General features: G+C 36.6%; 1 protein-coding gene across 1 annotated transcript; it reads left to right on the top strand.

Annotated features, from left to right (window-relative positions):
• The first annotated feature begins 16033 nt into the window (after positions 1–16033).
• On the top strand, positions 16034–36504 carry LOC140140916 (uncharacterized). The gene is made up of 12 exons (XM_072162672.1): positions 16034–16238; positions 19760–19907; positions 20212–20348; positions 23680–23836; positions 24690–24773; positions 26657–26790; positions 27155–27252; positions 29236–29392; positions 32728–32829; positions 33030–33188; positions 33783–33878; positions 36297–36504. Exons 1-12 carry the CDS (start codon positions 16113–16115, stop codon positions 36396–36398), a joined length of 1500 nt encoding a protein of 499 aa, XP_072018773.1. The 5' UTR covers positions 16034–16112; the 3' UTR covers positions 36399–36504.
• Positions 36505–72089: the final 35585 nt, after the last annotated feature.

The raw sequence follows: 72089 nt of genomic DNA on the forward strand, positions 1-72089 counted from the left end.
TGGTAGCACATCGCCATCCACAGCCTTGATTCACTACGAAACAGTAAAATGCTTGGTTGAAATTACATCGGTACCTGAGTCGTTTTATATATATTTTTTTTTTTGCATGAAATATGAAGATACCATATTCAAATCAATATTAATTGTGATATTTTGGCCTAAATACATTTGTTTAGCTGAATTAGCCAGATACGGCTTTCGAAAGGAGTGGATACGTGCAGTTGGCCTATACCCTTGAGTGTGTGATTATTACGTAGTCAATTCATCACACACGAGTGAACGGGAGATGCCCTCTAATTTTTTCTCCCGGGCTTTTTCTAATGGTTTTCATTTCAGTTTATTACATAATCGTGTGGCCGCAGAATCTGTTGCTTTGAAGTTACATTGATTCAAAGTATACAAAAGAAGTGCTTAAATTTCGCAGTGCAATATTCGTGAGCAGAGAAATCGAATCGAACAAGTCAATCTACATTTGAAAGTATGGTGTAGAAGTTCAAATAATCTTTGGATTATTTCCCTTAAAAATCGAAAAATTTCCTCCCGATATTAAAAAAGAATAGACACTCGAGTGATGTGTACACATCTATATTAATTTTGCACATCGCATACGGGATGATCGATTGAAGCTATATGACTTCCAATATAGGCTAGTTGACTTTAGGGGATGTGTGTGTAATTTACTGTAAGCGTAAATCTCGGGATTGAAATCTAGTATATCGGTCAAAGGTTAGCTGATTGTATGTGTTATATAGCTTTATATTTAGTGGCTATGACTTTAACAAAGGTTCCCCAAACTTTTAAAGAGATGTATTGAAATCTCAGGATTTAAATCTAACCTACCTGTCAACATTTATAGCTAATTGTATGTGTTATAATTAATGGCTATGGCAATTAAAATAACGTTGTATTCAAACCATGGTTGGTATACTGTTTATGACATATTGAATTCTCGGGATTGATTGCCTACATGTCAAACGTTATAGCTGCGTGAATTATGACTAATGGTTATGGCTTTGAACAATTTTTTCAAAATATATCTTGGTTGATAAACTTTGTAACTAATTTGTACATAATGTTACGATTATAATGGATGTTATCTGTTTTTAAATCACTGAACCTGCACCTGGAAGAACATAATCTAAAAAAACCAAACAATTTCAAACCGTTGAAAATTTAATTTAAATATGCAAATTACCTTTATTTTAATTGATATTAATGACAAAACACCACTTATTGTATCCATATTATTATACATTTCACCTGCTCAATCGGATATAGAACATGGCATTGTGGGATACCATGTTGCCTGCGAAGGCAACATACTGCCTGGTTTTCTCCACTATTATGACTACAGTTGAATCAGTCTTGTTATAGGCCTACGGTGCAGAAACATGGACAATGACAATTACATTTAATGCCATATTATAACATTTTCATACAAATAGATTAGTATTTCTCCCGGGGTATTTTTTTCCATAAAATGTTAGCTTTTACTGTCAGATATATCCCCTTTTATTTTTGAGCCGAATAACTCAGACAAAGCAATGAAAATCAGAATACTACCAGCGCCGATGTCGCCAATACGTATCACTCCTTCGTATCGGACGTGTTATGGTACGATCCTTTGTTGTGTAGATCACCGCTCCGCACGCCGTGCATAGTGCAGTTATGTCCATGGCAAATTCTACGTGACCTTTCCAGCCATAAACCCGCTTAGTGAAGCTTAAACCGATATATGCAGTACTAAACCATCATAGCAATCTATTGTCCAATGCAAATTTATTACCACGTGATAATATTAATCCAATGAGCGATAGAGTTGTTCGCTACGGTCGACTAATCCAATCGATAATGACGCTATTGACATGTACGGGCGGAGCTGCACTGACCGAGATTTGGAGTATTTTTCACCGGTTTGCTGTCATTTACTCACCAAGGCGGTCCCCCGTTATTATAATGATTATGCAAGTAATAATTTAAAGATTGACATGTAGAGAATAAACCAAACTTGATTGACAGTACTAAATTTGTACCTTCGTGACACCAATCTTCCAAATACGACCAAGCCAGGGCTATCCGGTGAAGCAAAATGTGAAAAGCGAAAAATAACACGGGAGTTTGGATAGATGGTAGGATTTCTTTCTCATACAAATGCATGGTTCCCCGTTATTAAAGCTTGTACCGGATTGAAAATTCAGATATTTTGAAAAAGAATAAGTAATTGCAACATAGAGCAAGTACTAAAATCATAGCTTTAATACTTTTTGATATATGACGCTAACTAGTTTATCTCCTATATCTACAACACAGCGCTACCAGTAGGGGTCAATTGCCTATTGTGAGTGCCCCTGTGTTGTGTGCATACATGTAAGCAACCATAACTGCATGATGGAATACTGGTATAGAAAGACAAGACATTAGGAACTGCATACAGAGCAGTGTGGTTTGAAAGCCAGCATTGGAGTCTGACTGGACAAATCGACCTAAGCAAGTGAATGGGATCAAGTTTGAATAAATTGCGATTAACACAATCGATTTGCACTTGAGTCTTTATTAAGGTTTTCATAGTGTAAGAGACTTAGTTTTAATTTCATGCAGTCCAAACATGCCAAATGAAATCAGGGAAAAAAAGGAACTTTTACTGTAGATAAATCCAATATGACCTAGTTTCCATGCCTGTCTGGTGTACTTGTTAGGAATATACATGTATGAGAAGGTGAAGTTATTGATGTCATTGATCATTATCACACATAATACGTCTAGCTCTCTTCTACTCACTGTTTATCCATTGTAATTATTTTGTTCAAAGTTTCTCACCCTTTATCTAATACAGTCTGCCGGTTGCTAGCGTCATTTCTTAATGTGAAGGTTGTTTTTATTTTGTGCGGCAAGCTCCAGGAATGTACGGAGCCCCTGAAGTGACATGTAAAAAATATTTTTTGGGATGTTAAAAATGCTTTTTCGGAAATTATCATTTTATTATCTCGAGATAATTTTATTATCCCGAGATAATATCTCGAGATAATAAAATTATCCCGAGATAATATCTCGAGATAATAAAATTATCTCGAGATAATAAAATTATCTCGAGATAATAAAATTATCCCGAGATTATAAAATTATCCAGGGATCATTATCTCTGTAACAAGGCCATGTCAATCACACAAATGTATAGTCGTTTTTTAATAGACGCCCGTACTGTCAGGTGTGCGTACATCTGATTAGGAGACTGTTGCAAATGCACCGCGCATGCGCAGACCGGGAACTTTAAACAACCAGGAAATTACACTTAGGAGGTAAACGTTGCCGAAATGAAATGACAATACTCACAGCCTTTTATTTTCATCAGAAGTATAATGGGATAAAACCAATAACATATGCATGAAAGGTGAAAACAAAATTATATATAAGCTAAATAATTTGACTTGATTTGCTCAAATAAAGATAAAATCGACAGTTTTCCTCATACGAATATTGCCCCAAAACCGGGCCCAAAAATGTTACAACATTTCTCTCCAAATTCATGCAAAATTTCCCCCCAAAACTGCTCTATTGTGGCTGCAATTTTAGATTTTAAGACCTGAAAATAAAAAATTAGCTTTAGCATGGGGTTTTATTTCAACCATAACTTGAAACACAACACTGGACAACTAAAAGTAAAGTTAAAGCAGGGTTATTTCAGAGCATAGCACCAGTTTCACGCGAGAGTATTCGAGCGAGCATACACATGATAGGCATCGTACGTACGCGGAACAGCCCGGTAGTTGCCCCCGCGGGCTGCCGACTGGAGTACCGTAAAGACAGCTTGATGCAGTCGCCTTCCATGGCCTGGGTGGGGTTTGTTTGTTTGTTTTGTTGTTTAAACGGTCGCGGCCGTGTGGAGACACATTTGGGTCCTGATGGGACCAGCCAGGTTCAAACAAAGTGCTCAAGCCAGGCTAATCGATCCTATTATAATCATGCTGGCCTAGTAGTAGTACGTACTACCTCGAAAGAAAGGAGAGAAAAATATTCGCAGATAAAAGAAAAGAAGGCTACTCCCAACAATCAAGTGAACAATTTTGCTGTCAGCCGCTGGGTCAAGAGAAATGGGTTAGAAGTAGGCATGTCCACTAAAAATTGAAGTACTTTTAAATTGATTCAGACTTAACTTATTGGCTGGGAATTGATGAAAGAAACATTTTGGCGTTTAAATAATTTTAATCGGACGTTTCATTCCAGAGATATGGCCTTTCGAGTGTCACGGTTTCATATAGGGCTGCTAGAACATGTTAAAAAGTTTAAGTCCAAAAAGGAATACTAACAGAAAGTACAATTTTAAGGTGCTTTTTCTTAATGTATTTATTAACTAGCGTTACCTGGAACATTATATTTGCTTATAACCATATGAAAATAAGATCATCCTGAAAATTTAAACGATTTTGTTGACATACAACCAAAAATATAAGACCTCAAAACCCATGGTTTGTTTGGTGGAACCTTAAGTATGATCATATATGGCTGCCATGGAAAATATCTCCATAGAGGAGCTGAACAATAAGTGCCTTTTTTCAAATGAATAGCGGCAATCTTAAACATTGTTCAATCTATTACGGTCAGCACATTTTATCTTCAAAAATGATTATATTTCATCAAGATATAAGTTTGGTAACATTAATAATCACTACCAATTTTGAGAAATTTGCTCCAACTCAAAGGTTATCTTTACTACATTGAGCAATATACGGTGTGTGTATGGAAGCCATGATGTAGCATATCTAAAATGGACGTTCAGGTCAGAAGTGCATAATTTGAGATGGGTTTCGGCAGGCTTAAACATTCTTTAATTTCTTAACATCCTGTACATTTTGTCTTCAAAAATAGTTAAATTTGATGAGTATGTAAGTTTGCTTGACTGAATCAATTCAAATTCGGAGATAATTGCGTTTCAACACCTGATGCACAGAATGGTGTCACTTCAACCTGTTGTAGTTCTCATCTCATTAAATGTTTCTTTAAAAAAAGTTGATCTCTTCATAAAGGAAGGTCCTCTCTATTTACTGACCAATCAGGAGAAAGTTTGGTTAATGTTTTCTGGTGGAATCAGGAATTTCTTGAAACACCCTGATATAGGCCTACATTTGGATCAAAACAAGTATGTACGCCATTTAAATCCCAGGCCTGTTAAAACAGGCCTGGGATTTCCTGTATCGATCAGTTTCTACGTAGACAATACATGTGTGAGTGCACGCACACAGTATAAGTGAAATCGTTCTAGTGACAACTGTATTCTAGTGGCAACAGTGGGCATCCCTATCAGAAGCAAGCCTACTCCCTAGGCCTTTTTGTAGGCCTGCTCATTTTTGTCAAAGTTTGCTCCCCTTAAAAATCGCATTCCCCTTGCCCCCTCCTTGCACTTAGCTGAGTCACCCAGATCTTGCTATGTATAGAGCTTGTGGTAGAAAAAGATCTCGGGATAATTTTATTATCCCGGGATAATTGTATTATCTCGAGATCTTATCTCGGGATAATTTTATTATCTCGAGATAATTTTATTATCTCGAGATAATTTCCGAAAAAATATTTTTAACATCCCAAAAAATATTTTTACCATGTCACTTCAGGGGCTCCGTAGGAATGACATTTACACGATGGTAAATATAATCAAAGACGTTTTCGTTTTTTGTCGTCTTTTACTTAAATTTCAACAAATTTCCCCAGTTTTCTAGATTTGGTTTGGTTTAATATAATTTATCCTGTAAGATTTACCCCAAACGATTGCCGAATTTCAAAGAAAATCAAGAAAATGAAAATTTGACTGGAAACCTGGGTCTCTCGCTTTCGCAAGAACTCCCGCACAGTGTCATCGCCCCGACATCTTCATGGCAGAAATCTCCATGGTAGGTTGAATCCACAGCCACGCATGGCCATTTTTTTCCGACCTGTTTAATAGTTTTGAGACGCATAATGGGCCGAGGGAAATCCGACTAAGGCTATTGACAATAGCCTGGTGACTGACCTCTGTACAGTCGGTGAGCATGGTATACGCCATGAGGTCATCTGCTTTTAGACTGCCTCCACGAGTAGCCTACGATGCGCTATAGTTCGGCACATATAAAATCAGAATTTTTGTCAGTTTTTGAGCTTAATACGCACGGTTCTTTCTCAGTACGCAAGCTAACGACTATCATATCCTTTCAATATATATATTCAAGTGCAAGCATAAAAATATGGCTTCTTTAGAATAAAAAAATTACGGGAGTTATTCATAATTTTCTACCCCGGTATCCAAAGATTTATCGTCTGAATATCAAATCGTGCATAGCACATTCACGAGTATCGATCCCGGGTATTGATTTTAGTGTCTCTACTGTACAATGTAATTATTAACCAGGCGATGTCGGTATGTCCCGTCACTCAAAACCTGTATACATATTCAAAAGTGTTCAGACCATATTTTATATGCAGTAAACAAGTGTAATACTCCCCATGTTTATCAAGACCCAAAAATAAATATTAGTATTGGTCCAATTTTTCATCTCAAAACCCAGAAAAATATCTTATTCTTCCCAGAATCCTAATTTGCAATATGATACATCCCCTTATTTCATCAAATGACGCTCTCAAATACTTTTTACAGGTTTCCTTTGCCTATTTTCGTCCCATTTTAATGCTAGAAAACATGTCTCAACCTAAATCTGGAATCTGGAGGTGTAAAATCAAAGAGAAATAGATTTTCGAGCGCTAGTGTTTTAGCCACTGTTTGTGTGCCGAATTGAACAGAGCCTTTTTGCCATTATTCTGATGACCAAAACACTTTTTCACCTTTGATGAAAAGGGGTAAAATTCCAAAGTTTGTCCAATTTGAATGAAAATTAGTATGTGGTGTTGGAAAGAAAAAAAGCAAGGTACACCAACTTAATGTGGGGAAACAAGTAAAATGCAGACTAGACAGTATGCAGGGGGACAAAAACGGCAAATGTAGGCAGAAGAAGTAGGCAAAGTTCGATAGCCAAAAAATACCAGTTCCAAGGCCCACAGATGTAAGTGCTGAACCTGCATAAACAACAAGGATCAATGGTAATACAAAACTGCACTAGAACAAGTGATGAAAATCACTGTGCATATAAACAGACACGCTAAACCAAACATCCAGAGTAGGCACAAAACAGGCAAAGTTCGATGGCCAAAAATGGCCAGTTCCAGAGCCCACAAAAGTGTCAGGAAAACAGTACACTGGAAGTGATGAAAATCACTGTGTGCATAGCAGTCAAACACTAAACAGACAAAAAACAACCGATGTTTCGAGCAGATAAACTGCTCTTCTTCAGGGACAGACAACAAAATATAAAGCAAACAACAAAAACTACATGCTGTAGTTTAAAATCAAAATCAAGTCAAAAATTGAAGGCAAGTTCAAATTGAAATCAGTAGCAAACAAAGACAGCAAACTCAGAGCAAAATAAGTTGTGTCTTCTCTCAATGAGAGCAAATTCACAAGGTTAGACTGGGAAACAATATGTAAATAAGCACCACCACAGGACAATAGGGTATTGTCCTAATTGACAGGAAGTAAATGTCAAGTGGGGTCGCAATCAATAGAGATTGTAGTGAATGAATAGATAGGATAAGTGGATTAATGTCACTCAAACTTCAATATTATGAGAAAAGTAATGCATATTAAATAAAGAACAAATAATTTTATAGATCTACACAATACATGTATCAAGAAAAGTGAAAAATAAGCCAAAAATTGTTGGATAAAACACAAGTCAATGAAGGTCTCAAATATTAAAGTGTAATATGCATACTGAAAAGAAGGGGAGGTAGAAAAACAGAGAAAGTAAGAAAGCATGTGGTCCATGTATGATAAAATTTTATTTCAGTGCATGTACAGATATAGGCCTGCGGATGAAAATGATAAAGCCAAAAATCACTAAAACCAAAGCACAGTGAAATACCGTTGCAAATTGTCATGAAATATGCCAAAATAGGTAGTGATACAGGGACTGCTAAAAGCTGGAAAAATATTAGCAAGCAAGGAGGCCTACAATAAGAAAGCCATGTGGTGTTGAAAGCCAGCGGGGGCCTTAATCCCCTGTTGTTAAGCACATTTTAATTGGATAACGTAACTGACCTGATCCTGTCACTGTCAAAATTACGTCGGCATGGTCATGCAGGTCTTCCAGGTTTTCTTTTTCCATGTTTGGAGTCCTAAGTAGTTTGAATACCAGTTCTTCACTCCTTGACTAACAGTAATTAGCAAATCATATTCTACTCACTTTGATCTTCTTACTGTGTTTGTTAGTGGCTGCTTCCAGGCAGGTCTTCCGGGGTTTTTTTGTCAATTTTCACCACCGATGATAATAGTAAATGCTATAACGTTTTAGAAGGGCAAAATGTAATGGCATTTTTATATTTAACTTTTGTTTCTGATACATCTTGGCACCAGGACTTTTCGTATTCAGAACTTGGTGGGAATTTTTGAAGCAGCGTCTTGAGTTTTTTGGGGCAGATTTTGTCTACCATCTTTTTTGTTGTTGAAAATCTAGTCAGATTTACCTATTTTTGACAGACGAAAAGACGTTGTGACTGGACTTTCAGTCTTCAGCTGGGTTCTTATGTATTATTGATCTTGAACTTTTAGGTTCGTATACGGTTGGGCCAAGCAATTTTTGGCAGGCTGAGAGGGGAAGGCAAATAATTTTTAGCATGCCATCATAATTATTACACAGCCCCCTATCAATAAATATGTGGAGACACGTGGAGCTGGCAGCCTTAATACATTCTAATGTGTAATCGATCAGCAAAAGCATTCAAACATAAAATGTCATTACATGTCCCTGTAAATAGATTGTCATAACCAATTACTTCATCGGTAGCTGACGTCTAAGCCAAGCCATCATAGACAAATCAAAGCTTCCACAGATGATCACATTACAGCGCCACCTGTACGATATCTAATAGTAAAAATAACATTTTGTGCGAAAAATCTAATGATGGCGTTAATTCACATGATGAACACGTCTAAAGCAGAACCTGCATAATTATTGTCATTTTGTAGAGTCTGCCCTTTGCATATTGTTTAATTCTTTATGTCACTTTATCGCTGACAAACAAAACAATAATGGATACCATATTTAGACGAGGTCTCCCACCTAAATGTTACTATTTATTTCACCATGGATTTGCCATTATAACAAGAGTTATTACACTAAATTCATAACCTCCGCGTATTACGCTATTGTGCGTCCCAATCAAATTGCTCTTTAGATGATATACGCACACCGGCGCGGAGGTTATTGATTAGAGGTTAATAACTGCGCATCGGTTATTTGGAGGGCATTGTGAAAAATCTAAACATTTTTGCCTTTGGAACCGAGGAATATCCCGAGGGGCGTAGCCCCGAGGGATATTCCGAGGACCAAAGCAAAATGTTTAGATTTTTCACAATGCCCGACATATTACCGATGCAAAGTTATTAACCTCATTCATAACCGTCACTTTAATCTCTTCACCTTACAAAATAACACAAAATTTTGCTCAAAAGTTTATAAAAATAGATGATTTTTACATCTTCCCTTTCCAAAAATCGATCAGGCTAAAACATGACGACCAATAACAAAAGTGCGTATCACAATCTGTGCAAATATGGTAGCGCGCAATCCAAATACGGCAGCCAGCGCGGGCGCAGTTTGTTCGACGCACAACAACACGCGAACGCCGGTCAATTGTGTGCGACATTGGAACAATTACGCATTTTGCGGTCAATTGTGAGATATTAATGACCTCAATTTGCGTTCGCGTTTTCACAAATAACTAAATGTAATTGGATCGCACAAATCGCGTTTATTAATGAGGTTATGAATATCCATCAATGACCTCCGCGTATGCTTATGCGGTACAATGACTTCCGCGTAGTGCGCATCTGTTGCGCCGGAACTCTACACGCGCACGCAACTACCATATTTGCACATGGCGTGATTGCGCAGTGCTGTACAGGCGGCATAGGAAGCGCAACACGTGACGTACGAGGCTGGCGAAGATACAGGGCTGACAGCCCCATTCAAAATACACGGTTAGCAATTACAAATGGAAAATTAACATACTTGCAGTGTGGTACACGCCCGGGTACACGGTCGTACCCCGACGGTTTTAGAGTAAGATAATTTTGCTTTGACACCACATAACAAATTTAGAATTATTTATGAAGATTTCATGATTATGTGTTAATCCAATGGCGACCTTAAAATTGGCGATATCGCTTCCATCACCGCCTGGTGCTGTAGGCCTAATCGGTAAGTCCGTTTTAGCCTGTTCGACTTTTTGAAGGGCGAAATATAAGTTTTGATAAAGATTGTTTATTTCAACAAATTTCGTAGAATAAAATCTTGAGATTTGGTTAAGTGATGAGTTAAAAGTGACGGTTATGAATTCGGTTAATAACTTTGCATCAGTTATGCCGGGGGGGGCACTCACATTTCCGAGCTATACGGGTATGTGCCGCGGCGACGACCCCCTTTTTCAGAGCCGGCTGGCCGTTCCTTAGACCCTCTGAATTCATTGTTTGCCCGCTCTGAAGCCCCAAAATTTTTCTAGCCGTTCCATAGACCCTCAGATCATCGATTTCCGCTCTCATCGGCAGCTTGAGAGGCGTGTTTTCTGTCCTACTATTTCAAGCCCAAAAGCAGACACAAAAGCTACTTTTGCGAGCCCTAAAACTTCAAAGGGAATTTTCCATTAATTTCTTCCCCATTGAAACACATTGTAAGGAATAAGGTGAACTTTGGGCGGGATTTTGGGCTCCTTTTACATGAAGTAGTGGCAACACTGGTTGACTGTTTATAAACATTGCAGCACTGCCGAGTGCCTGCCGACCGCGACGCCCGGCCGCGACGCCTCCAGCTGGTGAACATTTAGCTAGAAATAAATGATTTTGAGATCTCTTTTGGGAATAAGATTGCCAAATATGAGGAAAAGTACCTTAAATAATTATGTGCACATCCTTGCAGCTCTCCATAAACAATGAATTAAAAGGTAATTTACGATCTACTGGTCTAGTGAAATCGGGAGTTGAATGGCTGTCAAATTCTGCACACTTCACTCAATCATCTCATGTATAAGCATGGCAGTTCAATGTAGTCTAAATGTTTTTCTTTTCGGCACTGAAAAAAAAAATTCTTGTGGGTTTGTTTTTATGGTTGGCTTTTATGTAATGTTGCTAGCTGCTGCTATAATTATCTGTAGGCTATTTTAGCATAGATTGTAGGTCTACAGGGTCTAGTAATTTTGATTTGAATGCTGTTTTGCTTTGTTGAGGTTTCCATCGTAATAGGCCAAAGCCAAACCAGACCTATTTTGATAAAATGACCGCGTCTCGTGACGTAGCTGAAAGTACGCTTTACAATGACCGCGCCGTGTGACGTGTTATGCATTCGAACAATTTACGCGGACGTTGTCCAGCGTATTTGGACATGGCATGATTGCGCGCTAGTGTGATTGGTCGCTAGCGGTATAGGCTATTCGATTTTTGTCAGGGAAAAGTAAAGATGCAATTAAAATAGTGTTCTGTTTTCAAATTTAAAAGAAGGAAATGTGATGAAAATTGATTCATAACCTCATTAATATACGCAGCAAGTGCGATCCAATCACAGATAATAACTTTTAAATACGCGGACGCAAATGCAGGTCAAAAAAAAGTATAATGACCGCGTCTTGTGACGTAGCTAAAAGTACGCTCTACAATGACCGCGTTATGTGACGTGTTACGCGTTCGATAAAATCGGACGCTGGTCGCCGTATTTGGACATCGCATGATTGCGAGCTAGTGGGATTGGTCGCTAGCGGTATTTCCTTAATGGGCTATTGATTTTTTACAGGGAAAACGACAGATAAAGTTAAAATTGTGTTCTGTTTTCAGAAAATGTGACGTAAATTGAATTTTAAACAAAGTGAAAGGTGACGGTTATGAATGAGATTAATGACTTTGCATCAGTTTTTTTGAGGGTATTGTGAAATATCTAAACATTGTGCTTTGGACCTCGGAATATCCCTCGGGGCTGTGCCCCTCGGGATATTCCTCGGTTCCAAAGCACAATGTTTAGATATTTCACAATACCCTCAAAACAACTGATGCGCAGTCATTAACCTCTAAATAAAAAAGCATTGTACTTTGGACCTCGGGATATTCAATGTTTAGATATTTCACAATACCCTCAAACCAATTGATGCGCAGTCATTTACCTCTAATTAGTAGGTGTGTGCGAAGTTTTTTTTAATTTTATGCATTTATACACAGTTAAGTGTGGAAAGTTTTTTTTTCAAAAACTTCCTACCCCCACCCTGAGAATCTAATGGTGCGTCCCTTACATGGAATTTACATCAGGTTTGCATTTGCAATACGTAGCCGTGGATTGACTTTGAGACATCTATCGTAAATAACCTCGTATTTGAATAAAGCAAGCATAGAGAAGAATAAAAGAAGGAAAAGAAGAACGATAAACAAATAAGAACACGGTTCTCTTCTGGAAAAAAGTTTTTTCTATTCAGAAAAAGTTTTGAATTTAATTGCAAATAATTTACTCAAAAAATATTCTTGGTGGTTGTACGTAAGTGTGGCTAACCTTAACTAATAGGGTGAAATCAGGGTGAAACTTAAAGCTACTTAACAATGAGAAAACATTGAAACATAACAAAAGGAAATAATTTTAGTAATACCGTGCGGCTAACCTTAACTAATAGGTGTGAAATCAGAATGAAACGTAACAATGAGAAACACATTGAACATAACAGAAAAAAAACACGGTCGTAATATCGTCAGCCACCATGGAATAATTCACTTTTTAAACAAAATGATACCTGCAATAATTAACACAGGAAATATACTGCGCCAAAAAAGTATCCTTACACTTGGAAGAAAAATCCTAATTTTAAAACTAAACCCTGTTTTGGTAAATTTATTAGTTTTAATTTTGAAACCCCATTGAATCCAATGTGACTTCAAGAAGCAAAGTTTCAGTTTCAGTTTAGATTTTATTTGTACATATAGGCCCTTGGCCCTTTGCACTACAAATATAATAATTACATATGAGGAAGACATATAAATAACATGAAGAAATAATTACATAAATTCAATCATTTCACGAAGTTTCATAGCGTGAAAAACAAACAATGAGAGACCACTGATGTCAGATGTAAAGAAGCAAAGTTACAAGCATTTGGTTAGACGAAGGTCCAGTTTTAAAAGTGACCAACTGCCCTATTCAAAACTCCACGGACTAGACATCTGTTTTGAGAGTAGTGAATGGCTAATTCACTGCATGCCTTTAATTTAAAACAAAAGGAACAAAAGAAAACTGAAACCAAAAAGTAAAAATTAGAAAGTAGGAACAGACAAGTAAAGATTGAAATAAAACTGCTTTAAATAAAGCTTCATTGAATAAACTGTATTGTCGCTTTGTTGCGCTTGTTGGAATCTTTTTTCGCCTTGTATAGGCCAGTTTGTCACTTTTAAAACTGGACATCCGTCTATTCAGTCGCTTGTAACTTTACTTCTTGAAGTCACATTGGGTTCAATGTGATGTCATAATGTGCAGAATTAGATAGTGCATCTATTAAACAAACAAATTCACCCCATGATATTGTTCAGTTTTGAAATTGTGATTATTTTGCCAAGTGTAAGGATACTTTTTTGGCGCAGTATATAATTGACATTGATAAAATGAACCGCTATTTGGCAATACTATAAATAGTGACTATAGCGCCAAGTGTCATGAACAAACATTTTTATTATTATGTTATACATTATTAAGCACAGCATTGCAAATTCATGTAACTTTAGTTTACAGCGATATCGCCTATTTACAAACTTAAAACATATGCTTGGGATATAGTTCATACTGACGGCTTGACATTATAATTATTCAACTTGAACATGTTGAACTTGAACTTGAGCAATCAAAGGAAGGATAGAGGATCATCATGACTAAACGCCGCGCCTCTATCCCCGGCCTCCATCATGTCCATTATATGTTTGAGATCTGGTCGGCCCGATGGCCATATTGACAGATCTTTATTTCAACTTATGTCTTATGTAACGTTTAATTTTTGTGACTGTACATTAATTGTCTAATAATTGTGTGTCCAAAACTAGGATCTTTATCCCAACATAATTTCACTACTTTATACCCATGGTAAGATTTATACCCTGCGTAACCTTACCCCTGGGTAGACGATCTACACCAGGCACAAAAAGAAACTCGTCAGTTATATTCATCCTTGCTGTTCAATAACTTGATAATTTTGGATTATTCTGAAATATACATTTTGTTAATTGGACTTTTCTTTCTCATATGACACCCTGTTCGTGAACATTGAGCAAGAATTGACGAAGATAAGCGCCTCCAAACTCTCAAACCCCAAAATGAAAAGTTGTAATTTTAACGATTCAATTGTGCCTGTACACTGTGCTTTATTGATTGACCCGTGGTGCTTGTGTGCAATACAACGATGCGTTCCCATTGAAAATCGTTGAAAATGCAACTTTTGATTTTGGGGTTTGAGGCATTGAGGCGCATATCTTGGTCAATTCTTGTTCGTTTTTCACGAACAGGGTGTCAAATGAGAAAGAAAAGTCCAATTAACAAAATATATATTTCAGAATAATCCAAAATTATCAAGTTATTGAACAGCAAGGATGAATATAACTGACGAGTTTCTTTTTGTGCCTGGTGTATATATGAAAAATGGGGCATATTTTAAACCATAACAGGTCCTTTATGCGACTACTACCATAATTTATATATATCGAGATGTTTATTTTGCCACTATGCGCAGGGTATGCCCTGTATCATGTCTATTGGTAGATATAATGTGTAAGCCTGTGGTTGGAGTCAAGTTCAAAAGATCTTTTATTGTTGTTGCGGTTTGCACACACAATTAAGTGACACAATATCACTGAGCGCTAGACGCTCATTTTGTTTTGATATTATTTTTCATTTGAATGACAAAAAAACTACTTGTTTTAAGGGATCTGGAATGAGCGTTTTGAGCGTTTCGACAGTAATTTTTGTGGGACATGAGAGCACATCAGACATATCGTTTGCATTCTGAATACGAAGAATGTCTTTCTGATATCAAATAATTGTCATTTTTTGAAATTCACGATATAATACAAATTTTATGACAAATTATCAAAATTTGATATTTTTCACAATTTTGATATATAACAGTCCTCGAAGTATATTTTATAAATCTAATGATATATTCTTAAAGTGTATGTAGCTGGGAGGAAAAGCCGACGATCAATTGAAAATTTTGACCTTTCATATTGAAGATATGGATTTTTTCCCAAAAGACCTATTTTTTTTGGTGTTTTGGGGAAAAAAGTATAAATCATCAGATTTATAAAGTTTACTTGAGTACTGTTAAATATCAAAATATCAATTTTTAATCATTTGCCATAAAATGTGTATTACATTGCGAATTTCAAAAAATCAAAATTATTTGATATCAGAAGGACATTCTTCGTATTCAGAATGCAATTCGATATGTCTGATGTGCTCTATTGTCCCACAATAAATACTGTCCAAACGTTCATACCCCATCCCTTAAAGTAGACAAAGAGTATAGTGGAACATATCTTTTCCCGCTTTTCCCAGGCTAGTTTTGTATTCTTTTACTTCTACCAAGATTACTCACCAGTTCAAGGTTAAACATATTTTCGCAACATTTTACATGTATTTCGGTTGTATCCAGGTGTTATTACATGGACGTTAGGGACCGTTCATAAACACTTGTTAGGGGGCTGATGCAAAAAGGGGGCCCTGAAATTGTTTGACCCTCCTAAGGGGGGGATTAAGTTTATATGTTTTTCTATGGGGTTGACCCATAATTTTCATGTAAAAAAAGGGGGCCCTGAAATTTTTGAGGTCTGTAAAGGGGGCCCCGAAAAATTTTCGCGATGAATTTGTTTTTTGCATCAGCCCCCCTTACAAGTGTTTGTGAACGGTCCCTAACGGAAGTTTGTCGCTCCACTATCTGAACCACAAAGGCATGAATTATTTCATTGGAGTTTAACACGTTGACATCACACTGGTCTAACGATAACGTAACTGCTAGCATTGACAAATATCATGGCGAGGAGTAACATCCTAACTCAAGAGGAATTGAAGGAATTTAAAGATGACGACTTTCCTTTTGAAAATATTGCATTTGAAGGAGGAGGTACCAAAGGCACCGCACATATTGGAGCAGTTCGGGTAAATTATGCTGACTTTATTTGTACTACTTACATAGTGATTGGGTGACATCCCGCTATCTCTAAGGTTCGCTATCTCTAAGGTTCGGTATCACTAACGTGTAAAGTCTATGGAGATCAGAATCCCGCTATCTCTAATAGAGAAAAGGGTTCGCTATACCTAAAAAAGGTCCGCTACTTCTAAGGTTCGATATCACTAATTTAGAATAAAGTTCGCTAGTTCTAAAGGTTCGATATCACTAATTTTAAATAAGGTTCGCTATCACTAATTTTGAATAAGGTCCGCTATCACTAATATTATATTGAAGGTTCGCTATCTCTAAGGTCCGTTATCACTAATTGCAATAAAGGTCCGCTATACCTAAGGTTCGCTATCACTAATTTTGTTTAGGGTTCGCTATCCCTAATTAATTAAGGTTCGCTATCTCTAAGGTTCGCTATCACCAATTTTGATTCGGGTGTGCTATACCTAAGGTTCGTTATCACTAATCTTAAATAAGGTCCGCTATCTCTAATTTTAAAAAAGGTCCGATATCTCTAATTTCAAATAAGGTCCGCTATCTATACCTTATTTAAAATTAGAGATAGCGAACCTTATTTAAAATTAGAGATAGCGAACCTTATTTAAAATTAGAGATAGCGAACCTTATTGTAAATTAGAGATAGCGAACCTTGTTTGAAAATAGAGATATCGAACCTTATTTGAAATTAGTGATAGCGAACCTTAGAGATAGCGAACCTTAGAAATAGCGAACCTTAGAGATAGCGGACCTTATTTGAAATTAGAGATAGCGAACCTTATTTTAAATTAGTGATAGCGAACCTTAGAGATAGTGAACCTTCAATAAATTAGTGATAGCGGACCTTATTTAAAATTAGAGATTGCGAACCTTATTTAAAATTAGTGATATCGAACCTTAGGAATACCGAACCTTTTTCAAAATTAGTGATATCGAACCTTAGGTATAGTGGACCTTTTTCGTAATTAGTGATAACGAACCTTAGGAATAGCGAACCTTAGAGATAGCGGTCCTTAGAGATAGCGAACCGTAACCAGTGATTGGGTTCAATGTAAAACTTCTGTATAACATTTCAACACGTATATTTCCGTACTTTACACGTTAAATTATAGGAGGCGTTGCTTACGATTAACTACTTCAACGCGTTCATAACTTGTTAGGGGCTTGATGCAAAATGGGGGAGGCTTTAAAAGTTTTGACCCTCCTAAGGGGAGGGGGGTTCCTGAAAAAATTGACCACAAATTTTCCCGGGAAAATTGAGTTTATATGCTTTCTATGGGATTGACCCATAACTGTAATGTCAAAAAAAAGGCGGGGGCTGAAATGTTTGAGACCTGAAAGGGGGGGATTGTTACGACGTATTTTTTTTTGTATCAGAACGGTCCCTAAAAGGGTATCAAAACAATTATCATTGTGCGATATTTACTTTCAAATTGTGCATAGGGTACAAGTTGTGTTCACCTCCTGTATATCCTAAACAAAGACAGATATGTCATAATTAGAACCTGCAGCCGATAGCTGCATCTTTTAGCTCGAATTTAAGACCTCATTCGTTGAACTTGTTCAAGAAATAAAGACACGGCGATCCAAAAACCTAAGGCAGATACCAATTTAAAAGTTGCACTTTCCTTGCTGTGTGTAAAACCCCATAGAAAATGACAAGCAGTCCATGTTTGAAAATAAAAATAAAAATATCAATACATTTGAGTAAATTGTATTTTATACGTATACTTAGCTACTTATGTTAGCTGACAAATATCAATATTTATCCAAAAATATTTATCACCGAAATTTCACTTCTAGGAAGTGAAATTTAGCACTGGATGTTAGCCATTGGATGTAACATAACAATTATCCCCATCTATTAAGAAAGAATCATCAACGATTTTATTTTATCGTAAATTTAATGAAAAATCCTTGCAATCCATGAATTCTTATCGCGTTGCGGAATAATGCAAAGGGTTTTGTGGGGAAATGTCACTTACAATGGTTCAGGCAATGCTGAAACATCAATTACTGTAAAGATAGTTCTGTGTAATGCATTTTCAGAACGTTTTAACCCAAAATTGTGTATTATGAATTATGCATCATTCCACAACGTTGCGGAATGATGCAACTTTAATTGGTCGTTACCACCGAAAATTGGACTTTTTGAACATTATTTTTGTTTCATTGGATAGGGATGAATAAATTTGCTTTGCATTCTAGTTTCAATGAAAATCAACCTTATTTTAAAATTGCAGTGGTAATAAATGATACTTTTGCGTTGTGGAATGATGCTTTTAATCGTAAAATTGGTACTCAAACAATGCTGACAAAGCTACACGTTATAAAATATGATAACTTCCGGTGTTTATATTTTGAGTTACTTATAAACTTGATATTCACATGCATAATTAGTTTCCAAAATTTTACAGTACAGAGCAGTTGCTGTGTTTTTAGTTTCGCTGCTTTTACCAGTCAAGAATATGCAAATTAGGATGTTTTCTAACAGAAAAAAGTACATTTTCAGAAAATATAGCTTTTTAGCTAAAATATGAGACCAACAATTACATACTTGACTTGATTTTTAAATGTTGACAATTTGGGCGAGCTTGCTTGGAATTGACCATATATTCATCCAGTAATAATCATGTTAGCTTCTGTCATATCAAAGAAGCTATTTTTTTAATTTCAGTAAAATATCCAGACAGTATGTGATAACGGTTTTACTCTTTTTCTCTTGAACCAGTTCGAAACCAATTTAATTGAATGGTGGACTGTACTTATGCCCAAATATGGCACTTGCCAATCAATAATCACCCACTTGAAATCCCCTGGCTCGCTCCACTGACCAAAGTTATAGACAGATATGGGAGTTGTTTTTGTGGTTATTTGTCACTTACATATCAGGGAGGTACGAAAATTTGCAGATGCCCCACTTACACAGTTTTTAGCCTACATGTAATATACACATTATTCTTGATTGACATCAAGTACAAAAAAATATCCGTCAAGTGGTTTAGCTTTAATGCCCTTCGGAAGAGAGCGGTCCACAAGTGAGTGATAGTCAATAAAGTTGCATTCGATTTACACAGGGAATTTTGCAGACCTTGCGTGCCCTTCCTTACTAAATCACCAAAGTGCGAATATTTCCAAACATCTAAATTACCTAAAAATTTAGGACATGTTACAAAGCTATATTTTTTAGAATTTCGGAGAGTACAAAACGTATTGGCCGGTTATTTTTCACACAGTGACGTTAACTAGGCAATGCCCTATACCTATAACATACACTGTTTGTAGAGGTCACGCGTCAATGGTGAGAGCACTGTGTATTGTGTATAGGAAAATGAACAGTAACTGCAGTATGGCTCTTATGAACTCTCACCCTCCTGGAAGGACGGAGTACCCACATGGTTTATGTGACCATTCCCATATATTGTACCATAATAATAAGACACTCCCAGATCGTGGATGGCATCGGTAATAATAATTTCGCATATTGTCTCCCTCTCCTCAGGTTTTGGAAGAAATAGGCGTATGGAAAAATATGAAACGTTTTGCTGGGACTAGCGCTGGTGCTATGGTTGCAATGTGTGGTGCTCTTGGCTATGACTCTCATGATATGGAGGAGAAACTTGCTGAGGGAGGTTCAAGCAAACTTTTTGGTGAAACACAAACACTTCATTGTCTTAATAAGACAACATAGAAAAGTGAAAATAAAAATAGAATTATTTTATGCCCCTTGTATTGATGATGAAGATAATCATGATTTTATTATTAATATTGTTGTTGTTGTTGTTGTTGTTGTTGTTGTTGTTGTTGTTGTTGTTGTTGTTGTTGTTGTTGTTGTTATTATTATTATTATCATTATCATTATCATTATCATTATTATTATTATTATTATTATTATTATTATTATTATTATTATTATTATTATTATTATTATTATTATTATTATTTAATATTAAGATGCTACTTGCAAATACCTCACATTCTTACCAAATATATGGAGACACTTTGGCTGGCATCCTGGAAAAAAGATGGAGAAGTGGATTGGAGAGGTACTGAAAGAAAAACTTGGGAACGCTGACGCAACATTCGAAGACGTAAGCTATGAGATAAATCGTAAAGAATATAATGCATATTTATATGAAACACCCTGCAAACATGCTACCCAGAGTAAGATATCTTGATGAAATATGTGAGAGGTCGAGAGATGCACCGACTGGTCTTACCGGGTGGGCACAGTCGGGCAGCCATGATTTTCCAGAGGGAGATACTAGGGGTAAGTATGGTAAGGCGACTTTCAAGTGGGGCCAGACGTAGACGAAAATAGTCAATATAATGCCTGACAATCTTAAATATCACGGTCGGTGGTCAACATGGGACAAGATGTCCCACTACACAGCAAAACACTGTTTAAAATGTCGCTGTTTAAAACGATGTTGTTCAAACTTTGAACAACATTGTTTAAAAGACAGTCCTTGAATTTTAAACAGTGTGTGTTTAATTCATGAATAATACCAAAAAAGGAACCTTTAAACAACGTTGTTTAAAAAAGATCGAATTTTGCAAAAGAGGGGTTTCCTTCCTTGAAATCAGGGTCAGATTCATCATCATGGCGGATGACTGTGTGATTGACTAGCTCCAAAAGTGGGAAATGCCAGACCTAATTGATACATTCAGGGGTAAGTGTTTGGTTTAACTATTGTTTGATGTGATAGAGTATTATATGAACACACAGTTGTGTGTTGTACTTGTACATGCTAAATGATGCAAGCTGTGCAGTAGTATGCAGCCGTGACAAGTACAGTGTGAGTGTAAGCTTAACCACATCAAATAATATTTAAACCAAACACTCACCTCTGAATGTATCACATTCACACTGCTCATGCACAGGTGCATGGGGCTGATGTGCATGTTTTACAGTTAGTTCTTCTTGTCCATTCTCCCAAGTAAATTGATTTCAACAAACAAAAATGTTAAAACTTTTAAACAACAAGTTTAAACAACTATGTATGTTTAAACAATTGTTTTAAACAACAGCTTTAAACAACTGTTTGTTTTAAACATTTGTTGTTTAAAATACTTTAAACAACTGTGTACATTTAAACAACTAAAGTTAACAGTGTTGTTTAAAAATTTTAAACAGTTGTTTAAAATATTTTTACTGTGTAGGGGGAGGCAATGCTAATAGCGCAGCCAAAGGGGGGGGAGTATAAATAATGCCCCTGGTCCATTGGTACATTATAACCCGTCGGTACATTTTTTGTAATTTTGAGAACAAAGTACAAAATATGATTCAAGCATGCATTTAAACATATTTATTCACAAATCTTTGCACAATAACAAATGATATTTATACAAATGAACGGAAATAATTTCCTGTGTTTAAAAGGGCATTTCGTGATCCACAGCCTCATCCCCCCACTTTTCTCAAAAAAAGTTGAGATTTTTATATTACTGGAAACCTCTGGCTACATAATGTTTATGTACAAAATATTTCTTGCAGATTAATTCGTTTAGCAAAGATATTGCGAAATTTGAATTTCGTTCTGGTGCACCAGAACGAAATTACAACGTATTGTCTATGGAGCAGTGTAATACACATAATCATGCATAACTCGCAAACGCAAAATCGGAATCAACTGAAATTTTGGGAATATGCTTTTTCGTGGATATGTACTGAAAATGTCATAAAAAGAGGATGCTAGGATCACGAAATACTCCTTTAAGTAACTGATGCATGCTTGAACCACATTTTGTTCTCTGTTCACAAAATTATAAAAATGACTTAGGCAATTAGCGTAGCAGGCTGACGATATGATGGTCTATCGTGTCAAATGCTTTTGACAAATCTAGATAAATTGTAGTTTTAGAGCTTTCAACTGCACCGTTTATTTTATCAACAAGTTCAGTTCAATGGATTTTCTAAAACCAAATTATTTGTCCTCCAGTATATTGGATTGACACGGGTCGATCATTTGAATATAATTCTGGGTCTTCTTTTTTCATAAATGGGTATTACCTTTATGTGATATAGCAAAATGGTTAAAGTCCTTTATCACCAGGAAATATCGTAGGATAAAAACGATTTAACATATTTTACTTTTCTGAATCTCTACAAGCTTATTTGCCATCAACACGACTCCAGGATGAAATAAACTTGCTTTGCACACTAAAATTGCTGAGGTTAAAGTATCCAACTATCATAACAATTTTACAAGACTTTATCATAATATTATGTACAATTCTGACAAAATGTTGTCATTAAACAATAACAAGTGCCAGAGAGTACCAGATGAGGAATGTATTATTTTCAATTGCTTCCTGATTGCAGAACAAATCAGGAATTTAAATCACGATCAGGAAGCAAAGTTGCCACAAACAAGAAGTGTGCAGGATGTCTGCGAAAGTAAAGACCTTGGTGCCAATTCCCATGTTTTGTCAATTTTTCCTGTTGTGAAGTGTAAGGAGTGCAATAAAATTCGACAACAAATTGTGTGAACTTTAATATTATATATTAGGCCATATTATTAAATATTATCTTGTTTTGCCACATGAAACATGATTCAAACCCCGGTTCAAACCTAACGTTTTAATACGACCTGCTGACTTGCTGACAGCTTAAATCTGCCACTGGGACGGCCGCGCCTCGACTGCGAATGCTCAAATTTTGCCTTACTATATCCCTTGCACATTATGTTGGCGGCTCGCGGGTAGTGACACAGACTATAATGTGTCATTCATTTATTTCATTTCACTCGGCTGCGAAGAAGGCGACTACAAAGTTTCTCCATGTACTACGATTTGAAGCCAAAGTGGTAATGGCAGCAGGCAGTAAGAAGTAAGAAGTTGTCAAAGTCCTCCAACAGTTTTTGCAGACAAATAGGATGTTCTTTGCCTTCCAGGTCTTCTGTTACCATATAATAGGGTGTAAAGAGCATATATTCTGCATTGTTCAGCTTCCTGCATCATCAGGATATGTCACAGGAATCGTAGTTGTCATCATATGACAGAATTGATAATGTGTATAATAAACTAAAAAATACTTCAAATCTCTTTGGAGGGTGAAGACCTATTAACAACCTGTCCTAAACTCCAACAAATGTGTGCATTCAGAAAACAGTCATAGTATCTCAAACCCGAAGAGCTGGATGTACAGGTGTTGTACAAGAGTTGCCGAGACGTCAGCAGAAAGTATTGATTCCCTTCTCAAGACATTCGCCGCAGTATATAACGGGGCCGTCGGCAAGACAATACTGCAAATGTGACTTCCTGAAGTTCCTGTATTTGTAATGACAAGTTAGTAATTCTAGCAGCAACTCCAAGACCTCCTGATGAGCTGACATTCCTTGTTTGAATCTATAAAAATTCATGTAAAGATCGGAAACAATAGCATTTTAACCGGAAATTTTAACCACTTCATCTTTTCAGCTTTACAATTACAAGAAGAACAAGACAGACCCCGGAAAGACAGAACTCTGTGTTGTGGTCAGCGATGTAAATCAGCTGGATTGCGTCTATTGTCATGTTAAAACTACACCTTTTATGCCAATCAAAATAGCGGTGCGCATGTCAATTTCACTTCCAGGTAATCAAAGTTCTCTGCTTACAGTTTAATGATGAAACAATAACCATTTGCTATTATCATTATCACTGATTATAGCAAAACAAAATTGAGATTGACCTATGTGAAGTACATAACACAACATCTTTAGTACAGGGCGCTATTGGGTGATTTTTTAATTGGCATCTAGTTTTCCTACATTAGTGGAACCAATGTTTTTTTGGCATCCTTACACCTCAAAGGATAAAACTAGAATTGGTTCCATTTTATCTATGCCCCCTATACTTCCCGAATTGAATGACCGCCACTTCAAATCATTTCTGGCATTTATTCCTAGGTATAATGAAAAAGAGAACATGCACGGGGTGTATTTACTATTGATATTCAATGTATGAGTATATCTCAAATCCTTTGAATATTTCCCGTTATTTTTGGTATTTTTAAAAACCTATTGCTTGACTTGCAGTAGAATATATGAGTTGAAAGAATATGGTAAGCTCCTGTCTGCGTGTATTGAACTTCCAAACTGACAGAACCCGCAATTTCTTGAGTTGGTAACGGTAAAGAGGGTAACTAGCCTGCGCAGATCGTAAAAATGAGTCATTTCAACTGATGATTGGCAACGGCGCATGCGTAGTGGGAAAGAAACGTATCTATCTATCGTACAGGTGTTGTGTGTACAGGTGGTGTGTTATACTTAGACTGAGTGCCTCGACCCAATCTCGAAACTATTAAACACGGTGGAACAAAATCGCCATGCGTGGCTGTTGAAGAACTAGTGGATTCGCCTTACTATCATGGCAATTTCTGACATGAAGATATAGGGATGATGGCGCTGTGAGGTGTTTATGTATAATATAATATTTTTTCTTCATAGGTGTGCTGTACCCAGTGAAATATAACAATCAATACTATGTCGATGGTGGATTGGTCAACAATTATCCGATACGAGCTTTTGATGGTATGTAAACATGCTTAAATCCATTTAGTCTAGTTGGAAGATGGGTGTCGTGCACCCTTCGGAAATCAACTGCTATAAATCGAATCGATGTCTCTAAATCAGGAGTCAACAGGGGTCAAATTTCAACCAACAGTGGTCAAGTTTCAAAATTGCTTAGATTTTATTAAATAGCTTCATTTGCAGGATTGTTTGTTTGTGATTGGTTTAGCAGGGAGTCATAGGGATGTATTCTCTAGATCACGTCCATCTAGGATGTCTCTGTATTTAGGTTACGTTGTAAAATACATCTTAGATGTTAATTTGAACTGTTTTGCAAGATAAACAATTTGATACTAGCCGTCTCCTTATTATACTGGAGAAGTGGGAGTAAAATACTTACGATGAAGTGCACCAAGTCTATGGCTTCAGACATCTTGGTCCAGATACAAGATGTCTTGGTACTGGAAAGCGCTATTCAAACCTTGCAGCTGACATAAATGTGGTAACAGGTACAAGAGTGAGCCATAGAAACATAAAACTAGAACCATAGTGCAGTTTTGTCCACGGCAAATTCACCATGACCTTTTCAGCCAAAAACCCGCTTAGTGAAGATTAAACCGAAATATGCAGTACTAAACCATTATAGTAATCGATTGACCAATGCACATTTCTTACCACGTGATAATATTAATCCAATGAGCGATCGAATTGCCCGCTACGGTCGACTAATCCAATCGATAATGACGCTATTGACATGTACGGGTGGAGCTCCACTGACTGAGTTTTGGGGATTTTTCACTGGTTTGCTATCATTTACTCATCAAGGCGCTCCACCGTTATTATAAGGTCTATGCTAATAATTTAAAGATTGACATGTAGAAAATAAACCATACTTGATTGACAGAAAGTACTAAATTTGTACCTATTACGGTTTGGTGGCACTCCTCTTCCAAACGCGACCAAGTCAGGGCGGCCCGGTGAAGCAAAATGTGCATTGGATTAACACGGGAGTTTGGATAAGATGATAGATTTCCTTTCTCATACAAATGCATGCCCCCACCCGTTATTAAAGCTTGATCCGGGTTGAAAATTCAGATATTTTGAAAAGAATAAGTAATTGAAACATAGACAAAGTACTAAAATCATAGCTTTTATACTTTTTCATGTATGACGCTAACTAGTTCATCTCCTATAGCTACAACACAGCGCTACCAGCCTATTGTGATTGCCCCTGTGTTGTGTGCATACATGTAGTTAACAATAACTGCATGATGAGGAGATTGCCAATATACAATGCTTTAGGGCCATCAAAAGCAGCAGCTCTTCCTGGGTTTCATGCCCTTTGGCATAAATGAATCAAATTGAGAAATTTGGATGATTTGTTACATAGGTAACGTGTCAAATAGGTCAAGGTCAACAGGACTCAATGGATTTTGATCTTTTTTGCAGTGTTACCAGGGTAGCAAACCATCTGAGATATGGCAAGCTCTTCTAAAAATGTTCTTGCAAGTGGAGTAATCTGAGACTATTTTTAAAAATCAAAATCAGAGAATTTTGTGGAATCCACAATTTTACATTTGACCTTTTCCACTATAACTCAAGAACTGTACAGTGCAGATAAGTCAAACTACCATTCTGAATCCTTATGACGAGAGAAAAACATTGGTATGGTTTTAACTAATTTCAACCACTGTATAAGCGGCCATTTTGGATTTATGCAAATTAGGCACCTTTCCACTACTGGGATTTTCAGGGACTTTTGATGTGTAATGAAGTATGCTTTTCCGAAATGAATGGTGATCAAATGGATTCTTTTGCAATTAGTGGTGAGTGATTTCATACTTTGACTGGCCTATCATCGCTTAATTTTAAGAGTCTTATTTAAAAAAAATTTTAATCTGTAGGTTGGTACCTGTCAATGAAACCAAAAGACCATTTCCTAGTACGACTTATGGAATTTGATGATATGGCGGCTGCTTGGGACCCAAAATGCCAATTTGGAGGCGAACTTAACAAAGGAACAATAGGGGTTTTGCTGGTATTTCTTTTTCGTTTGTTTATTTCTCTGTCATTTCAGGCAGGATTCAACAATTAATGACTCGCACTCAAAAAAAACAAAAAAAAACATGTAAATTTTGTAAAAGCGCGGGATCTGCAGGTAGGCCTAGATTATTAGCACATAAAGCTCAGGCGTTGCGTTAGTTAATATAAATGGAAACAACGGAAACGGGCCGAAGCGCAATTCGAACCAGCGACCCTGCTTTCCATGAGTGGGGTGGGTGGGGGGGGGGGTACGTATATGGTGGTGGGGCTGTCAAAAAGCTTGAAAGTAAAGATATTTCATTGCGTCAAATATTTGTGTAACCACGTGGTTTTTGTTTGCTTTTGTTTTTACTATTCAGTACTCTGCTGATGAAAAAGAGATGTTCAAAGAAGAGTTGACCAAGAGAGCGGAAGAGTTTGCGCCAGAAGTTCCAATACCAGACACAGCGCTAGCCAGGTAAAATGACTCATAGACTTCTCGTAGTACACTATTCTTCATACTCTAGCTATTACTCTTATAAATACAACGATTTGTATAAATCTGTGCACAATTGATTTTGATCTTTTCGATCAACGTACTCATTCTGTTTGTTAGCTTCCCAATCCCAAGTGGTCTACTGACTTTGGATTGCGGTTGAAATGCTTAACAAGGGCGTCTATGGAGAGCCGTCCGGTTTTCTGGCTTATTAAAATTAGCCATGGTGTAATGTATCTTTAAATGGATCTGGCTTGCGATTAGTCGCCCAGATCTTGTGATGATTTAAATCCTCCGGGCACGTGGCATTACCACTCACTACAGCGTACACAACTATCTGTGGAATTTGCGGCGCCCTGTGATAGCGCGAAAGTTAAACTGTTACTTGGTGCATGAACGCGGGACGTCTCGTACTCCATGTATGGTGCATGCGGTTAATAGATTGGATTGATAACAAATAGATAGCGAGTATGATTGGGAATGTGTATTAGGGACCAAGGCCCTGGGCAAAGTCTCGCTCAAAATTCAAAGTCAATAGAGTATTTGTACTCGGGGTTTCGCGATTAATAAATTGGTAGATCCCACAATCAGAATAGCTCATTAAGTGAGCCCTCATTATAATATTATGCTAAGATATGTTGCAGTCGATAACATATACGTAGAATTTTCATTTACTGTCACAAATTATATGAACTTTTTCTTATGACCATTTATTGAATACTTTACTTGTGATAAACATGAGTCTGTGAAATTTCGAGTTCAGCTGAATGATTTCATCATTATTAAAAACACATTTTTTTATTTATCAAAATCGACTATGGTATAGTCTGGGGCACTCACTTAAAATGGGTGACAAGGATGCGCGGCCACATTTTCCCCATTTTCAACAACCCCTTCTCACCAAACCCTGTTTTTTTATTTACTTTTACCAAAAGATTCCCTTTTTTTAAAGAATTCTGAACCAATGTCATTTTTTTTCTTCGGATTTTGTATTGGTTTTCAAATTTTGATAACTTTTTGACAGTCATGTTTTTGTGCCCCAATCTGTAACCGACGGTACAAAGTAACCGGTGCTTTCTGACATCTCGTGTCAAACATGTTAAAATTAATGTCAAATGAAAGCAGTCCGACTCATTCCATCTTTTTAGCTCCATTTGCAAGGTACCTACTAGGAAGCTTGCGAGGGGAATACTGCCCCACCACGACAAAACAAGTTAACTGACATTTTTGCGAAATTGATTTTTTTATGTTTTTGAACTCTGGGCAACTCGTTACATATGTTGAACTAAAAATATTTTTTGTAACACATCCCAAGAACTAGATATCAGCATGTCGAAATGAGTTAACTGCATCATTTACCTCATAAAACCATGACAAAATAAGTTAACTGACAAGGCCTATGGAGTTTTACACACTTAACACTTCATTGATTATTATTGATTATTGAACAATGCTTGAGCAATTCACAGTTTGGTCTCTAATTCAAAACTGTGAAATTGCAGTTAACTCGTTTTGTCATTGTGGGGCAGAATAGTTTTTCCCGGGAGTTTTTCAACTGGCTTAGGCGCAAATCCCGGAGAAAAAGGGACAAAGCTCACCCAACCATCGACGAGGGGTCCTTGTCCCTATTATGCAAATGCATGCTTCTTACCAAATTTAAACTCACATTGACCATTGTTAGCATACCAAATTGCACTTTTTGCGCATTTGCCCTGTTTAATGTTTTAATTTACTAGTTTAACTTATAAATGGCAAGTTGTTGGGCTCTTCGCGTGCAATTTGTTTCAAGAAAATTGTGAGCGTTTGATGTTACTTTCGCCCGCTCACGGTTTTTACAGCAACCACGGTTTTTACAGCAACTTCCATCCCCCAATGTCATAAAAAAATAACGCCATTTCCAACTGGATCTATCCGTTGCCCTTGTAATTGATTATGATAACGATATTTCATTAACTTAATATGTAGGTCTCGCAAGAAAAAGATGGACGAAGACAATGCGGCACGAAAGGAACATGAGGACCTCGTCTGCGCGATGAAAGCTTACCTCACGCTGTTGAGTAAATATGCCGATATTCAGAAAGACTCGATATCGAAAGAGGCTTTTAAACGTATGCTAGAGGAGGTAATTCTATTATTTAGCAATTCAAAATTACCTGACATGTTCCTGAAAGTTAACAGTTTAGAGTGAATTGTTTTGTTTATTGAGTATATTGTATTGTAATATTATATACTTAGTATATTCTTTTTGTAAATCTGCTTCTTCTCCCCCAATGTGCACAGTTTGCACATGTGCGTTGTTGTTTCGCTGTGACTATGGTTTTTTTACAGATTTGCAGACACGCTTTTTTAATAAAACCAAATACCGTCAACAATTTTTGATAGCCAGAAAAAAATGCAGAAAGACGGTATTACTCAGTGTATATGTGGTATTTTTTTTATTTGGGGTGAAAGGTCATTTTAGAGCGCTTCAGGTCCGAGACGAAATAATTACAAATGCTTCTTCTGCCACCAACAACAGCTTGTTTAGGCCAATTGCACACATGAATTGCCATTAGCAAGTGTCTATGGGGTGTTTAGAGATTTGGGGTGAAAGGTCATTAAGTGGGCGCTTCCGGTCCGAGACAAAAAACAACATCGTACAGTGTGCACATGTGCATTTTTGTTACGCTTTGCCAATGGGGTATTTACAGATTTGCACTCACGCAATAAAACCAAATACCGTCAACAATTTTAATAGCCAGAAAAAACATAGCAGAAAGATGGTATTACCCTGTGTATATGTGGTATTTTTATTTGGGGTCAAAGGTCACTGAGGAGCACTTTCGGTCCGAGACGAAATTAATTCAGAATGCTTCTTCTGCTACGAACATCAGCTTGTTGACGCCAATTGCCTACATACAGGCTGAGTCAAAAAGAAGTAAACTCATGTTTGAGGGGCTATAACTCGAGATCTGCAAAGAATCGGCTAAAAATAAAAATATCACTGGAAAGAGCAAATTCTACACGTCCAAATAAAAAAAAAGAATTGTTGCAATTGCTCACATCAAACTAAAGTTATACTCATTTGAATACAACTACCCATTTTTGTAGCTGCACACGACTGATTGATTTTCATCCATTTCAATTTCGACGAATCAGCAAAGTGCTAACAGGATTTATTGTTGAAAAGACAACTTTTGCTTTTAATTAATATTCAACAAAGTCCATGACGGTACTATAGTTTGTAGGGATACCAATTCAAGTCTTTACGAACGACTATCCGGCAGAAGCTTGATTGGGGAATGTTGGGTAAAGGATTGAGTTGATCTTTGGTCTTGCTGTAAAGCAATAAGCATGTCTAACTCTAGCAATGTTCACTTTTGATCTAGCAGTTTGTGGTCTGCCTGAAGCTTCAGGCTGTCTGTTCCTTAGTGCCCCATGCACATTGAGCTTGTTTACATTCTTATATACTGCTCCCTTACATGAAACCCGGTTAGCTTTAGGAAATTGGAGACGAAAAAAAAACCGCCGAACTTCAGTGGGACTCTTAGTTTCATGATACTTCGTCGACAGAAACGTGCGCTCCCGTGCGGTAAATTGTGGTGCCATGTTGTCATTTGACCGTTTTATTATAATGTAGTGCAATGAGGTAAAATTCATTTTGAAAAGAGCCCTTTAACATGAGCAGATTCCTTACAGATCTCGAGTTACAGCCCCTCAAACATGAGTTTACTTCTTTTTGACTCAGCCCGTACATTGCCATTAGCCAGTGTCTATGGGGTGTTAGAGATTTATCATAACCAAGTAACGACAAAGTGAAAACATTTATTATTAAAAAAATACCATAAAGTTATTGGATATAATGGCTTTCAATACCAAAGTTGATTTGCTCTGCACCATGCACACCCTGGTCAGGGGGTACCTTATTTACTCTCGCCCCGGGCACCCTTATCCAAAGTTACACCACTGGCTTCTTTTCCTAGAGATTACATGGTACAGAGATGAGATTGACACATATGCATTGACATAGCTAGTTTATGGGGAACTCACAGATTTGGGAGTTCAAGGTCATGCAGGGGTCAAACGGGGTTGACTATTGAAAATCAAGTGTTGTGATCATCAGAATAATGCCAAATATGCTCTAGCATCCGGTGCATATAGGGTTATAACCAGCCAGTTTATGACTTAAACATGGGGAAAAAATCAGATTGACAGAAAGTATATATGGTATTTTTTTATTTGGATCAAAGGTCATTTAGAGGTCACTTCCGGTCCGAGACGAAATACCTTCAAAATGCATCTTCTGCCATAAACAACATAGCTGGGTGATGCCAACTGCACACATGCATTGAAATTAGCCAGTGTCTACAAGGTGTTCACAGATTTGGGGTCAAAGTCATTAAGGGGTCACTACCGGGCGACAACAACGAACGATAGCCTTCGTGGTCGCAGGATTACATATATCCTGTCTAGTTCTTCTTCCTCCTTTTTTCTGTCAGTCCGCTTCTTCTCCCCCAAGCAACATCGTACAGTGAGTGACGCCACTTGCACACGTACACTGTTTTAAAGCTGTGCTTATAGGGTGTTCACAGATCATTTAGGGGATACTTCCGGTCCGAGTCGAAAATCACCAAATACCTTCAAAATGCTTCTTCTGCCACAAATAACATAGCTGGGGTGATGCCAATTGATGCCGTACTTTGACATTAGCCAGTATCTACAAGGTGTTCACAGATTTAGGTTCAAATCTGTGAACGCCAAGTGGTCACTACCAGTCGGTTGCTGGATCACGTGTCCTGTATTCTTCTTTCTATCAATATGCTTATATGACTTAGACAAGCAGCATCGTACAGTGACGCCACTTGCACTGTTGTTACGCTGTGCATATGGGGTGTTCACAAATTTAGGGTCAATGTTCAAGGGGTCACCACTTTCCATTGACGGCCAAAGCGTGCGTTTCGATACTAAAAATGCTTATTCTACCAATAATATAGTACAGTGACGCCACTTGCACACATGCATTGACATTAGCATGATTAGCCAATGTCGATCGATGGGTCGGTCTGAAATTAAAAAGAAAAACTTATCAAAAATCCAATTCTGTCATACGTTAAGAAACTTGGGTTCAAATGTCATTAAGGGATCACTTCCGGTCTAAAACCAAATACTTTCAACAATTTTATTAGCCAAGAAAAACATAAACAGTAACGGTATGTTCACACATGAATTGTTGATACCAAGTGTATAATGGCATTTTTATTGGGTTCAAATGTCATTAAGGGGTCACTTACGGTCTAGACATGGGCTAAACTGAAAGGATCATAAGTTTATGTTGAAGGGCTGTGTTAATGTGTTACCTCATGACCGGGTCTCATGCTACCTTTCTTCCCCCTAAATTTCTTTAGAACATTCACTCTGAAAAAATCAAAACGCAGGTGTAAGAGTAATGTTTTCGTTGACTTTGCCACAAATCTACAGGCGGCTGGAGACGAATTCACAGAAATGAAAGCAATTCTTTTTGGACCTGGCAAAACAAATGCTGACATACTCAACTCCGTCGAGGTAGACGAAGATGGTCAGGTAATATATATTAATCAGCTTTTGATGGTGATGATGATGATGATGATGATGATGATGATGATGATGATGATGATGATGATGATGATGATGATGATGATTATGATGATGATGATGATGATACTGATGATGAGTGTATGTAAATGTGTAACAATGAATTAATTAATGCAAAATGATATCATACTTAAAATAATGTTTTGCAGATCACTCATAGAGCGTTTACCAAATATGCCGAGAGTAGAGGAATTGAAGTCATAAACGTGTTTCGCGGATTTGCAGGCAAAGAAATTAACAATCTTCAAGAATACTTCTCTACTATTCTCGACATGGTGATGTTAACCTCTAAAAGAGTCCATTTCGAAGTAAGTTTTGTATTTCCACCGAAGTCCTGTTGTTTGAATAGTCTGTAGAAGCCGGTGAAATATTGAAAAGTAGATGCTGAAAGAGAAATGGGCACTCGAAGATTGAAGGCCTACGGTGATGTCAGCAAAAGTGTAAAAAAATTAAATTAAGTTTAAATTGCCTAAAAGTGAAGGAAAACAGCAATGTTGACAAAGTTGAAGCTCCATTCAAATACATGTGGCTTATTTCTCTACTTTTAGTACAGATATAACATAATGCTAATGTCTCATATTGTCTTTAAAACACGGCTTTGAGCTTAACCACTAGCAGGCTATGTTAGCACATCTACGACACTAACAAAGGTTCCAAAATCTAAATTTTGATGATTTTACGATCCTCCAGATGACCAAATCACTAAATAGGTGTGGCCATTAAATAGGTGTGGCCACCCCATTTACCCATTTCGTATCTTGGGAAACAAACTTATTACTTTTGATCCTATTCACGACTTTGTTTAATACCTCTAGGAAAATATCTCTAGGCCTATCTCAGGTCATTCTCTAATAATTCATCTGTATTAGTTGTATTTAAAGCAAATGTTAACTCTTTTATAGCGTTATGATCTGACCAGGACCATTGGCGTTGATACGGGATACATCGGTACACTTGAGGTAGATATGGAAGAAGATGATGCAGACTACATGCTCCAGGTATAGAAACCATTATTATCCTCATAGGCGTAGATGGGGGGGGGGGCACATTTTCGCGCGCATATATTCTACTTTTACAGCATATTTCATCAATTTAGCTTCAAAATACCAAATTTTTTCGGGCGCTTCGCGCGCAATTGTACCATAAACATATTCTGTCGCCAAAAGGTGCTGGATTGTCTATACTTCAAGAATTTTTTCCAACTCCCCCCCCCCCCCAATGTAAAAAAGAAATCTATGCCACTGATTATCCTAGAGCTAACGGAAACATACAATATTAATAACTAAGTAACTTTATTTGGTGAAATCATTTGATTAATTATATAGGATTTATAATTTTGTTTACGGGTATCATGGATATGTGGTTTGGTAGGTAGTGGGGTCAGTCCATGCCGAAACAGATTGAGTGTACACCCACCCTCTTGGATTTTGCTCTCCTTTGGCTCAGGGGTACCTTTCATGGATCCATGGCGAGTTGACAAGAAAACAATTCAAATTCCATTTCGTTTGCGAATGGCGGGCAATCAAAGTTTGGCGACCTCGACCAAAATTGTGAATTTAAGGGGTCCAAATGACAAAGTGCTCTCTTTGAGGGCACTTTCTTCTTAATTGAATCAGTTGTGATCCTCTTTTTTGAATAAAAAAACTCACTGGCTGTGTCTGAAATACCTAATGCCAAAAAAGATAGATTTCGGAATATCGTTGGGATTTCAGAGGGGGTCAAAATCAGCACTTCGTACTGTTCAATCAAATTATCTTGATTTTGAAGGACCCATGATAATGTCACAGTGCACTTATAGGTCCTAATTATGTTCAGAATGGATTAACCATATGCCAATGTCTATGAGCAATTTTAAAAAAGAGAAATTTCTAGACCCTACAGAATTTTAGGCCACCCTAAAGTGGTTCAGCCACAAATGGCACTTAAAGTCGGCAAATTTTGACCCCTAATAACTTTAGGTGTACACCAGATATGAATTTCTAGTCTTTTGCATCTGAAAGAATGTAGTTTAATGTTACTAGGAACATAAGATTTGTTTTGTATTTTTTGTGTTTTAGTATTAAGTTGACGCTTTCAAAAATAGTCATTTTTGCCTAACATACCATGCATACAGGATACGGTACAAAATGCCAATTTTAGTATGATATTTTGTTATATTTTTGATCACTTTATAGCCATTTGTATTATTTATCCTGATATTTCAAGTTGCTCTTGAGTCAAGTAATAAGAAAAACTACTTTCTAATCCTCTGTATGGATTTTTAAGGGGTCAAAAATGCACTTCCTGGCAACGATGCACATGCAAAGTACAGGTTATGGGGTCAAATTTTCAGAATGCTCCCAATTATGTCAAGTAATATATCAAATTACTCGTATGGTCATGAGGATTCCAAAATGTATAGTTTGTTATGTGTCAGACCTTTCAGGAGGGCGCTATGACGAAAAATGTTTATAGGTCAACGACCTTTTGAAAGTATCAAAACACAAAAATACAAAACAAATCGTATGTTCCTAGTAACATAAGACTACATTCTTTCAGATGCAAAAGACTAGAAATTCATATCTGGTGTACACCTAAAGTTATTAGGTGTCAAAATTTGCCGATTTTAAACGCCATTTGTGGCTGAACCACTTTAGGGGCCTAAAATTCTGTAGGGGGTCTAGAAATTTCTTTTTTGAATTGCTCATAGACATTGGCACATGGTTAATCCATTCTGAACATAATTAGGACCTATAAGTGCACTGTGGCATTATCATGGGTCCTTCAAAATCAAAGATAATTTGATTGAACAGTATGAAGTGCTGATTTTGACCCCCCTCTGAAATCCCAACGAAATTCCGAAATCAATCTTTTTGGCATTAGGCATTTGAGACACAGCCAGTGAGTGACCACATTCAAAAAGAGGGTCACAACTGATTTAATTAAGAAGAAAATGCCTCTCAAAGAGAGCGCTTTGTCATTTGGACACCTTAAATTCCCAATTTTGGTCAAGGTCGCCAAACTTAGATGGCCCGCCATTCGGAAACGAAATTGAATTTGATTTGTTTTCTTGTGACCTCACCTAGGGGTCCATGAAAGGTACCCCTGAGCCAAAGGAGAGCATAATCCAAGAGGGTGGGTGTACACTCAGTCTGTTTTGACATGGACTGACCCAGTGGCAAAACAACTTCTGATATAACGATTTACTCCTTTCGTCGTTTGACCTAATTTCCGTCCATGCAAACAATGGCATAGCATGGGGCAAGATGACTGGGGGGGCAAAATTTTACGAAAAATCAACAATGAGTCAAAGTAATCAGGTGTGTGTGTGGAGGGGGTGGGGATGGCAAGAGAGAGGGTAAGACATTCAGGGTGCTATTTAGTCTTTTTACATTTAGTCTGTTTTTCTTGAATTGTGTTTTAATTCACCTGTTTAGCAAGGAAAACGTGGGTGCATGGCATTTCTTCGATACTATAAAAGCCAGGCAGAGCAGGCTAACCAAGCAGAGCAAACAGAGCAAGCAGAGCAAGCAGAATGATGCTTTAGCGTATCCCGAAGTGAGCAGAAGCAGATTGTGATAAAGTGGAACTTGGAGAAATAAGATCCAGAATATCAAGACAGAACTAACAAAGAGCAAGCCATGGTACGGAAGTAACTAAGGGCCATGTGGGTTCGCTTTGTAACGCAAGAAGTCAGGATCTTGTGATCACAAATCCCGACTTCTTGAGTTCATGACTTAGCCAGTTTAAAATAAAGAGATAGTAAAGATATAAAAATAAAGAAATAGTTAAGACAACTCAGGATCTCAAGAACTCATGAAACCTGTTCAATTTTCACGGCGTTAGTATTTTAATTGTAAGCCTATCCACTTTAGTTATCTCGAGATCCTGATTTCATGACTTTAAAGTCAGGAACTCGCAAACACAAGCCGCGCTTGAGTTCACGACTTCCTGACTTTGAACTCAGGAACACAAGAACTCAAGCGCCGCTTGAGTTCACGACTTCCTGACTTTGAACTCAGGAACACAAGAACTCAAGCGCCGCTTGAGTTCACGACTTCCTGACTTTGAACTCAGGTAGTCACGAACACAAGAACGCAAGCACGGCTTGAGTTCGTGAGTTCTGACTTTAACGCGTGTGTTGCTAGCGCCACCATTTGATATTTATATGCACGCATTTAGGCTCTCTCAGCTGGTAGGTGACACCGAACTAAGCCTGTCATATACTCGGATACCACTTAGAACAATTATTTATTTAATCTATTTTTTTCATTTCAGCTTAATCATTGTTAATGTAGCAGTTGTGTTTGTAATTGCAATTAGAAACGTTGTAAAAAACATGATTTTAAATATTTATAGGCCTAAATTAATTTTCTCTGAGGACTGGTGGTGTGTCTAATAATCAGGTAATGATGGTGATGATGATGATGACGACGACGACGATAATGATGATGATGATGATGATGATAATGACTCGATGACGAATACAGATGATGATGATGATGATAATTAATACACAAACGATAAAGAGAAATAAACATGCCTGGCATAAAATACTACACATAGTAATATTATTCTATTTTTAACATGCACAAATTTGACCTCTTGGCTCCTTGCTTTTAACACAGATCCTGCTTTTAATATGCATTGTAAAAGTAGTCGGGTCGGCTAAGAAAATACGTTTTTACATGCTGTTCGAATTAGTCGGGTTAACCTTACAATGTTTGTGCACTCATAAATTGACCTCTGAACGCATTGGATATAACACATCATACTCCACAACGTCAGGTTAACTTTCTTGTTGTTTGAAGACCTCGAGGTCACTGAACTGTGTCTTTGAAAATGATGTCTTTTTTTGACTCGTAGCAAATGATAGTATAATCATGATAATGTGTTGCAAAATCATAGGTGAGCAGAGTAGATGACACGTGCTCTTTGTTAAAATATTACAAGTAACATGATTGGCAAACATTAGCGTTTCATATTGCCGGGCAGTAACCCCCACCCACCCCACCTCAATATTCAAAATTTTCCGGAGCTTCTCAACTTTAGAAGTGACCATGGTGACGGGTAGGGCCTATGTGCCTACCGGCGTCGCAAAGGGCCTATCGGGTACAAAGCGTTATTGGGTACAATCAAAATAAAAAAGGGTGTCATTGGGTATAATATTTTGAAAAAGTGGGGTCATTGAGTATAAGATTTCAAAAAAAGGGTCATCGGGTAGAAAATTTGGAGCACAATTTTGAAAGTTTCGGCATAATTTTAAAAATATGGAGCAAAGTTTGAAAGTTTCGGCATTATTTAGTTGAATTTTGATGATGCTATTCTAGAAAAAAGGGGGTCATCGGGTAGCCGCAACTTAAAAAAAAGGGGGGGGTCATCGGGTATGACTTTTAAAAAAAAGGGGGTCATCGGGTATAGTCGACTTCAAAAGAGGGGGCCTATTGACAGGCACATACCGTCATTTCCAATGAGTACCCCCCGGGGGGCTTCTGCTTTACAGGCCATTATGCTTAAATAGGCTTTTAAGCCTGGCTTGAGCATTTTGTTTGAGCCTAAGCGTGTCTCCACACGGAGCGACCGATTTTAAAACAAACAAACAAATCAAAACATACCGCCGTCATTGGCGTAAACCTGTTTGATACATCTTCTTTTATGGTTGGGTGATACTCGATACAGGCTGACTCGATACTTGTAATTCTGGTTCGGTGTCACCTCCCGGCTGAGAGAGTCTACATGCATGTATTTATATCTAATGATGGCGCTGGCAACACACATGCTAAAGTCCAGGCAAAGTCAGGAAGTCGTGAACACAAGCCGCGCTTGTGTTCATGACTTCCTGAGTTCAAAGTCAGGAAGTCATGAACACAAGCGGCGCTTGAGATCCTGTGTTCCTGAGTTCAAAGTCAGGAAGTCGTGAACTCAAGCCGCGCTTGAGTTCCTGTGTTCACGAGTTCCTGACTTTAAAGTCGTGAAGTCAGGATTTCAAGCGTGGCTTGTGTTCACGAGTTACTACTTGAAAGTCAGGAACTCAAGAACTCAAGCGCGGCTTGAGTTCACGAGTTTTTGACTTTGAACTCAGGAAGTCAGGATCTCGTGATCCTGTGTTCCTGACTTGAAGTCAGGAAGTCAGGAACTCAAGCGTGGCTTGAGTTCACGAGTTCCTGAAAATAGGATCTCGAGATAACTAAAGTGGATGGGCTTACAATTAAAATACTAACGGCGTGAAAATTTAACAGATTTTATGAGTTCTTGAGATCCTGAGTTGTCTTAACTATTTCTTTATTTTTATATCTTCACTATCACTTTATTTCAAACTAGCTAAGTCAGGAACACAAGAAGTCGGGATATGTGATCACAAGATCCTGACTTCTTGCGTTACAAAGCGAACCCACATGGCCCTTAGTTACTTCCGTACCATGGAAAAAATATAGATGATAAGGATGAATTGCAATACATTAGTCATTGCCGGATTTATCCTTTTGGGGGCTCTGGGCCAGGCCAAAATTTGGAGGCCCCAAACTCACCGTCATATGCACTGACGTGGCCAAGTTTTGGTTTATAAGATCGACGGTGTCGGCGGAAGCAATACAATTTAGAGGGAGAAGAGCATAGATTTTACTAGGACATTTGAACATTTCAATTTCAGAATATTTTAGCCCAAAATGAAGGTGACATTTGCTATTATAACGGGACAGTGCGCGCTTCGCGCGCTAAATTGTGCAATTTTACCCTATTTTAGCCCAAAATTTAGTGTTTGGGGTCTAAAAAGGAAGATGCACAGGGCAATTTTTGGGGCCCCAAAAATTTGGGGGCCCTGGGCCCGGGCCCATCTGGCCCAATGGTAAATCCGGCCCTGTTGACGAATGCATTTGTACAAGCTGCATTATCCATCATATACTTCTGAGTGCATCAGTTAGGGTCTGTTCACAAACACTTGAAAGGGGGCCTGATGCAAAAAAAAAAAAAGGGGAGGGGGGCTGAAAATTTATATCCCTCTGAAGGGGCCTTTAAGGGGTGGGGTATGAACGTTTGGACAGTATTTATTGTGGGACATTAGAGCACATCAGACATATCGAATTGCATTCTGAATACGAAGAATGTCCTTCTGATATCAAATAATTTTCATTTTTGAAATTCATAATGTAATACACATTTTATGGCAAATGATTAAAATTGATATTTTTGATATTTAACAGTACTCGAAGTAAACTTTATAAATCTGATGATTTATACTTAAAATGTATGTAGGTGGGATGAAAAGCCGACGATCAATTGAAAATTTTAACATTTCGTATTGATGATATGGATTTTTTCCCAAAACACCAACAAAAATTAGGTCTTTTTGGGAAAAAATCCATATCTTCAATATGAAAGGTCAAAATTTTCAATTGATCGTCGGCTTTTCCTTCCAGCTACATACACATTAAGAATATGTCATTAGATTTATAAAATTTACTTTGAGGACTGTTATATATGAAAAATGTGAAAAATATCAAATTTTAATAATTTGTCATAAAATTTGTATTATATCATGAATTTCAAAAAATGAAAATTATTTGATATCAGAAACACATTCTTCGTATTCAGAATGCAATTCGATATGTCTGATGTGCTCTTATTTCCCACAAAAAATACTGTCGAAACGCTCATCCAGATCCCTTAAAAATCACCTTAATTTTTCTCGTAGAACATGAGTTTACACTATTTTCCATAGGTTGACGTACATTTTTCATGGCCAAAGGGGGGCTGAAAATAAGTTTAGGTCCAAAAGGGAAAAAAAAAAAAAAAATTGATTTTTTTTTTTATTTTGCATCAGCCTCTCCCCTTACAAGTGTTTGTGAACGGTCCCTTTAAGGGGTGGGGTATGAACGTTTGGACAGTATTTATTTTGGGACATTAGAGCACATCAGACATATCGAATTGCATTCTGAATACGAAGAATGTCATTCTGATATCAAATAATTTTGATATTTTGAAATTCGCAATTTAATACACATTTTATGGCAAATCATTAAAAATTGATATTTTTGATATTTAACAGTACTTGAAGTAAACTTTATAAATCTGATGATTTATACTTAAAGTGTAGGTAGCTGGGATGAAAAGCCGACGATCAATTGAAAATTGTGACCTTTCGTATTGAAGATATGGATTTTTTTCCCCAAAACACCAAACAAAATTAGGTCTTTTGGGGAAAAAAATCCAAATCTTCAATATGAAAGGTCAAAATTTTCAATTGACCGTCGGCTTTTCCTCCCTGCTACATACACTTTAAGAATATATCATTAGATTTAAATAATTTACTTCGAGGACTGTTATATATCAAAAATTTGAAAAATATCAAATTTTTATAATTTGTCATAAAATTTGTATTATATTGTGATTTTCAAAAAATGAAAATCATTTGATATCAGAAAGACATGCTTCGTATTCAGAATGCAATTCGATAGGTCTGAGATGCTATCATGTCCCACAAAAAATACTGTCGAAGCGCAATAAACACTCATTTTAGATCCCTTAATAATAAAGCAATAAGTAATTAATTGCTGCATTGATTATTTCAGTGTGAACATTTTAGTATGAACATTTAGGGAAAATGTTGTTAAACTACTCAACTTTCGTTTCACTACATAATATGATTAATTCTAAAATGAAAATGAAGGATATGGGCACTTGTTAATAATTTGTAACAGTGCAGTGTGTTTCATGTTATGTGGTACATGTTATGGTGATAGTGACGTTGATGTGAAATAAATATATAAGGTACTCGTATACAAACTTGAAAAGAATTTGAAATGGTAGTACCGGTATTAATAGTTTCAAGGTTTCAAAATAGAAGTAATAGATAGTTTTCGTCGCTAAAGGATTTGACATTGTATAATGAATACGGGAGAAAGTGAATTATTTCCAGAGCACGCCAGTGTCAACAGGGAACCAGCCAGAGAAAGCTCCATCAAGGGGGTGACACTAACTTCACGGTTGTTCTATTATCAACGCAAACCTATGACAAATCCCGCTGGTTTGCTTGTTAGAAAATGAGGCCAGTTATCGATCGGATATGAATAATTAATTTCGATCCCTTTTAGGGTTGGAAAATAACGACGCCGTTAGTTTTGCGAACTCTGCCTGTTTAATGCGAGTAGCAAGCTTGAAAGCGCGCCAGCTAGCAGAGCTGGGAGTAATCCGGTGATGGCGCACTAGTATTTCCCATCAGGCACCAGTGATTTGTTTTTTACAGAAAGTCTACTAATTTGATAATGGAATAACCTTTCGCAATAGTAATGTCGAAATTAAGAATTGGTGTCAATAATACGACGGTAGTGAATCACTTGAATTTGATACGATATTCAGCCAGCGATTTAGCGATAAAAAACCTTTGACCACTGACCTGACCTGAAGCACGCGAGGCGCCATATTCGTTTGTTTTATTTCCTCGTGTGATAATAAATATCATTCAAATTTATAGTTGTCAGCCGTGAACGTAGTTTATACTGGCCTAAGAAGTTTGTTTTAAAACAAGTAAATAATCATCACTCACCGTTCTATTTGATCTTGTGGATTTCCCAACACGTAATAAATTGAAACGCCACTACCGGGTTGCTCTCAGGTAGTAAAGCGGGCGCACTTTCAACCTTCGAAGCTTGCTATTCATTACCGCTGGTAATATTAATTAAGTGATGTCACTGATGTGCAGCGTTTCTGGAATAGCACTTGTATCGTGCATGTATAATTTGAATGTAGCTTGCTGTATTTAATATGTGACCGTACACCACGAATGAGCCGTAAATGTCCTCAAATGTATTCTGAGTTACAGTGTAAAATGGGCATGAAGGTCATATTCATAGGTATTTCAATTTGGTGCTACGTGTATCTCATTAAATGAGGTACACGTAGCACCAAATTGAGGTATCTATGAATACGACCTTCATGCCCATTTTACACTGTAACTCAGAATACAATTGAGGACATTTACGGCTCATTCGTGGTGTACGGTCACATATGTGCATGCATATTACAGGAGTTTAGGCCCATTGAAAAAACAATTGAATAATTTTGGATTTTTTCATGGGCTGTGCAATAATTATGAGTCCTGGGGAGGGTAAAATTAGGGTGAGAGAGGTGCGATTTTGGCCTTAAAACGCTTTAAAAGGCTTAGGATAACCGGGGGGGGTACTTGGATTATTTTTCGACGGAGATGTGCGGCCCGAGCTTCCGAACCCATAACCATTTCTAAGGGTCACGATTTTACCGAAAATAGGTACCCATATCTAAGGATTTGAGCTTGAAAATAGTAAAAGCAACATGTTTTTCCCCCGGGGAAAAAGTAGCACGGAAAATCTTAAAGGGAGACCCATGTCTAAGGATTTGTCGTGGAAAACCTTGTACGTGAGTACCCCCCTCCCCTCCCCCACCCCGAGATAACAGTAAAGGTCCAGAAACGCTTATGATATGGAAATTTTATTTTGAACAAAAATTCTTTAATCACTCATTATCACTATTGACGGTTTCGTCAATAATGAGTAAAATATCGGTTTAGTTTAAAAAAAAAAAAGGTTTCTTACTGTAGGCCTACATCTACAAATCTGATGTATTTAATCATTATTTGGGATCCCAATAATTTGAATGTCCAACAGGGGTGTGGTCACAATATTTTTGGCAGGCTGAGAGGGGGAATCGATTTATTTATTTATTTATTTATTTATATTTATTTATTTATTTATTTATATTTATTTATTTATTTATTTTAATTATTGAGGCTTGTTCAAGTAACTCACCTCTAACATTTTACGCATTCACTTGCACCGGCTCAACAAATCAATCAATTAGTTAATTAACCAATCAATCAATTCACAAACAATGATTATGAATAAATTATATGATATTCAATTTCGATCAATAGACATATCAAACCATCAAACAATGAATAAATGAACTGATCGACCAAGAGCCCTTTTTTCTAAAGAGTGTGAGTGAGTGATTAAACAAAATAAATACATGCAAAATTATTTACATAAATAAACAAATAAATAAAGAAATAAATATAAAAAAAAGAAATATATAAGAAAAATGTGAACATTAACGGTATCGTAGCATTGCATTCACAAAAATAAACATTGCTGACAGGAGGACTCGAACCAACAATCTTTGCATCGCCAGTCTGATGCTCTACCACTGTGCTACGATGTCGTCTAGTGGTGATGATCTAGTTTTTAGCTTATACAGTGTTCGTCTGTGACAATGCCGCCTCGTGCAATAAATATAAGTTGTTGTTTTTTCAATTATCTTTTTTTTTTTTTCAATAGAGCCGTAACATTTTGTTTAAACATCTCAATTTTTATTTTCTTTAGAGCAGAGACAAATATTTCCCCTTTTCTACAATTTGAGTCCAAAATAAGAATCTACTTCTTTTATTACTGAATTAATGTTACACGTCTCACAACAGATATTTAGCTGGCTTAGTGGTCTTGCACTGTGCTTTTTAACCGGGAGGTACCGAGATCGATTCCTACCTCTGCCTGTAATTTTTTTCAAGCCTGGGAAATAATAAGTTTATTTGGCTTCACAACGCTAAATTATTCATGACTTGCCCGACCTGGTGGTGTAAAGTGCTCCCCATAACATATGAATATTAAGCAATAACACAATGGCTAATTTAAGAATGCGTCACATGCAAATGAGGGATTGCCCTCTCCAGGAATTGCTTCATGGCTCCATGTGCACCATGAGCATCTTTCACAAGATCTGAAAGAATTTGTGGTAGTGCTGTAGTACTTTCCACAGGGCCTCTCTGCTGATGGTATCATTATGCTTTACAGAGGTCAATAAAGCAGCACTAAGCATGCTAAGGGTTGGTTGTAATGCTAAGCTTTCTCTGCCAGCTGTCACTAAGTAGACTGCGGAACTCAGTCCTCAATGATAGTCAGTCATTTATCTTTTGGTCGTTATATGACTATCATTTGAGGACTGAGTTCTTACCATACATCTTCCGAGGTGCAGTTTCAGAGAATAGCTTGGGATTATTGGGGCAGAGGTTATCTATTGACCCTTTCATGACCACTGAAGCATAGTCAAGTCTGCCAAGGACACTCGGCACGAATTGAAAGACCATATCATTCTCGACAAAAGAATGCATGCATGTCAAAGGTCATACGACACCAATTTGGTGTTTGTTATGACACAAATTTGGTGTTTGTTATGCACCTCGAAATATGTACCTTAAAGTCTGTGTCTGGTCACTAAGGTGAATATTTGATCTGCACAAGCTCTTTCAGGACAAAACTCACACTGATATTCTGCGAGAATTGCTTTAGACCTCACCTCTCATCCTTTGAATCAAGATTGTAGCAGACTTTTCCTGGGATACTCAAACAAAGATATACCATTAGTAGTTGTTACATAATTCACAATCTCCCTTCTTGTGTAAGATGGTAATAGGCCCAAGAGTTGATAATGATGAGTCTTCTTTCAATCGACATGATCCATTATGCATATTCCTGCTTTCCAAACTGACAGGATTATAAGATGTAGAAAAATCGCCATTTTTGTTCTACCGGTTTTACAAAGTTCAGCAGTTATTTGGCAACACCTGAGCCTTTCCTAAATAGTTTAAACTTCTCTGTGGTGGCTGATTGGACTTCTGAAAGAGTAGGTTCTGGCTCTTCATCGTTGGGTTCATCAGGCATTCCACGTCATCCAGTACATCTTGGTTGATGTGGACATTGGCTGCTAAGCAGTTCCTGGAAGCATTCCTTCCATCGGTCTAGCTTGGCTTAATGCTCATCAATGGGTACATTTCCTACAGGTTGTCAGAACCACTGACAGGTGGTTTAGCAACAACAATAAAATCAATCTTGTAGAATGGCATGCACATGTTCTGTTATTTCTCATGACAGTCTCAACTTCATATGTACGGTACGTAATGCGAAGGGCTACAGAAATCCAGTAGGACTTACAGGAACTTTAAAAATAATATCAAGCCCTGTCCCTGAAATCCAATACTGCAACACCTCATTGTGATGTGAAGAAACTAAATCTGGCAAAATATATTTGCTTTAATCAGAAACATTTCATTGATAATTGTTAATGAAGTTTAAGTTAGAATAGGTTTGTCCCTGAAATTTAGCGATCGTTATGACCAACATATGTGATGTGATCAAGCAAAATCAGTCGGAAGTAGGAAATATCGATTTTGAGAGATAGTCAAACAAAGGAAATAATTTCGTCTATTTCCTATTGTTTTGGAAACCCTTCAAGGGCCTTCTTCAACTGTTCATATCTTTGGAACAATTTGTCCAATTTCAATGGGGTTTTCTGCCAACTGTACTTTATTGGAGATTTGCAAATGCTTTATACATCAAAGTAGAAAAATTCAAATTGAATATGCCCGACTTCAGACTGATTTTGTTTGATCACACCACATATGCCAGTTTTTATGCTCACTTGCATGATATGGCATGAAAATTTCTGCATTCCGGTCACATTTTCTTGGAACAAATTGTGTGTGGGGTAAGGGTGTCTACGTTTAAACGTTTCACGTTTAACCGTCCGTTAAATGCACTATCCGTTTACAAAAATCGCTAACCGTTTAAACGCAAAAAAAAGTTTTTCAATGTTTCTCCTACCCTTACACAAAGTCTAACCCACCCCAAACATTACTACATGTATACAAGCCTACCCTAGCCCAACTAACCTTTAACCTATGTGACTCTTGCCCTTACACCCAAAAGGGAATTAGGGGAGAAATTGATTTCACCTGAAAATCTGACCTATATTTAATGTTTTTAAATTCATGAATGTGTTAATGTTTTAATTACTTTATTTTCCCTCAAAATGTTTATTTTTATTGCTAACAAAATAAAAGAGAAACCTCTCACATAACTTTGGAAATTGAAAATTTTTTCTAAAATTCTAAAAATACCAAAAAAATACATTCGAGTGCAAAAGCTTTTTTCTTCTGGGTAAGAATTATTTTCTTACATGCAACAGTTTATTTCTTGCAGGTTAGAAATTAGATAAATAGGTCATCATATACAAAATGCATGCATGGACCTATTTATCAAATTTCTAACCTGCAAGAAAAAAAGCTGTTGCATGCAAGAAAAAAATTCTTACCCAGATGAAAAAAGCTTGTGCACTTAAAAAGTTTTTTTTTTGGTATTTTCAGAATTTTAGATTTTTTTTTAATTTCCGAAATTATGTGAAAGGGTTCTCCTTCCTATAATTAGCCATAAAAAAGTTGCCACTTTGATGAGATGAGGCTAAATAAAGTAATTGAATCTTTATTAATATACGGTATATTAATGCATATTTACTAAACATGCTAATACATGTCCGATTTTGGGGTTCCCTTTTGGGGGTTGGGGCAAGGGTGTTAGGCTAGTTGGGCTTGGGTGGGTTTGTATACATGAAGTAAGGTTTGGGAAGGGGTTAGAGTTTGTATAAGGGTAGGAAAAACATTATAACAATTTTAAAAAAAAATAATTGATTTTTTTTTTACATACGTTTACACGGTTAACCGACCGGATTGTGGATACTAGACAAATAACCGTGAATTTACCCCGGCCCCCGCACTCCGTGCATCCATGGGTATTCATGCTCGTCGAAAATTTCGCGAAATAGGGGGTGTTTTCAGATGAAGAAATGCGATTCGCGAAACACACAAAAAAAGGGGTGCTTTTTCAAACCACGTGTTCGCGAAATTGAAGAAAAGGATATTTTCATGTTAAAAATATTGTTCGCGTTTTAGCAAAAATAGGGGTATTGTCGAAGGGCAAATAATTCGCGAAATCGCTAAAAAAGGGGTTTTTTTCCCCTAAAAACTTCGCGAAATGAGATGCAAAAGGGGGTGTTTTTAAAGTTCACCGACAAGCATGAATACCCGCGGATGCACAGAGTGTGGGGACCGGGGAATTTACACCTTTGGTGTGGGGGGTGTTGCAGGGCAGGGCATTTATAACAAATGCATAAAAAAGTCATTGATTAATACAAATATAATGGCAAGTCACAGATATTCAGTATGGGTAGGGTACATACTTTTAATTTATTCTGAAATAAAATAACCACCGACTATATAATTATACTAGACATTATACTATGATCATTTATAATATAATTTACTATGGGACGCCTAGAAATGCAGTCACTGATTGGTTGAATGCGTTGTTGTGGTAAAAAAATTGGAAAAATGCAAATTTTGACCTTATTTTGGGTCCATATTTTTACTAAATTTATTTGAACTATTTTCAAAAACGGGTATTTTTTCAATTTCGAAGATCTATTATACGGTTGAATTCATGTTATTATTTCATTTCCAAAATTGTATACATTTTATTTTTAAAAAATTATTGTGAACTGTGAAATTCAAGTTTAAAAGTTTCGCTCCAAATGTTATCCTGCGTGCATCCTTAATTGGGACTTCTTGTCCCTATTTCAGTCAATCTGAACATTTGATCATTTAAAAAAAAAGGTAATTACTTTTTGTAATGTGAAAATGAATATCGCTCAGGGGTTCAAATTCACGATCAATTGCGGGAACCAGTTTAGGTTCTCGCAAGGGGCTTTTGCAAAAACCTTTGGTTCTCATCAGAACCAGGCTTTTATAACATAAGCACTAATAAAGGAGTCACATCTTAGCAACAATTAATCCTATAACAGGGGTGTAAATCTTCCAGAATTTCCAGAAATTTTGGATTATGATAGTATTTCAGCTGAATAAGAGCAAAGGTCCAGATTAATTAATTTTCAAGAAATGGATCCCTTACCCATTTATATAAAGGCTATAAGCTACAGTTTACAGAGTTCGAAGAATACATCTCAAAATTCATCATAGTTTCTTGAATATTATTTTTGACTAAATCCATGCTAGTCTGTTTTTTCACAGGAAGTAATTTGTGAATGTTCATAATGTGTCTACAAAGTGTTCCACTAGTTGCAAAGCATCGCTGGCAGTACTCGCAACGGAATGGTTCTATATGGGTGTGTATCGCGATGTGTTTCTTTAAGCGGTGGCTTCGGGAAAAGCATTCCTGGCAATACTCACACCGATACGGTTTCTCTTTGGTGTGGATCCGTATATGCTCTGTCAGAATACCACGTCTTGCAAAACTCTTCTGACAAAACTCACACTGGAAGAGTTTCACTTTAGTGTGAGTTTTAATATGCTCTTTAAGATGATTGCCACGAGTGAAAGATCGCTGGCATAGATCACATTGGTACGGTCTATCATTAGTGTGTGTTCTGATGTGTTGCGTCAGATCATTGCATCTTGTAAAACACTTCTGACAGAAATCACACTGATAGGGTTTCTCATTTGTGTGAAGTCTGATGTGTTCTTTGAGGTGGCTGCTTTGTCGAAAACATTTCTGACAATATTCACACTGATAGGGTTTCTCTTCTGTGTGAATTCTGATGTGATATTGCAACGAGCCACTGCTGGCAAAACATTTCCCGCAAAAATCGCATACATACGGTGTCTCTTTTTTGTGAGTAACAACATGATGCAACTTTAACAAGTTAAAACTTTCCCAACTTTCTACAAAACAATTGTGACAATGTTTACACTCGGTATCCTCTATGTGAGAGTTGACAAGGTCTAACGCATGCGATCGATGTTTGGAGAAATGATAGAAATATGATTTATCTGTCAGTGTTCCATAGCGTGCTAATCCCGTCATGCGATACTTTCGTCTGTGTCTTGCAACATGCAATCGCCAGCTTTCACAAGAGTATAGAAATACCCCACAAAATGTGCAGAGAAAGGGTTTGAAGAGTGTCATTTTTCCATGCCAGTCATCCTGAAGATTCCATTCAATTGTACTTGATGATCTTCTATTTCATCTGATTTTCAAGGAAATTAAAAAAAAAGAGGGAAAGTTTAGTAACAACAATTGAGCTGCAGGATGAAAAAATACAAAAAAGAACAAAAAAAAAACCCTATTTGTATTTGGACTTTTCTCCCTTTCTCTTCTACTCCTTTTTGGGGAGGGTGTGCTGATGCATCAAAAATGTAGTTAGAATTGCATTCAATTTTAGACTGTTCAAAATAACTAATGGTATCATCCAAATTTGTTTTTTAAACATCAGAATATTTATCATGTGTTGCAAAAAATGTCAACGCTGATCTTCCGAAAAACGATAGTAATGGACTCGAATTAGTCCGAATAACAAAACAAAATATTAATTTCTGACATGATCCTGTCATTCTGGGTCTGAACTGTTTCCATATGAAATCTTGATGGCAAATTGGACAATAGAAGCACATGGTTCTATGTGACAGCTTTTTAATCCCTATTCATGTTACGTGAATCACGCTATTGTGGATCATCCTTCTGATACTTGAGTGTTTGGACAAGCGGAACAGTTTTTTGTCTACCTCTCTGTTTGTAAACAAACCAGGAGGTCGAAATCGTCCTCCTCGCCGAACAATACGAAAGTCAGCGTAATAGCTAGTACGGCACTAGACTCGAATGCATTTAACTACTAGTATCGTGTGCACATTTGAAGCTAGAGCATGTAGAGTTCTCGAGCCATGGTCATGAATCGAGAAGAAGAGCCTCAAGAGGTGAAGGCTCTACCATGTTCATGTAATGTATGGGAAACCTTCTTGATTGTCCAATCAGTGTCAGTGACTGAGTTAGGTATGTGAGCATTCCTTGCATGCGCAATATTCAGCCTCTCTCAGCCCCGGGGGGGCACTCAACTTTGGAAGTGACGGTATGTGCCTGTCAATAGGCCCCCTCTTTTGAAGTCGACTATACCCGATGACCCCTTTTTTTAAAAGCCATACCCGATGACCCCTTTTTTTTTTTAGTTGCGGCTCCCCAATGACCCCCTTTTTTTGGTTGCGGCTACCCAATGACCCCCTTTTTTCTAGAATAGCATCATCAAAATGCAACAAAAAAATGCCGAAACTGTCAAATTTGCTCCATTTTTTCAAAATTATGCCGAAATTTTCAAAATTTTGCTCCATTTTTTCAAAATTTTCTACCCGATGACCCTTTTTTTAAAATCTTATACTCGATGACCCCCTTTTTTCAAAATATTGTACCCAATGACCCCCTTTTTTATTTTGTTTGTACCCAATGACCCCCTTTTTTAAAATAACGCTTTGTACCCGATAGGCCCCTACTTCGCGACTCCGGTAGGCACATACCCGTCACTTCCAAAGTTGAGTGCCCCCCCGGGCTCTCAGCATAGGGAAATCGCGCACCCAGCGCCATTTTGGAAATTCATTACCGGTAGTAAATTTTACGGCGATGTTTTTGAAAATATTTTTTTGGGGAATTAGATCGAGTTAGAAACAGTTCCAAAGCTTACAAGGCCAAGTCAAAAGGTTAAACTTGATCATAACCCGGAAGAGGTCAGATGATTCGCACGTGGTCGCGGCAAATTTTGGCGACTTTCTAGTGGGTTTGAAAGTGACGATTTCGATCTAATTTTTTTCGGAAATTACTCTCCAAATATCTAAATAACGGAATTGAGCGGTAAGTTAAATGGAGCACGCGGTGCATAAAGGTATTTTTGTGTACATAAAAATGTTTGGTTTGATGAGATTTGATGGATGCCTTGCGCAAAAAGTGAGTGAACTGGGGACTTTGTGTAGTACGAATTCGGCGACTTTTGCCAGTGAGTGAACATGTTTAACCCGGCATGGTTTGCGTATACTAATTGAATGGGCTCATGCCAGACAGGGTATAATTCTGCATAAAACCGGGCAACGTTATTTCTATAGATCTGCTGCGCATTCAAATTGCATTGTATTGCATCGTAATTTCATTTGTGTCTATGCTAATTATGTTTACACAACATGAACTCACGTGTTTTCAAGCAAATTCGCCGATAATAGGTGATCAAAAGCGATCGGAATGTTACAAAAGTACAGATCGCATTCAGCTTACTTCATATGAGATGATCTTTGGAAAAATACGGCATAATTTGTCTTGGTGTTTGCGGAATGCCATGCAGTAAAATATTAATACGTTGCGGCAATTCATGATTGACAACTAACAATCGGCGTGTCCTTCGTATCCTCCACTGTCAATTTCTTATCCACTCACTAATCCTCACAAAAGCTTTGTGTTGATTACGTAATGAGTGGAGGCAAATTGCAATAAGTACAATGAAATAATGAGTAGGGCGGGCTCCGAGGCGGGTTTCTTCTTCATCTTACGTAACAGTAAAAAAAAAAAAAAAAACCCGGAAGCTTGTCGTTTGGAGCTCTAGCTGAAATACAGCAAGATAATGTAAGATAGTAAATGTAAACCTGTATTTTAGCTAGAGTATCTCGAGCTAGCTCATGCTGTGAATGCTGGGATAGATTCTCATTCTGTGCCGACTATGAGTCGGGGGAAGAAGCAAATTTGGACCTTTCCTATTCCTATCCCATCATGCATAGCGCTAGCAGATTTTTGCTATGATAGATGCTGAATGACTGGGGTGGGCACATCGGGTATGATGGCCGGGGGGGGGGACCACAGGCCGTTTTTTGGCCATTTTCCTATTTGATTTTCTAAATATTCAAATTGATGGGGGGGCGTACTCCTATGATGCTACGTCATGGGGGGTAACTTGAGCAGGAGTGACCCCATTCTGATGATCAAGTGAACTGGCCCTCGAGTTTCCGCAATGATCTTCGGAATAGGGAGCATGCGCCAGCCAGTGCTCCAAAGGGTGCCTGCTCAAAGACAAAACTTAAGCTGGGGAAGGGGCAGGGGGTTCATACTTGAGCAGGAGTGACCCCATTCTGATGATCAAGTGAACTGGCCCTCGAGTTTCCGCAATGATCTTCGGAATAGGGAGCATGCGCCAGCCAGTGCTCCAAAGGGTGCCTGCTCAAAGACAAAACTTAAGCTGGGGAAGGGGCAGGGGGTTCATACTTGAGCAGGAGTGACCCCATTCTGATGATCAAGTGAACTGGCCCTCGAGTTTCCGCAATGATCTTCGGAATAGGGAGCATGCGCCAGCCAGTGCTCCAAAGGGTGCCTGCTCAAAGACAAAACTTAAGCTGGGGAAGGGGCAGGGGGGTTCATACTTGAGCAGGAGTGACCCCATTCTGATGATCAAGTGAACTGGCCCTCGAGTTTCCGCAATGATCTTCGGAATAGGGAGCATGCGCCAGCCAGTGCTCCAAAGGGTGCCTGCTCAAAGACAAAACTTAAGCTGGGGGAAGGGGGAAATGGGGTTCATACTTGAGCAGGAGTGACCCCATTCTGATGATCAAGTGAACTGGCCCTTGAGTTTCCGCAATGGTCTTCGGAATAGGGAGCATGCGCCAGCCAGTGCTCCAAAGGGTGCCTGCTCAAAAACATTTTCCTGGGGAGGGGGGGGGGGTGAATGCATCAGCTAGTGCTTATAATAATTAATTACCCCCCTTGTATCAGTGAAAAGGTGTACTCGGGTGGGTAGTATCAAAACCGTGAGTTTTTCAATGACAAAACAAAAACAAAATAAGACACTTGAACACAAATTTCAGTTTTTCTTTATTTTTGCATGATGTTGGCCCTCTCGGTGGTTTCCCAGGGACTGCCTTTTGAGGAGAGCGAGAGCAATCGCTCTCTACTGCTCTTTAATTTAATGCTCTCCTGCAAATTCCAAAAGACAGTCCCTGGTTACCATCCTCTGTCAAAGCTGGAATCTGCATCAGAAAACAGAAATAAAACAAAATGTTACTCATACATGTTCATTTGTATATTAGGGGGATATCATTTTCTGCGGAAGGGGGCTCCCAAATTTACGAAAAGTCAGCATCAATAAAATTGCGACCCCCCTATTTCGGCAACACCTTAGGGCCTATGTACCCCATGAAGAGGCTAAAATTGTATTCAGTCTTTTGAATAAGATAAACACACTATCTGTGGTCATCTTGAGACTCCCTACATTTTGGTCATCAAAATTGTATGACCCCCTATTTTTCTTTCAAAAAAAGGACCCCTGACCCCCGTGTATATTTGGGACCCCCCTTCCAAAGAAAATGATCCAGGCCCTTATGTTCACATCAATACAAATTCAATCAATCTAGGATTACATTTACAGTTCAGTACCGGTAAATGACAAGTGCTTGTTTCTTAAAATTGTGTACTCACAATGCACAGTATACATGTAGGCCTATAACCATTTTAATATGTGCATGCACAAAAAGTTTGTACAGGAAATTGGCTGAAAAATTGAGACATTCAAATTAGCATATCTCCGCAACCACATGTCGTATGACATTCATTTATGCCTCATCAGTTTTCTTTCATTTAGCTCTTTAATATGAGATTACTTTGATGAGAATAAAAAAAAGTTCAAATTTTTTTGTATTGTACCTAACTGAGTCATGATGCATGCACGATTATTTATCAGAATCACCAGCGCCATTCACGCAGGCGGGCGCATTCACGTACGGCACGTGCACCATATAACCTGATAACATATACTATTAAAAGCTTACATGACATGTAATGTACATTCTTGCATTGGCAAAACGATGAATCAGGCGGTAAGCGTTGGATTCGTGCGCTTAGAAGGAGGTCATGAATATTGATACGCTACGTCACTGTCCATCATGTCCATGTACGTCTCCAGAGTACGTCTCATACACAGAATTAATTCTGGTGGTCTCATAAATTGAGTCATATCCCTGTTCTGAATTATCAAAAAGACAGTGAAATGGTCAATCTGGCCCCCGGGATCTGGCCTAATTCTGCAAATACATTATAACAAAATTTGAGTAACCTATTATTATGCATTGTCGTATATTTTGAAGTCGTAAAATGGAAACGGTAATTTATCTTGTACGGTATGTATTTTATTTTATCTATTCGGATTTGTAAAATTGATTATAAGAGATAAGCTATTATAGGCCTTCTAGCGGTCACCCGTCTTTCGCGGTCAGGGTCTTTCGCGGTTGGTAAATTTTGTATATTTTGTGTACATGTGGTTGGTAAATTTTGTATATTTTGTGTACATGTAAATGTTTTATTTAATGTGATTAATGGTATGAGAGGAGATTATCATTTAGAACTTAGAAGTATAATATTTAGTATCTTTTCCATATAAATCAATGGCTTGAAATTGCAATTAGATCATGATCGAAGCAAGTCTTCTTGCCCACCATATCATATCCACCGTGAGAAGTCTTGCCCCTGTGGGATGCTGGCCGCTCTGATATTTAAGATTTTTATGCATTTGTTTCTACAGTACTTTTTAGCCCATTTTGGACAAATTTGTTGTAGGGGAGAGCGGGGAGTGTTCGCCCTAGGGGTAGGTTCGCCCACCCCTTGTTTCTCAGCACTACGGCTTTCGGGGAATTTGATGATGGCAAAATTAGGTGACATAGGTCATTATAAACTTCTCATATTAGCTACGCGACATAATAGGGACGTGTTCGTCGAACTGCAGCCAAAACAAAAAATTACACCAAAACTTAATTTTTTCTTGCATTAATAATGTTGTATTATCATTGATACATAAATACAGATGGTTTTAATGGACATCTGTATTTGGAACATATGGGATTTGTTAAAGATTTAATGCAGTTATAAACTCCTTATTCGATTTGTATTTTGCATACCCTGAAGAAAATACAAAAATGTGCACAAGGGGCACGTTCGCCCTTTTGAGGATGGGGCATGTTCGCCCCATATCTTCCCCGGGCGGACTTACCCCAAACTGGAGGGCGGACATGCCCCATTAGCGTATTATGCAAAATATTGATAATTATACCATTAAAGAAGGTAAAACTACTGAAAAGCATGTTTTTTAAAGTTATGTGGTATCTATCAGTATTACTCATACCACCGTTTATGTCCTAATCCATAATCCCCCCGAAGTTGTAAACATGATACGTTTAAGCTCACTTTGGACCCCTACATTTTACCCTGACCTGACCCCTGCAACAAATTTAGTGATTCCCCAGAAGAGAATGAATGCCCTGTATACTCTTGCTAAATGTGTACATTGAATATGTTATTGTTACACAATGTTTAAACCTTTTTTGTGATTAGGGTGAACTTACCCCACCATATGGGCGAACCTGCCCCAATATGGGGCAAGTTCGTCACTTTGCAAAACTTTTTTTTTTGCTCTATCCTGTTGCTATTGTAAGGCCTATAGTTCTGGGATTGTGTTCGTATATAGCTAAGACATAGGGCTTTCATGTGGGCTAATCAGGTCATCCCTAACCTTAAAATTGACATCGCTAGGCGGGTCAGAAAAAATAGGGCGAACACTCCCCGCTCTCCCCTACCTTTTAGCTCATTTTTTTTATCATTTTCATCCAAGTTTGTCCCCCACCTTGAAATGTACCTTGCTGCCCCCGCCTCCTGCAAAAGTCCTGGCTACATCACTGAGCAGATGAACACAATTTTATTCACATCCCCTCATCCCCCTTGGCCCGAGTTAGGTGCGGGATTGTAACTTTTTTTTAATAGATAATTTGGATAATTTGTGTGTTGTAGTACGGTATAGGGTGAAAAATCTGCTATTTTAGATAGTTACAAGGTTGTTTTTAGCTATTTGGCTATTTTTGTGGATCATGATATCTCATATTATCTAAAATATCAGATATTTGAGATATTATCCAAAGTATGTGATTATTTAGATATTATCTAAATTATCCAATATATCAGATATTTGGATATTACGAACTTTTGGATTTTTGGATTTTTTTACCTAGTAAGTGATGGATATTAAGATATTATCAGATATTTAGCTATTATCTAAATTATCCAAAATATCAGATAATTTAGATATTATGAGAAATATCCGATATATCAGATATTTGGATATTTGGGACTTATAATTTTTTTTTTTGCCTGGTAAGTGATGATGGATATTAAGATATTATAATATTTAGCTATTATCTAAATTAGCCAAAATATCTGATATTTAGCTATTATCTAAATTATCCAAAAATATTGGATACCGTAATTTAGATATTATCTAAAATATCCGCTATATCAGATATTTGGATATTGGGAACTTATAAAATTTCTATTGGAAATTTTTTACTTAGTAAGTGATGGATATTAAGATATTATCAGATATTTAGCTATCTATATTTTAGATATTGTCATATTTGGGCCTTTTTTTGGCCTGGTAAGTGATGGATATTAAGATATTAGCAGATATTTAGCTATTATCTAAATTAGCCAAAATATCGGATAATTTAGATATTATCTGAAATATCAGATAATCAGATATTTGGATATTTTGGAAATAGAAAATTTGTAATATAATTTTTGCCTAAAGTTACATATGCACCAAGTTTTGAAAAGTTTAGGATTGAAGCAAGAAGTGCAAAAATGCTTTATTAAAGGTGTTACATTGAAGCAGAAAGTGCAGAAATGCTTGGTCAAATGTGTTATTTTAGTGTTGTAAATCATAAAACTGAATGACTGTGTTGAAGGATGGATTCTAATAAGCCATAATAATATCCAAAATATCTAAATTATCCTAATTAGCCCTAATAATATCCAAATTATCTAAAATATCCAAATATCTGTAATATCCAAATTATCCTAATATCCTAATGAGGCATAATAATATCCAAAATATCAAAATTATCCTAATTAGCCATAATAATATCCAGAATATCCTAATTTATAGTCCTAATAATATCCAAATTATTTTCTAAAATATCTAAATATCTGAAATATCCAAATTACCCGAATGAGGCATTCAATAACCAAAATATCCAAATTATCCTAATTAGCCATAATGATATCCAAAATATCTAAAATATCCAAATTATCCTAAAATAGCCCTTATTATATCCAAATTATCTAAAATATCTGAAATATCCAAATTATCCTAATATCCTAATGAGGCATAATAATATCCAAATTATCCTAATTAGCCCTAATAATATCCAAATTATTAGCCCTAATAACATCCAAATTATCTAAAATATCCAAATATCTGAAATACCTATATTATCCTAATATCCTAATTGTCCTATGGACGCAATAAGTAGACCAAACACAACTATTGCGGAGCTGGATCTTTACCATCGAATCTTTTATTTCCTTTCATTTACACAGTTGATCAAGTGTCAACTGTGTTCTTCATACTTAATTTAATATCGCATATCACTTCAGACAGCTATATCATCTGATATTTTAAATAGATATAAATTCAAATTCATTAGCGCCTCAGACAGCTATATCATGTGGCTTATTCTTTAAAAGCAATATATATCAATCATTGAAATCATATATGTATCAGACAGCAATATCATCTGATACCCTTTTTACAAATCAGACAGCTATATCATCTGATATTTTAAATAGATATAAATTCAAATTCATTAGCGCCTCAGACAGCTATATCATCTGGCTTATTCTTTAAAAGCAATATATATCAATCATTGAAATCATATATGTATCAGACAGCAATATCATCTGATACCCTTTTTACGCAATCAGACAGCTATATCATCTGATGCCATTTATGGTCCTGAAGTGAGACGACCCACTTCAAATCCCAAACAGCATATTTGGCTTGGACCTAATCATTACTCATTTCCGGAATTAGGACAACCCCATTCAATTTCCAAACATCCTAATTTGGAATTGACATTAAATATTAAGTATGTGAAAACATTCCCAATGACTTGCTCAAATGCAGCAATGTATCTCCATTTTGATTCATATATTGGACAAAATGGTAAAAAGCAAAAGAAACAATGCCATTTAATATCATATTTTTTATAAAGGGAGTGGTGGGTGGGTTTTAAAATTTTCCTGACCTCTTCGGATGGTATCGAAACAGCTTATGAATTTTCCCTGCAACAATTTCTGTGAAAACAGCCACGCCCCCAGAACCGCTGCCTATGATTGGCTACTGGCACGCGACTCGACACAGGGCGTGGATGCACAACAGGTGTCGGACTGATGTCACAACACGCATGGCACCACCTTTTATTGATCTACAGGACAATGAAACCCTTTTCAACAAAACCCAGGGCTTATTACGCCAATGACAATTTTGGTTTTGATTGAAGTTTGCTCAATCAAAACCCGATAAGGCATAAAAATATCCAAAATAATAATATCCAAAATATCCTAATTAGCCATAATAATATCCAAAATATCCAAATTATCCAAATTAGCCCTAAATATATACATGCAAAATCTCTTTCACGCAGTTGCTCATGCAAATTTTGTAATAGACGTCCATATCATAGGATGTACGGCGATGGAGTGTAAATCTGGGTAGGAGACTGTTTAAATAAATTTTTAATAAATCGCTCCCCCCTCTCGACCCGCCAAAAATCTTTGCTCCCCCTTGCACATGCCAAATTTTTGGGATCCTAATTTGCAAACCTTAAATGGCCTATACCGTATACATGTTGCGAGCGCTGCGAGAAAGAAAATTTGCATATTTAAGCATTTCATGATGCAGTCATGTCTACAGTAGAATTCATCTCGACCTTTGTAGGACTTAACCCCATTAAAAGCTATTAAACCAAGATAACACTCATTGAAACAGCTCAACTGATTAAATCGGATCTTCTCTGGTTGTGCACAAGTGTCTGTTTTCATGTGCGATATCGCAATAAAGCTGGTATTATAGCTTCAGTTGGGTAACCGATTATAAAGGAAACGAAAGGAAACAATGGTATGTGTACCTTTGTTCACGAAATGAGACAATGGCGTGCTTTTTGTAAACCAGCATTCTTGAAAATGAGCAACATAATGATTGTTGACTTAACACGGTTTGGAAATAATTTCTTCATATTTTTGGTGTTATCTGTCGTTTACATATCCTTCCTAAAACACAAAAGTGCGACCCTCTCCAAACACCTAAATTAGCTAAAAATTTAGGACATGTTACAAAACTATATTGTCTAGAATTTTAGAAGAGTACTTTTAATATTGGCGGTTATTTTTCACACAGCGCGTTAACTAGGCAATGTACTATTACGTATAACATTAACTAAAACACCAAAGTACGAATATTTCCAAACATCTAAATTAGCTAAAAATTTAGGACATGTTAAAAACTATATTTTCTAGAACTTTAGAAGAGTACTTTTAATATTGGCCGGTTATTTTTCACACAGCGACGTTAACTAGTCATATCCCCATACTTTTAACGTAGGGCTATTTGTAGAGGTCACGCGTCAATGGGAAAGAGCACTGTGTATTGTGTATAGGAAAACGGACAGTAACTGCAGTATGTCCGTACGGTTTTCCTATTGCCTTTTTAAAGCATTTTATTTAAAAGGCGCCCCAAGAATGTACCCTGAAAACCCATTTCTGGCCATTTTCTGGCTATTTTCAGTAGATAGCAGATCGATCTAGTAATCTTCTGTAGATAGCAAATCAATATAGGCCTAGTAGATAGCAGATCAATATAGGCATAGCTTCTTTGTCATTTCGATTATGCATGTTCTTCATGGTATACAGGGTTATCTAAAAACTACAAAAACAAATTACAAATTATGCAAAACAAGATCGTTCGTTTTATTTTGGATGTGGGGCCACGTACTCATATTGGGCAGAAAGAATTGGATTTGGTGGGTAGGCCTATGCTATCAAGTCAAGCCTACAGAGTAGTTCAATTAAAACTTAGTCATGTTTTTAAAATTTTCCACAACTGTTGTCCTGAATATATGAAAATGCATTTTACTAGAGTATCATCTCTTCATAATTACAGTACCAGGGGTAGTCCATTCAACTTTAAGGTTCCTCACTCCAAGGGCCAAAATAGCCTCACTTTCTTTAAAAGTGCAATTCATCATTGGAACTCACTGCCAAATGAAATCAAGAACATCAATGATTTTATGAATGTACAAACAATCTGTCAAACAGTTATTAGCTGATCAAGGGTCCATTTGATTTTTAGAGTTTGAGCTGGTCTCACATTTCTGCTTTTTGCGTCCTTTGTGCACGTTGTCTCTGTTCTTGTTTTTGTATGGCAGTTTGTTCCTATATTTCTCCAATGGAAATAAGCTTTTCCCAAGGCTTTTTGGGCTATCCTTGGTACTTGTATTGATTTGTAATTTCGTTATACAATTTTGATGTGCAATATATTTTATTTTGTTATAATAATACTGTATACGTAGTGTAATTTGTATGTTATTCTTATAGTACCAAATAAAATCAATCAATCAATCAATCAGCTATCTTCAGTGGAAAGCATATCAATGTAACTATGGATATAACTATCTTCAGTAGATAGCAGATCAATATAGCAATCTTCAGTAGATAGCAGATCAATGAAACTATCTTCAGTAGATTGCAGATGAATATAACTATCTTCAGTAGATAGCAGATGAATATAACTATCTTCAGTAGATTGCAGATCAATATAGCTATCTCCAGTAGATTACAGATGAATATAACTATCTTCAGTAGATAGCAGATCAATAGCTATATGCAGTATATAGCAGATCAATATAGCCATCTTCAGTAGATTGAAGATGAATATAGCTATCTTCAGTAGATCATGAGCAGATCAATATAGCAATCTTCAGTAGATAGCAGATCAATATAGCAATCTTCAGTAGATAGCAGATCAATGTAACTATCTCCAGTAGATTGCAGATGAATATGGCCCATTTCACGGTTAGGCGCCACTTTTGGTGAAAAAAACTTGAAATTTTCAAAATGGATTAAATTTCATTTAATTGGGGTTTTCTTTTCCACATAAGACCAGATTTTCATAAAAATATCATTTCCCAGCTTAAATCTCTCTACTTCTTGAAGAAAATTATAATTTATTATCTCATGTTATGTAATTTTTTAACAAATTTGATAAATATTGAGTAGTGAATATTTACACTTTTACTGTCCAATACATATATAATAGATATTTAAAATAAACAAGTATGTCATAGGCTCTCTTCTGACCAAATTTGGGCAAATTTTGTTGTGTAATGACAAATTTATGGCCACTTACATGTAATTTTGTGGTAAAAAGGAAATTGACATGAAAAGGTTTACTCAACAATTTTAATAATCAATGAATGACTCTGATATTTCACAGCTTTGATGGTCATAATATGGGTAATGTTCACAAATAATATCAGCCAGTTTGAAAGCACAGGTCAAATTCAAGATTCTTATGTTTGTGCAATTTTGGATGTGACAGATGTCAATGTGAACGGAACCCACACATTGTAAAGCAGAGTATGTTTCAGAAAATAATGATTCAAAGAGTTTTCACACACTCAGTAAATTAAATGGGATATATTGAAACATATTAACCTGTGTTAGTGTTCATTTTAAAACATTGTTTACAATTTATAGAGGTGGATGTGACATTTTTAATTGTGAACAGAATATTTCATTATTATAAACAGTTTGCTTGTCAAAATATAGGCTTTAAAGCACTTCTAACACATATATTTTGATAGATTCTATTGAATTGAGCAATGCTAAAATGTTTTTCCTGACCCTTTATATTTTTGCCAAGCAAAATGTTTATAATACTGAAATATTCCGTTCACAATTGAAAATGTCACATCCGCTTCTGTAAATTGTATACAAAACTGTCCCCTAAAAGACAACAACAAAGCCATGAAATAATCATATGTGACATGTATGAAATAATAAACCTATTTTAGAAAGTCAAATATCATGTTGTTTAAGTATTTTGGCCTAAAAACTACTAATTTTGAGGATGTGACATGTGAACGGAAATTGAAGCTTTTTGAATCTCCTGTCACAATTAAAGAAGACATACTGAATTAAAGATTTGTTGTGCCTTTTGATCCCCCACAAACCTGTAATGAAATAACTTCAAACTGGCATCCTAGTCCCATACCTGTCTTAGTTCTTTGAAGAAACTATTTTGGATGTGACAGGTACCATGGATGTGACACATGTGAACGGAAACTTTGAAATGACATCTGCAAGCTAAGTTGATGAAGGAGTTTTCATTAAATGGTGTCATTAGATAGCTCATAGCAGGAGATTTTTAAAATCAAGGAGAACAAATTCTGCCACTTATTTGTTAATAAATTATACTATTTGGAAAATTAATCGGATGTGACAAAATTGTGAACGGAATTTGTTGGCAAAAATTCAAAATATCGCTGTATCTACGTATTAAGAGCAACAAGTGTAATTTGTTCAACAAATAGTAACAAGACTCTGAACTTTACTAAAACACACTAGTTTGCCATTCATGTAAAGTATTAGTCGATCTATTCCACATTGAATAAGGTACATAGATGTGAACGGAAAATGTCACATCCGAATTCAGAAATTTAAATGGTTCTCATGCTAGTTTAACTGACAACTACTACTTTGTTCATGTATGGCTGTATAGTGCAACTTGTTCATTACATAAAAACAACAAAAGCAGCTGGTAGGCTCAACATAGTTAAAAGTGGCAGCATTGGAAAATAAATGTCTGTTTTAGGTTGCTAGTAAAATGTGGTTTTTGACCACTTCTGACCCCTGTGCGCCCTGAAAGATAAAAGCAGAAAGGCCGATTAAGCTAGTGGAGGTAGGCTATACAGAGACAATGAAAAATCACCAACAGTCAATTCTGTAACCCCATTATTTTTTACACACCAGGCCAGATACGTTGAAAATCAAAAAGTGGCGCCTAACCGTGAAATGGGCCATATAACTATCTTCAGTAGTAGCAGATCAATACAGCTATCTTCAGTAGATTGCAGATCAATATAGCTATTTTCAATAGATATCAGATCAATATAGCTATCTTCGGTGGATAGCAGATCAATAGCTGTTGTCAGTAGATCAATATAACTATCGTCTGTAGACAGCAGATCAATATAGCTGCTATCTACAGAAGATAGCTATATTGATCTGCTGTCTACAGAAGATTGCTATATATTAACCTGCTTTTTACTGAAGATAGCGATATTAATCTGCTATCTACTGAAAATAACTATATTGATCTGCTATCTACTGGAGATAGCTATATTGATATGTTATCTACTGAAGGTTGCTATATTGATCTGCTATCTACTGAAGATAGCTATATTCATCTGCTATCTACTAAAATAGCTATATCTACTTTCTATACTGAAGAAAGCTATATTAATCTGAAGATATCATGCTATCTACTGAAGATAACTTTTTTCATCTGCAATCTACCGGTGATAGCTACATTGATCTGCTATCTACTGAATATACTAATATTCATCTGCAATCTACTGAAGATAGCTATATATTAAACTGCTATCAACTGAAGATAGCTTTATTAATCTGATATCTACTGAAAATAGCTATATCTGCTTTCTACTGAAGAAAGCTTTATTAATCTGAAGATATGCTATCTACGGAATATAGCTATATTGATCTGCTATCTACTGGAGATAGTTATATTGATCTACTGAAGATAGGCCTAACTATTCTAATCTGCTATACGCTTATGATAGTTATACTGTCTGCTGTCTACTGAAGATAACTTGGTCTGCTATCTAGGCCCTACTGAAGATAATTATATTGAGCTACTGATACTGCAGATAGCTATATTGATCTGCTATCTACTGAAGATAGCTATATTAACTTGCTATCTACTGATAGTGAAGATAGCTATATTAACTTGCTATCTACTGATACTGAAGATAGCTATATTGATCTGAAGGTAGGTATATTGATATGCTATCTACGGAAGATAGCGGTATTGATCTACTATCTACTGAAGATAGTTATATTTTTCTGCTATGTAGGCCTACTGGATATAGCTATATTGATCTGCTATCTACTGACGAAAGTTAATCACCTAGGCCTATATTGATCTGCTATCTAGGCCTACTGAAATAGCTATATTGATCTGCTATCTACTACAGAAGATAGCTAGGCCTATGTCGATCTGCTATCTACTGATGATAGTTATATTGATCTGATATCTCTACTGAAGATAACTATGGGCCTAGGCCGAATCCCACTGGCTATTTTGACCGTTTAAATTGCTCTGGTTGGCCTACAACAGGACCTACAAACACAATAAATGTGGCTGATTCCATTTATGTATTGCAAATATGCCAAAAAATAAGATCATAGCCTGTACACTAGGCCCTATAACTATAACATGTAATATCTCGGGATAATTATCCCGGGATAATCTGATTTTCCTGGGATAACATGATTGTCTCGGGATAATTATCCCGGGATAACCCTGATTATCCCGGGATAACCTGATTATCCCGGGATAACCTGATTCTCTCGGGATAATTATCCCGAGACAGGGTTCGCAGGTTTTTGCCGCAGGTGGAAAAAACCGCGGTTTAAATGGCAAAAATGGCAAAAACTATAAAACTGATAAAGTTTTCACTTTTTTAATCTCAAAACAAATTTTTAGGTCACAAAAATAATTTTCTAGATTTAATACGGCAAGATTTGGCAATTATAAGTTACATTTTAAGAAACTAAATGTATGGATTTTCATTGCTCACTAGTGCACTTAGTGCATATGTTTCATATCAAATTCAAAACATATTCATTTTAAGGACTTGATGAGACCAAAAATATGTTAAATGATTCATTAAACGTTGTGTGTTAATGTTTATGAGGTTTCTGTGTTACTTTTTAATACTTGACTGACTATATGTGAGTTTTTGCCATTTTTGCCGCCGGTTTAAACCAGGCAAAAACTGGCAAAAACAGGTTTTTGCCAGTTTTTGCCACTTTTCCGCAAAAACAGGTTTTTTTGCCGGCAAAAATCGAACCCTGTCCCAAGATAACATGATTCTCCCGAGATAACCTGATTATCCCGGGATAACCTGATTCTCCCGAGATAACCTGATTCTCCGAGTCGGGATAATTATCCTGATATAACATGATTAACCCGTACATGATTATATCGGGATAATTATCCCGAGATAACATAATTATCCCGGGATAACATAACTATATCGGGATAATTATCCCGAGATAACATAATTAGGCCTATCTCCGGATAATTTTCAAAAAAAAATATTTGTTAAATGTCACCCATGAGGCTTGTGTGAAAAGTTGAATAAAACACACGAAGACAAAAAACATATAGGCCTAGGCCCTAATTATAGGCCTAATTATCCTTTGGCCGTGTGCCCGTGTGTGAATAAGTAACTTTTAATTGTTAATTACTTAGGCCTACTTGTTATTTTCTGTTTTGAAAACAGCTCCAAATTTGGTGCTACCTTTCAGCGTTTTACCCTCAATATTAAAAGGGCATTTCGTGATCCACAGCATCATCCCCCACTTTTCTCCAAATAAGTTGAGATTTTTATATCACTGAAAACCTCTGGCTACATAATGTTTATGTACAAAAATTTCTTGCAGATTAGTTCGTTTAGCAAAGATATCGTGAAATTGAATTTCGTTCTGGTATAGGCCTACCAGAACAAAAAACATATTTAAGCCGAACTCGCAAACTCAAAATCGGAAATCAATCGGAAATTTTGGGAATAAGCTTTTTGCGTGGATATCTATAGTGAAAATTGTCATAAAAAGAGGATGCATGTACCTATAAGTGTCAATAAAAATGTATGGGGAAATAGATAGTGAGCAGGGGGCGGGCGGTCGTAAACGCGCTTGCTAAGTAGCTCTTATTAGTTTTCCGAAGCTATTGAAAACGTCATAATATAAATATTCATGACCTCCTTCTAAGCGCACGAATCCAACGCTTACCGAATCGGGCAGCAGGCAGAAGAATTTCACTAACATTTTAGTCGTGTATAAACTGTAAGCTTAACTAGCTGACTCACCTTCTAGTACTAGTTACCATCATGACCACGGTAGTTACGTATCTGAGGGATACAAGTATGTAAATTTGGCAAAGGAACCCCAAAGGAAGAATTATTTAAGGTTTAATTTAAGGTTCACAAAAAGAAAAATCAGTCGCGATTCGCGAATTTGGTAACTAAACGCAGCCTGTCTCCCATTAAAATAGTAGGAATGGGCGGTAATATAATAAGTGCAAGATCTCAGCCAGACAGGGCAGGTTGGTGGAGAGGTCCGGGTGGAGGTATGGCAAGTGGCACACTTGAGTGGTGACCTCCCCTGGGGTCACCCGATAGGCCTATTTTTGGAAAATTAAATTCTTAACATACAAGTGTCATCCCTTTCAAGCATTCATTCAAAAGGAAGATGTAAGAGGACTGTGCAAGAATTAAAAGCACTGGGAAATGGGATTTTTTAATTTTTTTAGAAAGGGATGGTGTGAGCCCCCCCCCCATGCAGGGGGGCTTTCAAAATGTAAAGGACAAGTCGTTAAAATTAGTGTCATTGTCTATTTTTGAAATAAAAAATTGGCAACAAAGAATGAGGAAAATACGGTAGTAATATTGACAAAGTTGAAGCTCCGTTCAAATGCTAATTCTAGTAGAAAAATTACATATTCATGTAAAATGTCTTATTTTGTCTTTAATACCCAGCTTATTTTGAAGATTTTCATAATCCTCCAAATGAACAAACGACTCAGTGGCATAGCTGGGGTTAAGATAAAAAAGTTTTAAAATGGCATTCCAAACAAGATTTTTTTTTTGCATAGAGCATTCAAGACCTAAGAAGTGTGGGTTCTATAATCATTTTGTTGACCCCAATTTTTTCACCACCGTCATTTCGGCGCTCCCTGTACTACTAGGCTAGACCATTTAAGGTTTATAAATTTGGGTTTCCAAGTATGTGCAAAATGGGGAGGGGGAAAAGAATGTTTTGCAGGCAGAGAAGGAAAAAGAAATTTGCACCCCTTGGATCAACCCCTGCGAGCTGCCGTTGAGTGTAAAAATGGGCACAAATCAGTCCACCATTTAGTCCTGTGACGATCAACTTGAAGAATGTCTATATATCGGAATCAAATGAATATAGGATCTAACTGAATCAGGTTTGGTGCAATCTGAAAAGTTCAAATTCAAACTGGTTACACTGGGTAAAAATTGGGACGCTGAAGTCAATTTGGCTAAAAATACCTTCCCTACGTTCCTATAATCAAAATCATTTTTCACTGTTTTTATTCACATGCATGGATGCATAGCAATATTGGGTGACCCCCCCAAAAAAAAAAAATACTGTGAAGAATGATTTCATCCTTTCTGAACTAAAGTTCTCAATAAGTACTTTTGGCACAATTGACAATAATAATTCTTGTAACCAATTTTTAATGTTTATTGTAACATTTTAATATTTCTTCGTATTAAAAATCTATGTAACTTTTGGCACATAATTACATATATGTAAAGCATAATAAATTCTATGTTATAAACTAATTTGTAGCTGTAGAATGTAGATAGCATAACATAAAATAATGACATAAATTATTATGCTATCAACTGAAGACAGCATCACATAAAATAGTCATATTGCTATCTACTGAAGATAACACAATTAATTACATTGTATATTACAATTTTTATACTATAGATTACATGATAATTACATGATAAACTATTATGCTATCTACTGAAGATAGTATCACATAAAATAATATTGCTATCTACTGAAGATAACATAATTCACTGCTGAAGATCGCATGACATTAAATAATGATAATGCTATCTACTGAAGATAACAGTTAATTACATGATAAACTATTATGCTATCTACTTAAGACAGCATCATATAAAATAATGATATTGCTATCTACTGAAGAAAACACAATTCATTATATAACAATTTCATATCAAAACCTTTCTATGTGAAAAGTAACATGTTTTTTACACAAAATAATATTCACCTTGATCAACGCGAGCTCTGTAGAGTCATGCTAAAAATAGATCGTATAGTCTACGCAAAGTCTACGCTTGGTCGCATTTCACTGTAATGCGAATTATGCTGTGCCATATAGACTGTGACTAAGACTAGCAGACCCAGCGAGTTATCGAAGGGACTAGAATTGACTTCTGATTAGGGGTACCCATAGTTTTTTGTATCTTGGCGAGACTAAATTCAGGTCTATCATAACCATTTTTAGATGACCATTAGGGAAAATGTCTATACAGTCGATTAACCCGAGGACATTTTTAATAGCGAAGCGCTATTTCGTAGAGTGACTGTTGGAACAGGGCAGGTTTGACAGGAAAACACAGAAAAACTTGATTCCACGCAGGGAAAGGAACACAATTTAGTGAAAACATGGAATAAATAAAAATTCAGACGGGTTCATGGAAGCACCTACAGCTTCAAAAAAATAATTTTAGGGTTAAGGAATATCTCGAGGTAATATAAACGTGGGAATAGAATTCTGAGTTCACTAGTTCGAAATTGACGGCGATTTAAAGAAAAATTTGGCCATTTTTAGCCAGTTTTCTGTTGCGTTTTGAATGGCCAAGTCTGTCGTGGATTCACTGATTCTGAAATGTTACTAAAGGTTTTGATATGTTATACTATAGATTACATGATAATTACATGATAAACTATTATGCTATCTACTGAAGATAGTATCACATAAAATAATATTGCTATCTACTGAAGATAACATAATTCACTGCTGAAGATCGCATCACATTAAATAATGATAATGCTATCTACTGAAGATAACAGTTAATTACATGATAAACTATTATGCTATCTACTTAAGATAGCATAATATAAAATAATGATATTGCTATCTACTGAAGATAACACAATTCATTATAATTATTATACTATCGATTACATAATTACATAATTACACAATAAACTATTATGCTATCTACTGAAGATAGTATCACATCAAAAAATGATATTGCTATCTACAGAAGAAAACAATTCACTGCTGAAGATAGCATTGAAAATAATGTTATTGCTATCTGCTGAAGATCGCATCACATAAAATAATGATATTACTATCTAATGAAGATACCATAGTTAATTCATGATAAATTATGCTATCTACTGAAGATAGCACCACATAAAATAATGATATTGCTATCTACTGAAAATAACATAATTGATTATATTATAAATTAAACTATCTACAGCCTGTCTCAAAAACAATTGTGCAAGTAGAAAGCGCCATCTTTGGCAATTAGAAAATACTGTTGTGGCATGATGCTCATATCAACGTCAAGGGAGCAGTCCTAGCTTTTGAATACCGTTTCATTTGTACCACTTTTTAGGTTCTATTGAATAGAATGTTATATTAAAATACCTGTACATTAGAGTTAATAAAAGAACATTCAATTGTAAGATTAGAAATAAGTATGTAACAATTGCTCAGTATAATTGTAATGTAATGAAGATGAGGGCAGCAAGATGCATTACTACAGGCGACGGTCACACAGACGGAAGGGGGCTCTGAGTGACCCATGTGCATGAAAAATAATGTTAAAGACCAAACTGGACTAAACTGTTGATTTCAAGCAATGTCGGATTCAGCTGCTGCACACTCGGAAATGTGCTTATGATTTGATGAAAATCATCAATGAATTTTAAATCTTTAGTGTAAAATTGCAAACATATAATTATGATGTGCAATATTTTGTGGACATAATTTTAATTTTACAACAAAGTGTGCAATATTTGTTGTCTTTTAACATGTCTTGAGTGACGAAGAGAACAGCATTTACCATGATAAAATCATTGACATAGTACATGTGTTTAATTTTACAGGAGAATGTGAAATATGTATTTATTTTATTCTGTTTAAGTGGAAAAAGAGAATCATTATACATGTATCATGATAAAACAGTAAAAACAACTTAGCGTTGTTGTGTAATCAATGCATTCTTTTGATTTAATATGATATTTAATATTTAATAAAACTTAATATGATGCTACCATTGATTTACATACACCCTCTTCCCTTGTAAAAGTGGCACAATTGTGATTTTACCCTTTAGTTATAACTAAACATATCTCAAGATTGAAACAAGCAATTTGAACAGAACAAACACATTCGAGAGCTAAGACTGCGCCCTTAGCATTGTAGCACATCTACTGATCACTTGGTGGACTTGGTATGGCGGCCCATGGGTCACGTGGGCATTAAATTTAGTGCCTTTCATTTTATACCCTATGGTAACTGTATACCTGGTCTCATGTACCTAGTGTATGGGTACATGGTATAACCAGGCATTCAAACAGGCACGGAGAGAGCTGTCATAGAGTGTATATTTCAAAACATGATAACTACACCAGTTATAAAAATTCCTGTATACCTACCACTTTCAACTTGCATTAAAAGTCCTTATTCCATGTCTGAAAAATATGATCCCCAATTTGTACTCACTTTGTTCAAGAAAGTTTAAATATCCACAGTCAAATTTCAGCTGTATATGTTCAATGTATATACTCCAAAACATAACCCCAAATCATGATTTCCAATTATTACACCTCAATACAACCCAAGGCAGTGCAAGCAATAAAAAAGTCACTGAGAGCATTTAATCCATAGCACCCCAATGTGTGCAGAAAGAAATGAAATGGCAACACTTTCTAAATTGCCAACATGTTAACTCGTGATTGGTTAATGCTTGAGTGGAGGGTATTTCAAGACATCATGCCATGCATGTGCAATGATGTGTGCATTCTTGCATCATTACCTGGAACATGTGCATATTATCATCATGATTTGAGGCAAAGTTCTTATTCTCTGGACTAGGTGGTATTGAAGAATAGGACACTAAGGACAGCCAGTGCAAGGAATGAGATGAAAAAAAAACCATCCTATCCTGCATTTGGGAAGAAGCCATCTCCCAAAGAGTGTGGTTGGGAGTTGATATGGCAATTGGGAGGCTTGGCCAAGCACATTGTCATAAAGGTCAGAACATGCTATGATAACATCTCTGATCAATTCATGAAAGTTGGACATTTAGGAAGCTGCTGCTGGGAATATTGACATGAAATTGTCATTTTGAAGGAACATACATGTTGAAAATGGATTCTATAAATTCTTCACCATGTGCTGGTCAAGCTTGAGCAAACATGAAATGGTAAGTGAAACATATTTGGGAGAAAATTACAGCTGTACATCGAAGGTGGCATGTTTTGGTAGTCCATTGGGAAAGTGAATTAGTATGATGTTCTGAACATATGGTAACTGTACAATATGTTTTAAAGGGAAGTAGTGAAAACTACTGGTCCCGATGTGTTGGGCCGATTTTGACTAAAGGAAGTTGCCAAAATCATCCAACACTGAGGGACCAGTTAAGGTTAGACTACTTTCCCAAGAATATACATGTTGTATTTGTTTTGCTTATAAATATTTTCAATATCACTTACAATGTACATTTAAAAGTATAATAATATTTAATATTAGTGAAATGTTTGACAATCACATAAACAATATTGCTATCTACTGCAGAATTTTTTTTTGATTTGGGTAACTTGAATTTTAACCCAGGTGCGCCATGGGCAGGA

Source organism: Amphiura filiformis, chromosome 19 (genome assembly GCF_039555335.1).
Source record: "Amphiura filiformis chromosome 19, Afil_fr2py, whole genome shotgun sequence".
NCBI classification, from domain to species: Eukaryota; Metazoa; Echinodermata; class Ophiuroidea; order Amphilepidida; family Amphiuridae; genus Amphiura; species Amphiura filiformis.

What these genes read in the sequence shown, in the direction of transcription:
- LOC140140916 (XM_072162672.1), top strand. Translation starts at nt 16,113, where the DNA reads ATGGCGAGGAGTAACATCCTAACTCAAGAGGAATTGAAGGAATTTAAA. An exon ending in CTAAAAGAGTCCATTTCGAA is followed by an intron (nt 33,189 to 33,782) that starts GTAAGTTTTGTA and finishes ACTCTTTTATAG; the next exon opens with CGTTATGATCTGACCAGGAC. An exon ending in ATGCAGACTACATGCTCCAG is followed by an intron (nt 33,879 to 36,296) that starts GTATAGAAACCA and finishes TCACCTGTTTAG; the next exon opens with CAAGGAAAACGTGGGTGCAT.